Genomic DNA, 72,089 nt, shown 5'->3' with positions numbered 1-72,089 from the left:
CAGGCCCCAGACAGGAGAGCAGAAGTCGGAGAAGGTAATGATCAAACCTTACAGTCGGACCCCAACCAGCAATACTGCAACCAGGTTCGATTGCCAAGAAGAAAGCAGAGACGTTCAAGCTCTGGAAATAGTTCACAGAGGTTGATTCCGAGTGAAAAATTATTTGAAGATTTTTTTTGGCTCGCTATCAGACATTAATATTCCCAGGCTGTGAAACAGGAATGTTGTTCATTCTGCTGGTGATCAAACCCCCATCTCCTGCACTCCTCCTCACTCCCCCCATCATCCCCACCCACCACAAACACACACACACACACACACACACTCACACACACCTACACCCATACACACACACCTACACCCATACATACACCCACCCACACACACACACACACACACTCACACACACCTACACCCATACACACACACCTACACCCATACATACACCCACCCACACACACACACACACACACACACTCACTCACACACACCTACACCCATACACACACACCTACACCCATACATACACCCACCCACACACACACACACACACACACCTACACCCATACACACACACACACACACCACAAACACACACACCTACACCCATACATACACCCACACACACATCCCCCCCCCCCACACACACACAGACACACACACACACACATAAATACACAACTTAACAATAGACACTGGCCTCTCATTCAGCAGATGACCACGCCACGCACCTGTACACGCGCACTCTGCTCTGAGGACTGTTGTTTCCTTATCAGCCTCTTTGCTGCCCTGTGGTTAGGGTGAAGCACTGTGACAGGCACACCGTGTACAAGGGAGGGATTGTACTACCAGGAGGCTGAGCTGTTACCAAAACCATAACGCCACGCTCTCTGTCTGTCCGCATGCTGACTCAGTTGGTCTCTATTATCTTTCAACACTTAAGCACACGCTTGCATCTAAACAAAAGGTAGTTTAACCCCATAAAATAGAGAGAAGGAACATGGTGGCACAGTGGATAGCACTTCAGCCTCACAGAGCCAGGGCCTGGGTTCGATTCCTGGCTTAGGTCACTAACTGTGTGGAGTCTGCACATTCTTCCCGTTTCTGCGTGGATTTCCTCTGGGTGCTCTGGTTTCCTCCCATAATCCGAAAGAAGTGCTGGTTAGGTGCTAAATTCTCCCTAAGTGTACTCGAACAGGTGCTGGAGTGTGGCGACTAGGGGATTTTCACAGTAACTTCATTGCAGTGTTAATGTAAGCCTACTTGTAACATTAATACTTAAACGGAGTAAAAATGTGTGTTGGGGGATAGGGCCTGGGTGGAATTGCGGTCAGTGCAGACTCAGTGGGCCGAATGGTCTCCTTCTGCACTTAGGGATTCTGTGGTTTCATGATAAATAGTCCCTTAGAGTTGACATGTAACAAGTTGTTCCAAGTTCAGATCAAACCTACTCCATTCCACAATGGTCGCAATCTTCCGTCTTTGTTCACGGCTCGGATTTTCCTGTGCTGCTGAGAGTGAAAGGAGTTACGGCTGGAACACCAAATTTTCCCGCTCCTGCTCACAACATGTCCCGCAGCGGACAACACCAGACAATCCCTTCAGTCCATCAAGTCTGCACTACGCAAGAAACACCTGACTTTCCACCTATTCCTGTGCTGTACTGTTCTTTATTCTTTGTTTTTAGAAGCAAAATATTAGTCTCTTCCATCCATCATTTCCATATTATCTATCATTAACTCCCCTTCTCACTCTCTAGAGGGTCAACAATCACTTTATTTATTTTCTTCCTTTTTAAATACCTGTAGAAACTCTTGCAATCTATTTCTACATTTCTAGCTAACTTTCTCTCGTACTCTAATTTAATTGTGCCTATCACAAATCAGTAAGTCATATAGTATCTGAATTTCGGTGTCAGTCTGATACCAGGTATGTAGGCCTCATGTTGAAAGACTGGCGGAGTGTCTCAAACAGCACGTCCCTTCTACTGTTCACAATGGACAATACAGACTGTGCCCAATCAGTCCATGGTTGCTAAAAACTCAAAATACAGCATCCAGTATGAGTTGTGATTCTGCGATTGGACAACATTTGCTAAATAATCTTCAGATTATAAAGAACAAAAGGATAGTTAAGGAAAAAGTGCGACCTTTCAGAGGTGAAGAAGGGAACTTGTGTGAAGATGCAGAGGACAGGGATGATGCAGACATAGTAATCCAAGAGGAAGAGTGTGAAATATTGGATAAGATAATTATAACGAGATTGTTTGATTAAGATTGTTAGGCACACAGTGCAGCACATTTGTGTGTACTGAAAACTGTCATATTAATAGAGAAGGCATTGTTCTTTACAGACTGAGAGAACAATTTTCAGGGCAACACAGTTGTCACAGCATCAGAGACCTGCGTTCAATTCCTGACGGAGTCTGCACATTCTCCTCATGCCTGCGTGCATTTCCTCCAGGTGTTCCAGTTTTCCTCCCACAGAATGAAAGGCATGCTTGTTAGGTGCAATTGCCGTGCTAAATTCTCCTTCAGCGTACCCAAACAGACGCCAGAGTGCGACAACCAGGGGATTTTCATAGTGACTTCATTGCAGTGTTTATGTCAGCCTACTTGTGACGCTAATAAATAAACTTAAAAACATGTGCGCACAAAGGTTAAAAAGCATCCGCAAAGGAAATTTATGGGGTTGAGCTGTTTATACTACTGTTCAATGCAAGAAGTATTATAAACAAGTCAGATGAGCTCAGGGCACAGATAGACACACAACAGAAGAATGTTGCTGTTATGACTGAAACCTGGTTCAAGAAGAGTCCAAACAGTGGCACACTGCTACCTCATAGCACCAGGGACCGAGGTTCAATTCCCAGCTTGGGTCTCTGTCTGTGTGGAGTCTGCACGTTCTCCCCATGTCTGCATGGGTTTCCCCCGGGTGCTCCAGTTACCTCCCACTGTCCAAAAGATGTGCTGGTTAGGTGCATTGACCATTCTCCTCCCTCAGTGTACCTGAACAAGTGTGGCGACTCGGAGGTTTTCACAGTAACTTCATTGCAGTGTTAATGTCAGCCTATTTGTGACGCTAATAAACTTTTATAAGCTGGCAGCTCAATATTTCTGGATATAGAGTTTTCAGGCAGGATAGGGTGGGTGACAAAAAAGAAGTGGGGATAGTAGCGTTACTGGTTAAAAAAATCAATTACAGTTGTGAGAAAGGATGACATATTAAACGGGTTAACAAATGAGGCTTTGTGGATTGAGCTTAGAGATAAAAAGGGACAGTCACACTACAGACCCCAATTAGTGAGAGGGAGATAGAAGGACATATATTTCTACCTGTACTAATAAGAGAAATCATAGAAACCCTACATTACAGAAGGAGGACCTTCAGCCCATCGAGTCTGCACCAACCACGATCCCACCCAGGCCCTACCTCCATATCCCTACACATTTTTACCCACTAATCCTCTCTAACCTATGCATCTACAGTCAATTTAGCATGGCCAATCAACCTAACCCACACATCTTTGGACTGTGGGAGGAAACCAGAGTACCCGGAGGAAACCCACACAGACACGAGGAGAACGCGCAAACTCCACACAGACAGTGACCCAAGCCGGGAATCGAACCCAGGTCCCTGGAGCTGTGAAGCAGCAGTGCTAACCACTGTGCTACCATGCATAGTCATAGAAATAATAATCAGAGACATCAACTGTCCCAATATCAACTGGGTTTCAAAAAATATAAGGGGCATTGAAGTTGAAAAATTCAAGTACTTTGTCCGGGATTATTTGTAAACAATATGTGACAAGCCCAACAAGAGGAGATGCAATTCTGGATTTAGTCCTGGGAACTAAAGATGGGTAAGTGAGTGAAATGACAGTGGGTGACCTTATGGAGGATAGTGACCACAATTCCATTAGATTTAGCATTATCATGGAAAAAAAAGAGATAAATCTGGAGTAAATGTTTTAAATTGGGGGAAGATAAATCTTACAAAGCTGTGAGTGATTTGGCTGAAGTGTGGGTAAGACTACTAAAGGATAAATCAATGGTAAACTGGTGGGAAGCACTAATATGTGAGATCCTTAGAGTAGAAAGCAGATGTGTTCCCTCCAAAAACAAGAATGGTACTGCCAAATCTACACCCCTGTGGTTGTCTGGAAAAATACAGAGAAAATTAAACTGAGAAAGAAAGCTTATGATAGTCACAGTGAGTTTAACACTGCAAACAGCCTGGAGGAGTATAAAAAGTAGAGGGATCAAGCAAGAAAAAGAAATAAGGAAATCAAAAAGAAGGCATGAAAAAATATCAGCAAGCAAGATTCAGGGAAATCCAAAGATGTTTTCCCAGTATATAAAGAGCAAAAAGATAGTTAAGGAAAAAGTGCGACCCATCAGCGATGAAGCAGAGGATGTGTGCGAAGATGCAGAGGACAGGGATGATGCAGACATAGTAATCCAAGAGGGAGAGAGTGAAATATTAGATAAGATAATTATAACAAGAGAGCAAGTGTTAGAGGAGTTGGAGGTCTTGAAAGTGGAAAGTCGCCAGACTGCTATGGAAAGTCTGGAAAAAAATAATGGATGATCTGAAGATTATGTTCTGAGGTGAGGTGCCAGAGAATTAGAGGAATGGATGTGGTTCCATTGCTTAAAATGAGTATGAAGGCATTGCCAAACAATTATACATCAGTTGGTTTTACCTCGGTGGTGGATACAGTCAGTCCTGAGGGATGAAATAAACAGTCACTTGGAAAGACATGGACTCATCAGGGGTAATCAGCATGGCTTTGTTAAGTGAATATCATGCCTTACAAATTTGATTGAATTCTTTTAGGAAGTTACAAGGGGGTCGATGAGGGTAGTGCAGTGGATGTTGACTATATGAATCTTAGTAAGACATTTGACAAGATTCCATATGAAGACTCGCATTCCAACCATTATTTGGTAAATTGAGTTTGTGTCTTTATAGAACTCCCACTCACCTGACGAAGGGGCAGCGTTCCAAAAGCTAGTGGCTTGTGCTACCAAATAAACCTGTTGGACTTTAACCTGGTGTTGTGAGACTTCTTACAAGGTTCCAGATGGCACAACAGTCAAAAAAACTGGGATACAGGTGGAAAATTGGATCCAAAGTTGGCTTAGTTACAGAAAACAAAAGGTTGATGGCTGCCCTTGGGAATGGAAAGCTGTTCCAAGTGGTGTTCCACAGGACTCAGTGTTGGGACCCCTGCTGTTTATTTTATAAATCAACAATTTGGACTTGAATGTGGTGGGTACGATTGGGAAATTTGCACAAGATGACACAAAAATTGGCTGTGTATTGGTTGGTGTTGAGGATGATGATCCCAAATTATATAGGTAGGTTAACAAATGGAGTTCAACTCTGATAAGTGTGAGGTCATGCATTTAGAGAGATAAAACAGTAAAAGGGAAGACACGATAAACAGGAATATACTGAGAGGGGTAGATGAAGTGAGAGATCTTGGCAAGTGCACAGATCCCTAAAGGTAACAGTGCAGGCAGATAAGGTTGTAAAAAAGGCATACGGAATGCTCTCCTTCATTGGTAGAGGTATAGAATACAAAAGGAGGGATATAATGATGAAACTGTATAAGACACTGGTGAGGCCACAACTGGACTATTGAGTGCAGTTCTGGTCACCACATTTTATGAAGGGTATAATTGCTCTGAAGAGGGCAGAGAGAAGATTTACTAGAATGTAGCCAGAGCTGGAAAATTGTTGCTACATGGAGAGATTGGAGAGATTGGGACTGTTTTCCTTGGAACAGAGAAGGTTGAGGGATAGTATGATTGAGGTATATAAAATTGTGAGGGATAGGGAGAGAGTAGGCAGGAGGAATCTGTTCCCCTTGGCAGAGAGATCAAAAACCAGTGGTCATAGATTCAAGCTAAATGCAATGCATGCAGAGAGGACATGAGGACCCTTCATGTGTAGAAATGTTGGCTCTATTCTCTCTCCTCAGGTGCTATGTGACCTGCTGAGGTTTTCCAGCATTTTCTGTTTTTGTTTCAGATCTCAGCATTCCTAGTATTTTGCTTTGATATTATTGTTTTATACATTGTGCCTATTTCAGCAAAACAAAATAAGTGACAGCCATTTGTTGTTCATTCCTTGGGGAAATGCCTTGACAAATCAGAGTCAAGCTGGTTTAAACTTTCAAACAGTGCTCGGCAGTTAATTGTCAGTCACCATTAACTGATACATTCTCCATGGCAATGCCACGATCAATCAGAGTCCACCTGCCAGCCAAACAGCACTTTCTTCCCATTGAGTGTAAAGTTGTTGTTTTCCTGGTATTCTTGTGATTATCCTGATGAGTGCAAGTTGAAAAACTTTGACAAAATCTCTTCTGAAGAAGAAGAAGATTTTCTATCCTTACCCAGTCTGGGCAGCTACATGGTTCCAGACCCATACTAAAATGGTCAATGCTATACTGCTCTCTGAAGCCATTCAGTATTTTATGAGGAAACTTGGGGTGCTTAATAAATGAATGTATTCCCTGTAACACCCAACATCTTGAGAATAAATTTAAAAAGAAGACACAAAGGTAACATAAGCATTACACAATGGACAAGAAACCCCACATTCCTGTCCTATTTTTTACATCTAGATCATTTTGAATGCCCATTACGATTAGTGAAATATTCCATTGATCTTTCTTGCCTTTTGTTTATTCATTTGTGAGACATGGGCATCGCTGGCTGGCCAGCATTTATTGCCCACCCCTAGTTGCCCGAGGGCAGTTGAGAGTCAACCACATTGCTGTGGGTCTGGAGTTACATGTAGGCCAGACCAGGTAAGGATGGCAGATTTCCTTCACTAAAGGACATTAGTGAACCAGGTGGGTTTTTCCGATAATTGACAATGGTTTCATGGTCACCAGTAGATTCTTAATTCCAAATTTTTTTTTATTGAATTCAAATTCCACTACCTCCCATGGAGGGATTCGAATCTAGGGCCCCCAAAACATTAGCTGAGTTTCTGGATTAATAGTCTTGTGACGATACCACTAGCCCTTTCTTATTCTCATTACCACTGACCACAGTACAACCCCTTAGCGAGAGGCAGAAATTATAACTTTGTTGGGTTGGTGTAATGATCTCAATGAGACCCATGAGATTGGTGTCTTGGAGTACGAGCTCCCTGATTGAGGTAACGATTGCGTGCCCAATCAGGGAGTCTCACCTATGTATATATGGAGGAGTGTCAGGGTTACCGACAATCTGGATTCTGACTTTGTTCCTGAAACACTCTTAGGAGTAGAACTGAGTTTGTAAAATAAAGGGAATCTGGTGAAGAGACACCGGCCTCTGAGGAATTATTTCAGTTGGAAAATATGAAGTTTAGAATTGTCTTGTAGACAAGACAACAAATGTTATGGGAAAATAATAAGACCTGCCAAAGAAAATGCAAGGTAGAGTCCCCTCGGTCCTCCATACTCCATCTCTTTACAATCCCCGCTTCCTATCTATTTGAATGAAATAGTACTAGTGACCTTTAAGCCTGATATCCAAAAATAACCGAATTACAAAGATCATTTCAAAGATACAGTAAACAGGTTTCCCTATTGAGTCTCACAAAATCCTCCCTTCCTATTATTTGGAATTGGGATTGCTATCGTATCCAACAGATTGATTTTACTTCCATCAAGCACTAGGTCAAGCTGAACAAGCCGATATAGAGGGTTGAAATTGGTCTTTGCCAGATGCTATCGTACCTGCTGTTCCTTATGCATTTTACCTCCCAACTGATTGCATTAGAACTCAATATTGGCTCAATATTGGCTGCGGCTGAAGCTTATTAAAGATAACCAATGCCAAATCTCTCACTTAGCGCTATACCAAGGATGAATTTTCTCCCAGGAGGTACTTACTTATCAGAGATAGCAATAGAGTTGATAATCTAACAATCATGGGGATTTCAATGCATTGAAAATACTTTTGATTTGATTTGATTTGGTTTATTTGATTTGATTTGGTTTATTATTGTCACCCATATCACTATACAGTGAAAAGTATTGTTCCTTGCACGCTATGCAAAGTATACAGTTCATAGAGAAGGAAAGGAGAGGGTGCAGAATGTAGTGTGCAGTCATAGTTGAGAAAGACCAACTTAGTGCAAGGTAGGTCCATTCAAAAGTCTGATGGCAGCAGGGAAGAGGCTGTTCTTGAGTCGGTGGGTACGTGACCTCAGACTTTTGTATCTTTTTCCCAAGGTGGAAGAGAGAATGTCTGGGGTGCATGGAGTCCTTAATTATACTGGCTGCTTTGCCGAGGCAGCGGGAAGTGTAGACAGAGTCAATGGATGGGAAGTTCAAGCAGAATAGCGTTGAGGGAAATGTATGAGGTAATCAGGAACTGCCATTTTAACACATTGGGCAAAGCAGATTACTCGTACACTGGACCATGTAGCCATCAGCTACATGTATAAGGCTGAGGCAACATTTATCAGGGATTTGCATGCCCATCTGCAGCAGCGCCACCCTCAAAGCTACAGTGTGGGCCTGAGTTATAGGGAGAGGTTGGCCAGGCTTGGATTCTATTCCTTGGAATGTAGGAGAATGCGGAGTGAGCTTATTGAGGTGTATAAAATCATGAGGGACGTAGATGGGATGAACGCAATAGGTCGGAATTTTACCACCATACCCACCCCAGAATTGGATGGGATCTTACAAGGCTCAGGCAGGGGAGGCTGTAAAATTCCATCAATAATCTTTTTCCCAGGGAAGGGGAGTTGAAAACCAAAGGGCTTAAGGTGAGAGGGGAAAGATTTAAAAGGGACCTGAGGGGCAACTTCTTCACGCGGAAGGTGGTGCGCGTATGGAATGAGCTGCCAGAGGAGGTTGTAGACGCTGATTCAATAGCAACATTTAAAAAGCATTCGGGTAAGTACATGGATGGGAATGGATTAGAGGGATTATGGGCCAAATGCGGGCAATTGGGACTAGTTCAGAGCGCATCACGGTCAGCATGGACTCATGACTCTAAGTCAGATCCCAGAGGAGAACTCAGCTTGATAGACCCTGTGTTTTTATTCTTTGTTTAGATAGGTGGATGAACAGGATTGCTGATGAAATTTTAACAAAAGAATAAAACATTTATTTAAGCAGGAAACGATTAGCTATTACATTCTACTCCTTCACCCCTGCTATATCTGTACAAATATAAATAGGTTTGTAAGCATAACACAAGTTACAAAATCTATCTTATATTCTAATGCTCACAGTAAGTACACAGTCCATGCAAACAAACAGGTCAGAAATCTCTCCTTCTCCTCATAAACCACATTTCATACAAGTATCAGGAAAGATTGAACAGGCTGTTATTGATAGGAAAGAGGGGGCTAGGGGGTCAGTGGGGGTTGGGGGGTAGGTGAAGGAATTAAAGAGATCTATAAGATACAAAAAAAACCAAAAGTCTGACATCACATACCAATCGACTCAAGAACAGCTTCTTCCCTGCTGCCATCTGACTTTTGAATGGTCCTGCCTTATATGACATTGGGCAGCATAGATAGATAGATAGATAGATATATAGATAGATAGATAGATGGATAGATAGATAGATCGGCTCTTGATCAATAAGGGGATCAAGGGTTATGGGGAGAAGTCTGGAGAATGGGGATGAGAATCATATCAGACATGCTTGAATAGCGGAGCAGACCTGATGGGCTGAATGACCTAATTCTGCTCCTATATCTTATGGTCTTATGTCCTGAGGACCTAGGTTCAAATCTCACCACGGCACATGGTGGAATTTGAATTCAATTTTTAAAAACCTGCAGTTAAGAATCCCGTGATGACCATGAAACCATTGTCGATTGTCGGAAAAACCCACTGGTTCACTAATGTCCTTTAGGGGAGGAAACCTGCCGTCCTTACTTGGCCTACACATAACTCCAGACCCACAGCGATGTGTTTGAATCTCAAATGCCCTTGGGCAACTAGGAATGGGCAATAAATGCTGGCCAGTCGGCTACACCATGTCCCAGGAATGAATAAAAAGAATACAGAAACACAGATTAAGCTTGAATTTAAAACTTTCAGATTTTTGGTCTGTCAGGGAATGAAGGGATATGGGGACCAGGGAGTAAAAATTGAGTTGAAGATCAAGGTCAGCCATGGTCGTATTGAATGGTATAGCAGGCTTGGTGGGCCGTATGGCCTATCCCGCTCCTTCTACTCCTTGTGTACTTGTATCATTGTTTGCCTTTGAGAAGCCAATGGTAAGTCATTGCTTTGAACCACTGATGTTCGGAGGAAATTTCCAGGATTCCAGGCACAGTGGTGCAGTGGTTAGCACTGCTGCCTCACAACTCCAGGGACCCAGTTTCAATTCCAGCCTCAGGAGGCTGTGTGGAGTTTATGCATTTTCCTTGTATCCACATGGGTTTCCTCTGGGTGCTCCGGTTTCCTCCTACAGTCCAAAGACGTGCGGGTTAGGTTCACTGGCCATGCTAAATTGTCCTTTAGTGTCCCAGGATGCATAAATTAGAGGGATTAGCGGGGTAAATATGTGGGGTTACGGGGATAGGGGCTAGGTGGAATTGTTGTTGGTGCAGAATCGATGACCTCCTTCTGCACTGTAGGGATTCTATGACCTTCCCACAGTCCAAAGATATACAGGTTAGGTGGATTGGCCATGCTAAATGTGTGAGCTTATGGGGATAGGACAGGGTAGATGGCCGGGCTGGGATGCTCTGTCAGAAAGATGGTGCAGACTCGATGGGCCAAATGGCCTCTTCTGCCCTGTCGAGATCCTATGGTTGTGAAGCAGCAACTGAGGCCACTTGGGTTCAACGTGGGGCACAGCTGGGCAGATGAAAGAAGAACAGCATCTGGTCATTTACAGAATTAATCGTTGCATGTGTATTTAATCTCTTCCCTGTGTGCATTCGCATCTGAGCGCATAGAAATGTGCTTTCTTTTTAATACAGCTTGTGAGACGCACCATAAATTCATCTCGCGCAGTAACATAAAATGGTGAATGGACAGCTCATTATGCACACCACCTGACATTCTTTTCCATTCACTTTCAATTCATTCAACTGTACATTGACTGGCTTTTTCGCTGCCTAACCATTTCTATCAGATAGTGCTTTCGTGCCTCTTTCTGTCGCACTCCCCCATTGTTGCTGTAAAATTATTCACTCAGAATTGCTTTCGCAGCAGAGTTATTAATTGAACAAGAGGATATTTCTACTGCTTTGGAGCATGCAACATTTCGTGATAAAACGTCAACTCAAGAGAAGCAGATTAATATCATTACGTTAACACGACAGGATTGCTCCGTATCTCCCCCATTAACTACACTGCTCTGAATAGGAGGGTGCAAATAGGAGAGAGCCTTTAGCTGAAGGCACATGGTGACAGGAGATGCCAGCAGTAATATTAAGAATAGTGAGCTGAGAAAAGGAAAATTAGTGGGCGGCACAGTGGCACTGCAGTTAGCACAGCCGCCTCACAACACCAGGGGTTCAGTTCGGGCCTCGGCTGACTGTCTGTGTGGAGACTGCACGTTCTTCCTGTGTCTGTGTGGATTTCCTCCGGGTGCGTCTGTATTAAGTCACGTGGGAAGTCGGGACCCCGCTGCCTTTCCCATCACTGCCCCGATTAAGATTATGGTGGGAATGGATGGCCTTCCCACGCAGACAACAATTAATGCCCAGTTACTGGATTCATCCCACTGGCATTAATTCAACAGTGGGTGGGGGTCTCGCCAGGTAGGGAGGGGGAGGCAGTAAAGTTAACCCTGTCAGGGTTGCTTGTGGGGTCCCAGGGATTGTTCTTACGCTGTTTGATTCAGCTGCTCATTGTTTTGACCACCAGAAACAATGGAAAGGAAACTGTATCTTCTGATCTTGGCTATCCATTATATTTAATACATCCTTAAATCAAACCTATTTTGACATCCCTTTTGGTCTCCTTATTTAAAAAAGGATCCATTGGAGGTAGTTCAGAGGAGGCTTATTAGATTGATACCTGGAGTGGGAGGGTTGTCTTATGAGGTTAGGGTTGGAAAGCCTTGGCTTATTTCCTACATACTGGAGGAAGGGCGAGTGAGGGATGACTTGAGTATGTAAGATCCTGAATGGTCTTGACAAGTGGGACATGGAAAGGATGTTTCTTCTTGTGGGTGAATCCAGAACTAGAGGCCACTAGTTTTAAAATTAGGAATCATGCTCTTAGGATGGAGATGAGGAGATTTTCTTTTCTCTCAGAGAGTTGAGTGACTTTGGATTACTCTATCTCAGAAGGCAGTAAAAGTAAAGTCACCAAATACTTTTATGTCAAGGTAGATTGGTAATATCAAAGTTGTCAGGGGTAGACAGGAATGTGGAACGCGAAACACTAACAGATGACCTTAAAAGTTTTAAACTTGAAGTTTATTTATTGGTGTCGCAACTAGTTAACAGTGTGGTGAAGTTACTGTGAAAATCCCCTAGTTGCCACAGTCCGGTGCCTGTTTGGGTACACTGAAGGAGAATTTAGCATGGCCAATGCATCTTACCAGCATGCCTTCCAGACTGTGGGAGGAAACTGGAGCACCTGGAAGAAACCCATGCAGACATGGGGAGAACATGCAGACTCCACACAGACAGTGACCCAAGCCAGGAATTGAACCTGGATCCCTGGTGGCTGTGAGGCAGCAGTGCTAACCACTGTGCCACCGTGCAGGAGGAGTTGTTGGATGGCAAGAAAATCGAATTGATTTCCCCTCCCATTACCCAGAATGAGGTCATAAAATCATGGAATCCCTATAATGCAGAAGGAAGCCATTTGGCCCATCGAGTCTGTACTGACCACAATCCCACCCAGACCATATTCCCGTAACCCCACATATTTCCCCTGCAATCCCCTGACAGTAGGGTCAATTTAGCATGGCCAATCCACCTAACTCACACATCTTTGGACTGTGGGAGGAAACCGGAGCACCCGCAGGAAACCCACGCAGACACGGGGAGAATGTGCAGACTCCACTCCACACAGACAGTGACCCGACGCTGGGAATCGAACCCAGGTCCCTGGCGCTGTGAGGCAGCAGCGCTAACCCTTATAGGATGGTGGAGCAGGTTTGGGGGGCCGAATGGCCTACCTCTGCTCCTATTTCATGTGTCCATAACGTATGTTCATGTCAACAGTTGCCCATCCAGAACCGAGCGTTGGCGGGAAGGACAAATATCAACCTCCCACATGACAAACGAGTCTTTTCATTCCCCACAATGTTGCGCTGTGAGTAGAATTCCACAAAAATGGGAAGCACATGTGGCTGGTCGGTTTTTTTCCTTTACGCGAAGCTAATATTTGTGCAACAGAACTTTAATACAATTCAGCTGCAGGATTGACACAAGTGTGAAAGTCCACTGCGAATGGGGGCTCGAGACTGGTTTCACAGTTTAGTTCCACACGGAATGAGATGCAGGGGTTTGGTATAAAGGGACCCGCATTTATTATTACCGAAGCTTCTCCAGATATCCATTAAATTCTGTCTGTGAGCTCTCATGTGAGAACTTAGCCTGGTACAAGCCTCTTTCTATCCTCACCATCTGTGAGGGATTAAGGAGCATGCAGACTTCTCGCTGTAAAGCTCGGCTTCTCAGGTTATCTCGACGGCACCACCTGATGTGCCACTCTGCAGAGCCGGTTTCGCAAAGCAAGGACGTGGCATTGCGAAGAAGCGAAAATCCTTGATAAAAAATCCCCGTCCATACAAGGCCACAGCCTCATTTACATGAAAGTGTGAAGGGCAGTGTGGATGAGAGGGTAAACTGTTGTGGACTTGGGTCTTTATAAGAAAGGATCCGGGACAAGCAGCTGTCAGGGAAACAGCGAAACGGCAATGGGATAAAATGTCCAAGCACTTGTTCATTGGAACATAGGAATTAGGAGCAGAAGGCTCTTCGAACCTGCTCCATCATTTAATCAGATCATGGCTGATCTCTCCCCGGTCTCAAATCCACCTCCTGTTCCCCATATCCCTCTTTCCCTTTTTTGATATTAGAAATATATCCATCTCCTTCTTGAAACCGTTCAACGATTCCGACTCCTCTGCACTATGGAGTTCCACAAATTCTCTGCCCTCTGCGAGAAGCAGTTCCTCCTCATCTCAGTTCAAAAAATGGTGTTTGAAAGTGCAGAAGAATCGCTGTTATCATCCGATCTGCCCACTCGATGAATTTTGTCATTTTTTTATTCAGTTCTATTCGGCGAGGACAGGTCCTGGAGCAACGGAGATATCACCAAGCCCGTGCCTCTCTTGTGTTGTAGGTTCTGAATGCCGCCCCCCCCGTGGCTTTCGATGGGGTAGGGGAGACGCAGCAGGGAATAGGCGAGGGCAAAGACAACCGAAGCCACAAAGGTTGCAAAAGTGCTCAATGGGTCTTTTTCTCTCAGTTTTTACGAAAGAAAGAGGCAGCTAACCCATCTGGTGTGGAAAAATAAATAGAAAGCATTACAGCTATAAGTTGTGACATGATTCATAGTGCGGAGGCAGTGGCTCAGTGGCACTGTCACTGGCGTAGTAATCTAAAGTAAGATTTGGGTGACCGGGGTTCAAATCCCACCAATGAAATTTGAATCTAATAAAAATTTGGAATTAAAAGTCTATTGATTGCTTATCGGGAAAGCCCATCTGGTTCATGAGGGTATTTTAGGAAAGGAAATCTGCTGCCCTCACCTGGTCTGGCCTACACGTGGCTCCAGAGCCACAGCAATTTGTTGACTCTCAAAATGGAGGACAGTTAGGGACTGGCAATAAATGCTGGCCCAGGACTCATGTCCTGTAAAAATTAATTTTAAAAAATTATATATTACCACCGGCATAGTTACTGAACTACATCCAAAGATCCGTAAAGAAATAAGGGAGGAAATTAGAGGGACTCTGCCACAAGTCTTTCAGAAGTCATTGCAACCTGGAGAGGTGTCAAGGGAGTGGAGAAAGGTAGGTGTTATTCTTTAAAAATAACCAGCAGAAGTCACCCAAAATTTTTGGAGCAGTCAGTGTGATCTCGACTGAGGAGAATATTATGGAAACTCTTGTTAAAGATCAGATCATGGAACGTCTAGATAGAAACAGACTCACACAAGTCAGCCAAGATAGGCTTATGTTGTCCATCCAATTGACTTTTATTTGGAGGATGTGACAAAGCAGCTTGACAGAGGTGAGGTCATGGAAGTGGTCTACGGATTTCAATGAGGCCTTTGATTCAGTTCCTCTGGAGAGGCTGGAACTGAAAATAAAGCAGTAGAGTCACTTGACAACTCATGCTGTGTAAGTAAAGCAACTTCCAACCACCAGTGATAGTGAAGACCCGGCTCTTATATCCAAAAGGGTAATGTTCGTATCCGATGAGTCTGAATAGCTAACATCTGAAACCTTCAGATCAGACATTCCAGCTTTAATCACTTCTATTCTTATTCTTTAAACGTTACAAAACCGAATTTAAAAAGTAAATCTTGTTAACTAATGTCGAGCAAATTCTAATATGGACAAGAGACTAAAGGAGCAAATGCAGGGCTATATAACATCAGGAAAAGACTGGCAGGTTGCATCTCTTTGCCCTTGAAAAAAGAAGGCTGAAAGGTGACCTAATAGATGTTTACAAAGTAACGAAAGGTTCAGATAGGAGGAGGAAGCTATTGAGAGGGTGCAGAGGAGATTTACAAGGATGTTGCCTGGATTGGGAGGCATGCCTTGTGAGGATAGGTTGAGGGAGCTAGGTCTTTTCTCCCTGGAGAGACAAAGGATGAGAAGCGACCTGATAGTGGTTTATAAGATGTTGAGAGATGTAGATAAGGTGGATTCTCGGGGACTATTTCCCAGGGCTGAAATGGTCGCTACGAGAGGACACAGGTTTAAGGTGCTGGGGAGTAGGTACAGAGGAGATGTCAGGGGTAAGTTTTTCACTCAGAGGGTGGTGGGTGAATGGAATCGGCTGCCATCGATGGTGGTGGAGGCAAACTCGTTGGGGTCTTTTAAGAGGCTTCTGGATGAGTATATGGGATTTAATGGGATTGAGGGTTATAGATAGACCTGGTAGGTACGGATATGATCGGCACAACTTGTGGGCCGAAGGGCCTGTTTGTGCTGTAGTGTTCTATGTTCTATGAAATGAAGGACATGGTCATCGCCTTCAGGACAAGTAGTGAAGGACATGCCCCTGTCTACATCAAAGGGGGCTGGTTGGAAGTGGTTGAGAGCATCATGCTTCTAGGTGTCTAGATCACCGACAACTTGTCCTGGTCCCTCCATGCCGATGCTATAGTTAAGAAGGCCCACCAACGCCTCTATTTTCTCAGAAGGCTCAGGAAAATCGGCATGTCAGCTATGTCCCTCACCAGTTTTTACAGATGCACCATAGAAAGCATCCTTTTCAGATGTATAACAGCTTGGTTTGGCTCCTGCTCTGACCAAGACCACAAGAAACTATAAAGGGTTGTGAACGTAGCCTCGTCGATCACACAAACCAGCCCTCCCACCCACTGACTCTGTCTACACTTCCTGCTGCCTCGGAGAAGCAGCCAGCATAATCAAGGACCCCACACTCCCCAGACATTCTCTCTTCCACCTTCTTCCATCGGGAAAAAGTACCGACTCAAGAACAGCTTCTTCCCTGCTGCCATCAGACTTTTGAATGGACCTACCTTATACTAAATTGATTTTTTTCTACATTCCAGTTATGACTGAAATATTATATTCTGCACTCTCTTCTTTCCTTCACTCCTATCTATTTTATGAATGGTATGCTTGTCTGTATAGCGCACAATAAACAATACTTTTCACTGTATATCAATACTTGCGACAATAATAAATCAAATTATATTGAATTGAAGAAAGTGGCTACAGAGAGAATGTTTCCTCTTCTGGGGAAAAACATAACTACAGGCAATCAAAATAATCACCAAAAATTTAAAGAAGAGTTTTTTAAATTATTTATTTATTCATGTCACAAGTAGGCTTACATTAACTCTGTAATGAAGTTACTGTGAAAATCCCCTGGTCCCACACTCCAGCGCCTGTTCGGGTACACTGACGGAGAACTTAGCATGGCCAATGCAGCTAACCAGCACTTCATTCAGACTGTGGGAGGAATCAGAACGCCCAGAGGAATCCATGCAGACATGGAGAGAAGGGTCATTAAATCCTTAGAATCCCTACAGAAGGAGGCCATTTGGCCCACTGAGTCTGCACCGACCGCAATCCCACCCAAGCCCTATCCCCATAACCCCATGCATTTACCCTAACTTGTCCCTCTGACATGAAGGAGCAATTTAGCATGACCAATCCACCTAACCTGCACATCTTTGGACTGTGGGAGAAAACTGGAGCACCCGGAGGAAACCCAAGTAGACATGGGGAGAATGTGCAAACTCCAAACAGACACTGACCCAAGGCAGGAATCAAGCCTGGGTCCCTAGCACTGTTTGGCAGCAGTGCTAACCACTGTGCTAATGTGCCTCCTAAGAAAGGTCTTCACCTAAAGAATGGTACAAGCGTGGTTTTGTAAACCACAGTGTGTGGTTGCAGCAAACTGTATTGATGCATTTAAGTGGGAGCTAGACAAGTGTTTGACGGAGAAGAGATTAGATGATTATGATTGAGATTGAATTGGGAAAAGATGGGAGGAGGTTTGAATGGAGCAAGAAGGCTGGCATAGGCTTCGCTGAGTGACTTGTCTCTCTGCCATTTATTCAATAGAAAAATTGAAAAAATAGATGAATTTTTTTTTCTTAAATTTCCTCCGAAGGCGCTTCTGCATATTTTCTCCACTCTCTTATTTCCCTTTGGAAGGCCCTAACAGATAACATCTGACAGATATTACCCACACATCAAGCCAGTCATGTTGGGCTGAATAAAAATTCAGAGGAGGTGAGGGAGCACCCGGGACTGCCTTGAGGTCTGGCAACAGAGAAGTGCGGCTTTTCTCCACATCCTGCAGTGATATGTCTTTGAATGTGTCTCTGTAGATTTCCCAGCCACATGTCAGCCTAATTCGCAGGCCCGAGGCCTGTTGGGCATAAGACCACACTCAAGCTGGGCTGAGAGTGTGGGGTGGGAGGGAATGTGAAGCGGTACCCAATCACAGGGGCGGGTCTGATCACATGGGGGAGAGGGGCAGATTGTGGTCAGGGGCAGCAAACAGTCATTGGGTCAGGGGGATGGGGAGGGGATGTCAATCACGATGATGGGGGTGGGGAATAGACAGATTACAGGTTGGGGGCTTCATTTACAGATAGCTTGTAGGCCCAGGAGGAAACACTCCTGTCTGCTTTTCGCCCACAAGCAGTGCTATGAAGGCACTTACCTCATGGATCCTCATTCTCCCCATGTCTGTGTGGGTTTCCCCTGGGTCCTCCAGTTTCCTCCCACCGTCCAAAGATGTACTGGTTGGGTTAACTGGCCATGCTAAATTGACACTACTGTTGGGGGATTAGTAGGATAAATGTGTGGGATTACGGGAATAGGGCTTGGGTGGGATTGTGGTCAATGCAGACTCAATGGGCTGACTGGCCTCCTTCTGCACCGTACGGATTCTATTACTCTACGTTCCAGCCTCCTTTCACATAGAACATAGAACAGTACAGCACAGTAGAGGCCCTTAGGCCCTCAATGTTGTGCCAAGCTTCGTCTGAAACCAAGATCAAGCTATTCCACTCCCTATCATTCTGGTGCGCTCCATGTACCTATCCAATAACTGCTTGAAAGTTCCTAAAGTGTCCGACTCCACTATCACAGGAGGCAGTGTATTCCACAAGCCAACCACTCTCTCTGAGTAAAGAATCTATCTCGGACATCCCTCCTATATCTCCCACCATGAACCTTATAGTTATGCCCCCTAGTAGTAGCAAATCACCTGCCAGGCCTTCCAAAGACAGAGGCCACCTATGGGTTAAAAGATTCACGGTTAAAATGAAGGTGTATTGTCTCATTAAAATATTGAATTGACTATCCCTCATCCTCCAAACTTCTCCCCACCGTCAATCTGTGTCCATTGAAACCTGAACTGGATGGGTTCAGACTTGTAATCTCACACCTGAACCAAACACATCTGTTTTTGGGGGTAAGAAGAGGAGTTAAAATCCCTCCTCCCCACTGTTATTTATTTGGGCATCACACGGGTTGTATTTGCAGATGCAGAGGTTGACATATGGAAAGGCAAAAGACTTTACAAAGTCCGAAGTGTTAAGTGGATTGGCCATGGTAAATTGCCCCTAAGATGTGTAGGTTAGATAAGTGGGGAATGTGTGAAGTCATGATGTGGAGATGCCAGCGTTGGACTGGGGTAAACACAGTAAGAAGTAACCTGGTGTTGTGAGACTTCTAAATGTGTGAAGTCACAGGGATAGGGCTGGGGAGAGGACGTGGGTAAGATACTTGCCGGAGAGTCAGTGCAGATTTGATGGGCCAAATTGTCACTTTTGCCCTGTTGGGATGCTTTTGCGAAGCGACAAGTCAGAACCAAAGATCAGCTTAATGGTGCGTTTCAATGTTTCTTTGCCATTTGTACATTTTGAGGGCAGCAGGATGGCTAAACCAATGACAGTAGCAGGGGGCTGGTGGGGGGGGGATAGCAATTACTTGTCCCATCGCTGACAAGGTTCGCATTAACTTGACTGCTGTAATGCCGAACAATGGAATGTCTCAGGTACTTACTGTAAGGACACAGGAGAAAGCAGGGATCCAGCATTTGCACTCTTCCACTGCCAACAATTAGTACAACAATTTGTCTCACATTTATCACATCCATAATTCTATGACAGAAAGTTAAACTCAGCTTCCCTGACCCAGTCAGTAGCCCGAGGGTGGGTTTATTTACATTTCAAATGCAACCACTTAGCTATGCTCAAGAAACACATGGCCCTGTCCTTTGAACAAGATTTCCGATGTGACTCAGATGTGAGACAGCCACCGTGTTTAATGTCGTCCTTACCAGAATGTGAGATTTGTTACCTGTAACCGTCAGCTGCTCGACTCTCTACAACAAGCCCAAGAACAATTCGCTGCACAGTTTTCCGGACTTGCAAAACGCCAACTGTAATTGAAAAGCAAGAGTTGGGAGTTCTTCTATCCCGAAGAAGTTAAAAGTATGTTTCGATCCTATTCAGAAGCCAGGCGAAGGGGTTGAAGCTGTAATGACGGACATCACATTGAATCGTAAGCCAACTTCATCTGCCTCCCCAATCCTCCACGTATTTAACATGGAAACCTAGAAACTAGATGCAGAGGTAGACCATTCAGCCCTTCGAGCCTGCTCCGCCATTCATTTTGATCATCAAATTCAATATCCTGATTCCCCCATCCCCCCCCATATCCCTTGAACCCTTGAACCCCAAGAGCTATATCTAATTTCTTCTTGAAATCATGAAACGTTTGAGCCTCAACCACATTCTATGGTAGTGAACTCCACACATTCACCACCCTCTGGGTGAAGAAATTTCTCCTCACCCTAGTTCTAAAACATTTACCCCTTGTCCTCAAACTATCACCCCGAGTTCTGGACTCCCCCACCATTGGGAACATTCTTTCTGAATCTGCCTTGTTTAACGTTGTTAGAATTTTATGAGTTTTTATGAGATCCCCTCTCACTCTTCTAAACTCCAGCGAATATAATCCTAACCGACTTAGTCTCTCCTCATATGACAGACCCGCCATCCCAGGAATCAGCCCAGTAAATCTTTGCTGTACTCCCTCTATAGCAGGGACATCCTTCCTTAGATAAGGACGCCAATACTCCAGGTGTGGCCTCACCAATACCCTACACAATTACAGCAAAATATCCCTAATCCATTACTGCAAACTCTTGATTTGCTGGTTTTGGTTATTGCACATTTGTTTGTGCATTTTGGAAGGAGCTGGTGAGAAGGTGAGATAATTAACGCTAATGTCAATGTCATTGTGTTGTAAGTACATTATCCAAAGCATAATGTACCAAATAAAAATAGAATACCGTGGATGCTGGAGATCTGAAATAAAAACAGAAGAGGCTGGAAAAACTCATCAGGTCCAGCAGTGTCTGTGGAGAGAGAGAAGCAGAGTTAACGTTTCGAGTCCAGTGTGACTCTTCTGAAATAAAGAGAGCTCAGAATGTGATTGGTTTTATGCTGTTAAAAAGGCCGGTGGCAGGCAGGGGTGGGGGGGACAGCTAGAGCAAAGAGATATCAGGGATAGGTAATGGGGCAATGAGATAAAATGACAAAGATGTCATAAATCACAGGCAAGGGAGGGGTAATGATAATGCTTGGTCAAGCAGGTGTTAATGGCAGAATAAAGGTCAGCACTGCCCAAAAGCAAAATAGAAGAATGTGTTAATAGCTGAATAAAGGTCAGCGCTGACTGAAAGCAAAATAGCAGAATGTGTTAATAGCTGAATAAAGATCAGCGCTGACTGAAAGCAAAATAAAAGAATGTGTTAATAGCAGAATAAAGATCAGCACTGCAAAATACAAGAATGTGTTAGTAGCTGAATAAAGGTCAGCACTGTCTGAAAGCAAAATAGCAGAATGTGTTAACAGCAGAATAAAACTCAGTGCTGTCCCTGAAAGCAAAAACTTTAGAACAATATACAGCCTGGCACTAGGGGAAATTTTCAAACTGGAGGACAGTGTTCCTTATGTGAAGTGTTGAACACAATGTTGAGTCCAGAAGGCTGCACAGTACCTAAATGGGGACATATTCTTCAGTTTGTGTTGGGCTTCACTAGAACAATGTAACAAGCTAAGAACAGAAATGTGAGCATGAGAACAAGATGGTGATTTGAGGTGGCAAGCGAGCGGAAGATCAGAGGTGTGCTTGCAGACAGAACAGAGGTGCAAAATGAGTCTGTGTTTCATCTCACCAATGCTGGGACTCCATTGTGAGCAGCGGATAAACTTCCAAAGAAGCATTAGGATTGATGTTCTAAGGGGAATGTTTGCTGGTGTGGTTGGGGAGGATTTAAACTAGAATGGCAAGGGGATGGGAACCTAAGCAGGGTGACAAGGGAAAGAGAAATAATGAAAGCAATAAATGGGTCAAGAGTAAAATGCAAAAACGGTAGATAGGGTAATGAAGTGCAAAAGATAAATAGGGCCAAAGTACAAAGAAAAGTTAGGATGATTAAACATGGTGAAAAGGCAAGCTTAAGACCTGTGTATTTTAATGCATGAAGCACTCAGAATAAGATAGATGAACTGACAGTGCAAATCAAGGTAAATGGATATGATCTCATAACCTTTATGGAGACATGGTTGAAAAATAAGATCAAAACTGGGAAATTAATATTCAGGGATAGTTGACCTTTCAGAAACACAGGAGGGAAGGAAAAGTTGGTGGAGTAGCACTGTTAATAAGAGGTCAGTGTGTGAGACAATCTAGACTCAGATGATGTAGAGTCCGTTTGGGTGCAAATAAAAAAAAAGCAAAGGGCAAAAAGACATTGGTAGGAACCATATACAGATCCCCAAACAGCAGCCACATTGTAAATAAGGTATATATCAACAAATCATTGGAGCATGTAAAAATAAGAGAACAATAATTATGGGTGACTTTAGTCTTCATGTTGATTGATATCAGCAAGTTGTAAAGGGTAGCCCAGCAATTAATTTAAAGAGTGGGATTTTCTGGTCACGCTCACTCCAAAACCAGGAAATCACATCCAAGGTCAATGGACTTTCCATGGTTTGCCTCGCGCCCCCCCCGCCCCGCCCATTACAATTCCCATAGCAGGCAGGACAGGAAAATTCCCCCTGTAGAGTACATTACCCATGGTTTCCTGGGGGAATATGTCATGGAGCCAAGCAGGGAAAAGGTTATTTTGAATCTGGTGATGAGTAAGCTTAATAGCTGACCTCAGAGTAAAAGATGCCCTCGGAAGTAGTGATCATAACATAATTACTCATGACTACAATATACAGCTCTGTGCAGGCCTCGATCTAATTTTCATCCTAATGTTTACATAGACTGATTACTTGACTGGAATATAACTGACTCATAAGATATGCATGACATTTTACTGATAGAGTCATAGGTTATAGTGAACATCTGCAGTCAGGATCACAGGTAGTAGTGAATGTCCAGTACAGAGGTTTCACCTTTTATCTTCCAGCCTTACACACGGTGTCATAGGCCAGAATATGAGGGCCATTCACGCGGCAGGATTTTCCAGTCCCACTGCAGTAAACGGAAATGGGCGCCAAATTCTCCGACTTCGCTGCAGCGGGAGTGTGGAATGAACGTGCCCATATAGTTTTACAGCAGAAAAAGAGGCCCTTCTGTCCATCGTGATATGATGCTATCGTGATGTCTCTATGTAATTTCTTAAAGGCACATGTCATCATCAGCATCAACATGAATACAATAACACACCATGCCAGTGTTTCAGGAGGCTTGATGTGCCACGTGGCACAGTGCCAGAATTTGCAAGATATGCAGCCTAGTAGGCCCAGTAGCTAAGCTGTAATAATAATCAGAGTTACCACTGCCCTTGGCTCTGGATCCTTCTTGGTCTCTGCTACAGATATTAGCCCCATCACATACAAATGCATAAGATAGGATGGCTTATTGCTTTATTGACAGGGTTGGCCATGTTGGCATCTGAACATGCAGTGAGGCCAGTCAGAGTGAGCGGGTGCTTGGATTTGCACCTTGGGCTGACTTCATATAAGCGCAAGTCTTCAACACCCAACAACATGGCAATTAAGGATCTACATTGGAATCCAGGAATGCTTACCGACTGTGAGGGTTTCCACACCATTGATGTGCCAATACCACAAGAAAGGTCTTTTCGCAAGATTCCCAGACAGCTGCCATGCTGCCTTAATCTTGGAGCCGCCCCAGTTCCCAAATATCTTCCCTCGGGGAAACACAGCCATCTCGGCTGACTGGAATTTTACCACCCTCCCACCACCACCACCACCGCCACGGGAAGTACAGCGGGCAAGGGGTGGACAATGAAAAGGTCCATCGACCTCGGGTGGGATTTTACAGTTTCAGGATGAGTGGGACCGTAAAATCCCACCCATAGGATCAGTGAGGAGGTGAACTTAAAGTATCATACAACCTATTGAAACTGATTTCCCATGGGACAGTATTTCCAAACTTTATCACCACATTCAACAGAACTATTCCATAAATAGTTCAAGCTCTTCAAATGCTTCCAACGTTTGAGATTGCCCCTATCTTTCTCCCCTCATGGACAGGCACACACACACACACACACACACACGTATGTAAACACTCACAAACACATGCACACGCTTGAATGTAGTCCAGTGTCACTCAGATTCCCCTCGATTTGGCGTAGGGTCATTCAGGCATGAAATATTGACTCTATTCTCTCTCCACAGATGCTGTCAGACCTGCTGAGATTTTTTTCTGTTTATGTACAGTAATTTGCTTTAACCTCCTGATTTTAGTTAAGCTTTACCAGAAGATTTTGACCTCATAGAAAGTCCGTCCAACAAATCGAAATTCTAGGCAAAAGTTATAGCCGAGCGCACAAGTTATAGAAGGAGTCTGAGGATCAGAGGCTGAGGGAAAGACATCCCAGATATGGCAGAGTTCCAGCAATTGCTAGCCCACTGGGGGTGGGAGCTTTAGTCAATTCCAGACTGTATCCCTAATCCTCCGCAAGTTTCAACCCTCTGCTATGTTACTACATGCCTTACACATTCAGATCACACAACTGGAGTTTGCGAAAATCCCTCGAGGGATTGGGGCCTATCGCAACTTAGACGCACGAGCGATTACTTATTGACTGCAGAAAGTAAGAACTTAAGTCCTGACTGCGGGATAGTAACAATGTTAATACTGTTCAAACTCTGGGAAAAGGGTTTAATCCAGGTTTACCTGTTAATTCAGATTGAAAGTGAACTTCAGAGTACGGATGGAAGAAGAAAGACTCTCATGTGAAGGGTCTGTGAGTTTGTTTCTTATGATTACATTCCGACCATATTGCCCCGATCAGAATCTTTAATATTCAGCAAGAGAGCTGAAGAATTATCTATCAGCCTTACCAATTAATTTAAGTATTTGACCCCCAAAAATGTCTGATGTTACCGGCTTTTGATAAGTTAAGGATGGCCCCTTCAGTGCAGATTTTTCTCGTTTTGAGACCTTGCTTTGTTAAATGTCGCAGATGCTTAAAGTTTTTTCTGGGACTGAGCTACAAAGAAAAATGTTTCTATAATATAGTGCAGCTTTAATATCCAGTGACAGCTGCATCAGGCTTAACAGCAACAAATTAAGAATGAAGTACGATCCAGAGCCTGAAAGTGAACCAGATGTTCTATCTCTTTGCTTTCCTATCAAGCAGCTCCATATGGTTTTGGGAAAGTGAGACAAACAGATCTGTCTGGGGCTGAGATGCATCGGTTTGATTGATGAAGGAACCTCAGATTTTTGATTATACATGCATTACAATTCACTTTGATACTGCCCATGTTACAATTGCTGCCTTTTTCAGACACCATTGCCTGGTTAGGTAGTTTGAAGGGAGACTAAAATGGTTTTCTAAAGTTTCCCTTCTGAGAGTCAAGAAAATAGTCCACTCGTTGAGTCTACAAATTGACTTCATAAACTTAATCCTGGGGTGCCTACCATGGGTAAGCTGATCATGGATGGCACAGTGGCACAGCTGCTGCCTCACAGCACCAGGGACCCAGGTTCGATTCCTGGCTTGGATCACTGTGTGGAGTTTGCGCATTCTCCCTGCGTCTATATGGGCTTCCTCCGGGTGCTCCGGTTTCCTCCCACAGATTGAAAGATGTGCTAGTTAGGTGCATTGACGATGCTAAATTCTCCCTCAGTGTACCCACACAGGCGCCAGAATGCGGCGACGAGGGGAATTTCACAGTAACTTCATTGCAGCATTACTTGTGACACTAATAGATAAACTTTTACTTTTAATCATTGGCTTCAGGACATTCTAGAGAGATTGAAGTCTCCGTACAAATGTATATTTTTCCTTCTCACTTTCTTCCTCATTTTGTTTACAAGCTTAGAACAGGCGACAGAATCCCTACAGTGCCAGGAGGAGGCCATTCGGCCCATTGAATCTGCGCTGATCACAATAGACTGAATGGTCTCTTTCTGCACTGTAGTGATTCTGTGATTCAAAAATAGGGAAATTGGATATTTCACATCCACCTGACCGGACTTTGCCTTAACATATCATGTTAACAACAGCTTAGCACTTCAGTACTGCAAGAAAGTGTCAGCTTTGATTTATTTGTTCAATTCCCAGTTTGGGTCATTGTTAGTGCAGAGTCTGCATGTTCTCCCCACGTCTGCATGGTTTTCTTTCTGGTGCTCTGATTTCCTCCCACAGTCCGAAAGATGTGCTGGTTAGGTGCATTGGCCATGCTGAATTCTCCCTCAGTGTACCCGAACAGTTGCTGGAGTGTGGCGACTGGGGCATTTTCACAGTAACTTCAGATACTGATTGTATCACAGCTTGATATGGCTCCTGCTCCGCCCAAGACCGCAAGAAACTACTAAAGATTGTGAATTTAGCCCAATCCATCATGCAAACCAGCCTCCCAGCCATTGACACAATTCCCACTGCCTCAGAAAAGCAGCCAGCATAATTAAGGACTCCACGCACCCTAGGCATTCCCTCTTCCACCTTCTTCTGTTGGGAAAAAGATACAAAAGAGATCACGTACCAACCGACTCAAGAACAGCTTCTTCCCTGCTGCCATCAGACTTCTGAATGGACCTACCACACACTAAGTTGATCTTTCTCTACACCCTAGCTATGACTGTAACACTACATTCTGCACTTTATCCTTTTCTTCTCTATAAATGGTATGTTTTGTCTGTATAGCACGCAAGAAACAATACTTTTCACTGTATCCCAATACATCTGACAATAATAAATCAAATCAAATCAAATGTAAGCCTACTTGTGACACTGAGAAATAAACTTTAAAATTAAAAAAAAGCTTAAACTGCCACTAACGTTGATCCTGAAACTAAATAAAGTTTTCTCGTGAAATGAAAATGGTAAATATTACAAACAAAGAACAGACTCTTGTGAAATTGCAATCTGACCTCAGGGTTCAGACAATGGATATAAACTACTTAGGTTTCACTTAAAAACTTTACGAAATTGTTGCAAGCCATCAGCTGGAATAATTGTCTTGTGAAAGCTCACAAGCTTCCATTTTTTTCTGAGCAATATTGTGAAATGATAATATATTTCTGTCACAGAAGAATGTTCACATCTGCTTTGTACATCTTAAAGTTGCTATTTGTTTCAGAAATGCGGCGTTATATCTATCTAAATGGTGAATGAAAGATATTGAAGCTACAATTCTCTCAGGGGAATATGTAACAGATTTCAAAATATACCATTTAGTCACGTATGGGTGAGTTTAGATGGAGCCCAAATGTATTTTTTTTTATTCATTCGTGGGGCATGGACACAGCTGGCTGGCCAGTGTTCATTGCCCATCTTTATAAAACCTGGATAAAAGCAAATTACTGCAGATGCTGGAATCTGAAACCAAAAGAGAAAATGCTGGAAAACCTGACTGACTGATTGGGTCACTGTCAGTGTGGAGACTGCACATTCTCCCCATGTCTGTGTGGGTTTTCTCTGGATGCTCTGGTTCCCTCCCACAGTCTCAAAGACGTGCTGGTTAGGTGCATTGGCCACGCTAAATTCTCCCTCAGTGTACCCAAACAGACGCGGAGTGCAGTGACTAGGGGATTTTTACAGTTAGCAACAAAGCTGACAAAGGGTCATCTGGACTTAAAACGTCAGCTCTTTTCTCTCCTAACAGTTGCTGCCAGATCTGCTGAGATTTTCCAGCACTTTCTCTTTTGATTGCCCATCCCTAGTTGCCCGAGGGCAGTTGAGCATCAACCGCATTGCTGTGGCTCTGGAGTCACATGTAGGCCAGACCAGGTAAGGACGGCAGATTTCCTTCCCCAAAGGACGTTCGTGGACCAGATGGGATTTTCCGAAAATTGACAATGGTCATCAGTACTGTTTTAATTCCAGATATTTTTTACTGAATTCAAATCCCACCATCTGCTGCGGTGGGATTCGAACCCGGGTCCCCCAGAGCAGTAGTTGAGTTTCTGGATTGATAGTCCAGCAATAATACCACCAGTCCATTGCCTCTCAGGGCACCTTGAGATAGGGAAGTCAGGGGTGGGGACAGGAGGAATCAATAGTGTTGAGCATTTGTTGGGCACAGGATCACTTGCACTGATATCATTGAGCAGCCTGTCAAGGTTGGGTGTTGTAGACACAGGAGGAGGCTCATCCCTGCTCCATCATTCAGCTGGCATGCACCTCACACCATTTACCTACCTTAACTCTGTATTCCTAAATGCCCTTCCCTGGCAAAAAAAAATCCATCTCAAGTCTTAAAGATTCCAATTGATTCAGCATTCTCAACCTGTTTCGGGAAAAGCATTTAAAATCAGAGGTGGGACATGTGGTGTGATAAGACCACATCTGGAGTACTGCATACAATTCTCATCACCTTGCTATAGGAAGGATGTTATTAAACTGGAAAGGGTGCAAAAAAGATTTACAAGGATGTTACTGGGACTGGAAGGTTTGAATTATAAGGAGAGGCTGGGTAGGCTGTGACTTTTTTCCCTGAAGCATAGAAGAATGGGAGAGGTGTCCTTATAAAATCATGAGGGGCAATTGATAAGGTGAATAGCCCAGGTCTTTTCCCCAGGGTAGGGGAGTCCAAAACTAGAGGGCATAGGTTTAAGGTGAGAGGTGAAAGATTTAAAAGGGGCAACTTTTTCACACAGAGGGTGGTGCCTGTATGGAATAAGATGCCAGAGGAGGTGGTAGAGGTGGGTACAATTATAACATTTAAAAGAAATTTGGAAAGGTACATGGATAAGAAAGGTTTAGAGGGATATGGGATCAGTTAAGTTGATTCTGGTTCTGGTTGGCATGGACAAGTTGGGCCAAAAGGCCTGTTTCCATGCTGTACATCTCTATAACCGTAAGAGGATTTCAGATTTTTGCCACCCTCTGTGTGGTGAAGTACGACTTGAATTCATTCTTAAATAGCCTGCCTCTTATTTGAAGACTAAGTCCCCTCCCTCATCCTTAGTTCAACCACTCAAGGAAGCAACAACATAAAGAAAAGTCCATTGTATTTAATTTTGTAAAAAAACATATTTAAGCATGCTGGCCATTTATGTTTCATAGTGTATTTTTCTGCAGATACTGTCAAATCAAGAATAGAACAAGCTTTCAGTCATGTGTGTAAGAATATGATCCAAAGGTGGTTTTGTAGACGCAGGAGTAGTAGTTTCAGTTGTACGGCAATGCTCCAAGGAGGTTTTTTAATTCTAACCGTCCCAGCTTCTGTTCACCCGTGATGGAGTGGCTGCAAACCACATCTTGAGAACGAGGTCACTTGCAAGTTTACGGCATGGTATCTTTCCCTTTAAGAGCACTGCCCTGTCATCTGTCCCAATTGGTCAATGGGTGTTGGAACTGCCCAAATGTACTTTCATCGAGATAACCAATTCCTTTTCTGCATGGATGACCTGAGACTGAGACCTTTAGGAGAACTGGCAATGGAACTCACACTGGCTGCCTACCCAGAGGAGGTTGGATTGAGGTTTTACACCATTTCACACCCACACCTCGAAGGAGTTTTAACGCCTTTCTTCTGCGCTATAAAGTTTGCACATTCTCCCCATGTCTGCGTGGGTTTCCTTTGGATGTTCCAGTTTCCTCCCACAGTCCGAAGGATGTGTTGGTTATGTTGATTGGCTAGATTAACCCTTAGCGTCAGGGGATTAGCAGGGTAAATGAGTGGTTACAGGGATAGGATTTGGGTAGGATTGTGGTTGGTGTGGAATCGATGGGCCAAATGGCCTCCCCTGCACTGTAGGGATTCCCTGATTCTAATCGTATGACCAGCGCCTAAGCCAACAGTCAAGACAGATAATCTGATCATCTATTTAATGGCTGTTTATGGGACCTTGCTATGTACAAATTGAGAGTCACATTTCTTACTTTACAACAGTGACTACGCTCTTAAAATTTCTTCACTGGCTGTAAAGCGGATTTCCGAGGGCAAGGCTGGGATTTTCCAGCCCTTGCAGAACGGGTTTTCTTGTTGCAGAGACACTGAATACCGGTGGGATTTTCCAATCCAGCCAAGGTCGACGGCCATTTGCGTTGTTTGTCAGCCGCGCCATCGGGGGAGCCCACCTCGGAGAGTCACCTACATGGGACAAGAAGATCCCTCCAGTAGGGAAGACTGGAAATTGCCAGCCTCGGCCTATACACATCAAAGTTCCTTCTTTTCATTGGCAGAAGCCAGATCAACCAATGCTCGTCAGAATGAATTAATGGACGTTCTGTGTCTCTCAATTGGCTGAGAGATGTTGAACCAGCTAAATAACTGCAAAGGACATAAATCCACCTTAGAGAGCAGGAAATTAGGAAATTAAACACAGTGGTGTACTTGTATTGCCTGGTTCAGTGACAGGACCACTTCCAGAATAGGAAAAACTGATTTATAGGCCCAGATGTCCAGAACCAAACAGTCTGCTGTTGTGGGGAGACCTGATAGAGGTCTACAAAGTTATGAGGGGCATAGACTGGGTGGATAGTCAGAGGCTTTTTACCAATGTGGAAACTTTGTGAGGGGCACAGAAAGAGTAAGTTTTCCAAAGGATGGAAGTGTCAATTACAAGGGGTGCAGGTTCAAGGTGAGAGGGGGAAAGTTGAAGAGAGATGTACGGGGGAAGTTTTTCACACAGAGAATGGTGGGAGTCTGGAACACGCTGCCAGAGGAGGTGGTGGAAACAGGCACATTAACAACATTTAAGAGGCATCTGGATGGGTTCATGAATGAGTAGGGAATAGACAGATACAGATAAAGATTTCTTTTAGTTTAATTAAGGCATCATGATTGGCACAAGGAAGGAGGACCAAAGGCCCTCTGTTTTGTTCTTTTCTCTTTGTGTGTGAGAGCGTTTTGAAATCAGAAACAAATTTCAACATTTTTAAAGCCAGAATTTCGTTGTTGTCCACTTTTATAGGTTGCATCGAAAATGATAAATGAAATTCTTGGTTAATACTTCCCCACGCCGTGCTTCTAATTAATGATTCAGCTGTGAAAATCTTGCAGGGGATTAAACGCTCAGCTAACCAGCACCTCAGGAGCTTTTCATGAGTTTATTGATGACTATTTAAAGTTCTTCTGAGCCCAGGACTTCAGCTGAATGATAGGCAGAAAAACCTGGGCAACATTCAGGCTTGGGCTGATACGTGGCAAGGAACATTCACACCACACAAGTGCCAGGCAACTACCGTCTCCAACAAGAAATAATCCCTCCATGGCATTCAATGACATTCCCATCACTGAAACCCCCATTTCGGGGTGGCATGGTGGCACAGTGGTTAGCACCGCTGCCCCACAACGCCAGGGACCCGGGTTCAAATTCAGCCTCGGTCATTACAGAGTTTGCACATTCTCCCCGTGTCTGTGTGAGTTTCCCCCAGGAGCTCCCACAGTCCAAAGATGTGCAGGTTATGTTGATTGGTCATGCTAAATTGACTCGAGTGTCAGGGGGACTGACTAGGTAAATATATGGGGTAATGGAAATAAGGCCTGGGCGGAACTATGGGCAGTGCAGACTCGATGGGCTGAATGGCCTCCTTCTGCACTGTCGGATTCTGTGATTCTACCAACGTCCTTGAGATTCCCATGACCAGAATCTGAACTAGACCAGCCATCTAAATGCTGTGGCTACCAGAGCAGGTCAGAGTCTGGGAATCCTGCTGTGAGTAACTCACCTCCTGACTCCCCAAAGCTTGTCCACCATCTACAAGGCACAATACTCTCCAATTGCCTGGATGGGTGCAGCTCCAGCAAGATACAAGAAACTTGACATCATCCAGGACAAAGCACCCACTTGATTGGCACCCCATCCACCTTAAACATTCACTCCTTCCACACTGATGTGCAATGGCTGCAGTGTGTGCCATCTACATGATCATAGAATCACCATGGTGCAGAAGAGGCTATTTCACCAATCAAGTCTGCACCAACTCTCTAACGGAGTATCTTATCCAATCCGTCCTTCTCTCCTGCCCTATTCCTGTAACTCCACACATCTAACCTATACATCTTGGAACACGAAGGGGCAATTTAGCATGGCAATCCACCTAACCTGCACATCTTTGGACTGTGGGAGGAAACTGGAGCACCCGGAGGAAACCCAAGCAGACTCGGGGACAACGTAAAAACTCCAGGCAGACAATCATCCGAGGCTGGAATTGAACCCCGGTCCTTGATGCTGTGAGGCAGCCGTGCTAACCACTGTGCCACTGTAGCAAGGCTCCTTATACAATCTTCCAATCACAAAACCTCCACCCACTAAAAGGACAAAGGCAGCAAATGCATGGGAAGATGTAGGTTCCCTCCAAGCTGCACACCAGCTTGACTTGGAACTAACTCGATGGCTGTTCCTTCACTGGGTCAAAATCCTGGAACTCACTCCCTAACAGAGGGGATGTACCTACACCACAGGGACTGTGCCACCACATTTTCAAGGGAAATTAAGGATTTAAGGATGGGCAGTAATTTTTTTTTATTCACTCATGGGACATGGGTGTCACTAGCCGGCCAGCATTTATTGCCCATCCCTAGTTGCCCTTGAGAAAGTGGTGCGGAGCTGCCTTCTTGAATCGCTGCAATCTATGTGATGTGGGTTGACCCACAATACCATTCGGGAGGGAATTCCAGGATTTTGACTCAACAATTGCAAAGAAATGGCAATATATTTCCAAGTCAGGATGCTGAGTGGCTTGGAGGGGAACTTGCAGGTAGCGTTCTCACGTATCTGCTGCCCTTGTCCTTCTAGATGGAAGTGGTCGTGGGTTTGGAAGGTGCTGTCTGAGGATCTTTGGTGAATTGCTGCAGTGCATCTTGTAGATAGTGTACACTGCTGCTACTGAGCGTCGGTGCTGGAGGGAGTGGATGTTTGTTTAATCAGCAACAGCGACAACACCCCATGAAAGAATTAAAAAAAGTGCCAGTGAGCAGTAAGGTTATCTCAATGATAGTTGCTGGATGCCCCAAGTGGAGTTGGACTTCAGGACTTCCTTGCTACTGGCAGTGCTGAACCAGTCAATGCAACACATGCAGAAAACCTCTTGCCAAACGCATCCTCTGCCAAAGCATTTAACTGCCCCATCATTGACTTAACTCCAGTCAGATGGGTGAACAAATTCATGCCTTTTAATTATCCTCCAAGTGGAAAACTGCCACATTTTTACAATGAAAATCTCAGTGACAAAAGTATTAAAAGTTAATTTATTAGTGTCACAAGTAGGCTTACATGAACACTGCAATGAAGTTACTGTGAAAATCCCACACTCCGGTGCTTATTCGGGTACTGAGGGACAATTTAGCATGGTCAACGCACCTAACCAGCACATCTTTCGGACTGTGGGAGGAAACCCATGCAGACACAGGGAGAACATGCAGACTCCGCACAGACGGTGACCTAAGCCAGGAATCGAACCCGGGTCCCTGGCGCTGTGAGGCAGCAGTGCTAACCACTGTGCCACAATGCCGTCGCAAGCCTTAACCAGTTTTAAATGATCAATTTATTCCCCTTTTTTTGCCCCAAAAGGAGGAAGAATGAAGTGCTGAGACTTTTATTGTTTACCTATCCCTGCCGTTCTTAACGTGAAGCTGAAAGGAGCGACTCCCAGTATGTCCAAAAAAAAGCATCCACGCCAAAAGCATTGTGAAGCGAGTTGTTACTTACTGAGGGGTGAGACCACCAGGCTGACTGCAAAATGCTCAAACAGAGTTAGCCAGAGGATTAGCTTCTATTAGACACAAAAATAATTGGATTTGCTGTAAACAGTCAGTTAGTCTGGGAAATTACAGTATCTTCCAGAGAGGCGTAAAATCTTAACCTGTGTGATGGATGTTAAAGCAAATTAGATGCAGCGTTTCAATAATTGCGTGCAATATCTGTTTTCGTTCCAACGGTGACTCCACTCTTATCTACAGACACACACAGCAACAAGAATTAAAACAGCTACACATGGCATGGCCGGCAGTAATGCGAAATCCCTCAAACGTTCATCAAATTATGCAACCTAATCCTTCACTTCAGCTAGCCTCCGCTATAATAAATGACATTTTCATTTCCCATACAATTAATTCACTCCCGGGGGTATGATTACTGTCTCCGGTAGATTATGCGGCAAGCCAATCTTTTGGGCTCCTGCCTGAAATTTGCAGAGTTAATTTTCGCTGTCACTGCGTCGAGGACATTCTCAAAACTCACTGGGCTGAAGCTGAACCTCCCCAGTCTCCAACGTCGCGGTGGCAGTGGTTGGCATTGCTGCCTCACAGTGCCAGGGACCGGGGTTCGATTCCCAACTTGAGTCACTGCCTGTGCGGAGTTTGCACGTTCTCCCCATGTCTGCGTGGGTTTCCCCCGGGTGCTCCGGTTTCCTCCCACAGTCTAAAAGACATGCTGGTTAGGTGGAATGGCCATGCTTAACTCTCCCTCAGTGTACCCACTGTACAAGTACCAGGATGTTGCAACTAGGGGATTTTCACAGTAACTTCATTGCAGTGTTAATATAAGCGTACTTGTGACTAATAAATAAAACTTTAACTTTAAAGTGCATTATCTTATCCTACCTCATCCTTCATCATGTCTCAGTAATGGTCTCAAGCTGTATTATATGTCAGAAAAACTCCACTATTTCCATTGCAATTATTCCCCAAGACCACAATTCTAATTATAGGTGGTGCGGTGGCACAGTGGTCAGCACTGGCCAGGGACCAGAGTTCGATTCCAGCCTTGGGTCACTGTCTGCGTGGAATCTGCATGTTCTCCCCGTGTCTGCATGGGTTTCCTCTGGGTGCCCCATTTTCCTCCCAAAGTCCAAAGATGTGTGGGGTAGGTTGATTGGCCATGCTTATTTCTCCCTCAGTGTCCCAGGACACGTATGTTAGTGGGATTAGCTGGGTAAATGTGTGGGGTTACGGGGATAGGGCCTGGGTGTGATTGCGGTCAGTACAGGCTTGATGGGCCAAATGGCCCCCTTCTGCACTGTAGGGATTCTATGATTTAGATCTGAGCCACAAAACTTTATTAGGCTGCTTTGGCTGCAGAGTTTGCCTTCAAACGTTTTTGTCCCTTTTGACTCTAGCACCTTCACAAGTTGAAGTGTCATCTTGTTAGTTTAATTGTCTATCTTGCAGGCCAAGTTTAGGCCTTACATTGTAACAGCACAAACAGGGGTAGGTTATTCATCAGGACTCTGTGTCCATTCAACTGGATGTTGTCAACTCCCTTCAAAGAGTGCCTTCCCTCGACATTCAAGGACATTACTATTGGTGAATCTCTCACCAATAATAACCTGAGAGTCCCCATTGACTACAAAGTCATCAGGGCCTGTCGTATAAATGCCATGTCTATACTACAGCAGGTCGGAGGTTGGCTACTCTGGAGTGAGTGTCTCAACTTCAGCCTCCCCAAAGCCTTGTCACCATCTACAAGGCACAAGTCAGGAGTGTGGTGGGATGCCCTCTACTTGTCCCACTGCAGCATCCCTCAAAAATCAAAGAATCCCTACAGAAGGAGGCCATTTGGCCCATCAGGTCTGCACCGACAACATTTCCACTCAGCTCCTATCCCCATAATCCTACGTATTTACCTTGCAAATCCCCAACACCAGAATTTTCCAGCCCCGTCTGATACTCCATCACGCCAGTAGAGAAAGGTGTCGATGCAGAACACATCTGGAGAAACATGATGTGCAGATGTTGGGATTCATCTGGGCAAGGCCTCGGGGTTTCCTTCAGAGTTGGGGATAGAGGCTGTCAGCAATCCCGGGCCCAGCAGTGGGTGGGGAGGGTTGTGGGCGGGGAGCATCTCAAGGTGGAACTTCCAGATTCAGTGTCATTGAGTAGGTCCATCTTCCAGCCTCAGAGTTTTCCCAGAAATCCATCTCCATTTTCAAGAGGTCCATCTTCTCTGTGCAATACTGGGTCAATGATGTTGGACGCATTTTAAATATGGTGCCTGGATACAAGGGCGGACTTTGCACCATCAAACTTGCCCTGCCATGGAATACAACGCAAAATACTCTGTTGCGTAATGAATGAGGTTGGGGATGTAATGTATGGTATAGTTTGCCAACCTCCTTCACAGCAGGAGATGTTCGACATTCCCACCCCACCGCCACGGGGTTTATTCCCAGATGGGACAATTCCGCCCAAAGATTCGGGTCGGAATTTTGCTGTACCGTCCGCCACGGAAATTGTAACGGATGGGACACGGACCACTGTGGCGCAGTGGTTAGCACTGCTGCCTCACAGAAGCAGGGACCCAGGTTCGATTCCCAGCTTGGATCACTGTCTGCACATTCTCCTCACGTCTGCATGCGTTTCCTCTGGGTGCTCCAGTTTCCTGCCACAGTCCAAAGGTGTGCAGGTTAGGTGGATTGGCCACGCTAAATTGCCTCTTGGCGTCAGGAGGACTAGCTAGGGTAAATGCATGGGATTATGGGGATAAGTAGTAGATGGAATTGTGGTTGGTACAGACTCAATGGGCCCAATGGCCTCCTTCTGCACTGTAGGATTCGATGATTCTATGAAAAGGTCCATTGACCTCAGGCGGGATTTTCCGGATTTGGGAAGAGCGTGTCCGGAGGATCCCACCAACGGGCTGTAAATCTGCACCCTGTATGATAAAAGAAAGTCCTTGGGTTTTGCTGTGACATTTTTTCAATTTCACTCTATTTCAGGAAATTATGACTGACCCATTTAGCGAGAGTTTTTAATTAAAATTCTTTACAGCAAAACAACATGAAGCTTGTTATCTAAATAATGTCATCATTGGGTAACTGTTGTGTTCTAAAGTCATCATTGGCAGACACACTTAAAAGCTGTAGCACTCCAAAGCATTGACAATGTATTAAGCAGCACACATCTTATTGCCGATTGATAAATTCCATTTCCTGCATATTAAAACGCTGCAGGTGACAGCACTGATGTAACTAAAAAGCTAAATATTTCTCCACGGTTTTGTTACCCAAAGGCCTTACTTTTAGACGACATAATTCCCTCCATTTTTAGAAGGGTTTATCCTGGGGAATTTAAGACTCTCTGAACCAAATCTATGTCTTCAGTGATTATGGGATTTACCAAGAATTTATTAACCTTCAGCTATGGAGGATACGAGTATTTTTTACCCCAAAGCAATAATGACTTCTCTCAAAAGTATGGGGTTTGAAGATTCCTTGCTCCATAATTTAATTGAACATTGGCAAGACAAGTTCTGTTCCCTTGTGTAAGTCCTGCTCGTCGCCCAAGAAGGTGCGATGATGGTGGGTACGGAAATGTCAATGTCCAAACCCCCTGCACCCCCACCCGGTTATAGTTAAAGGGGGTCACATACTCACAAGGGGGACATTACAAGTTTGAACATCCAGGGAGCCACTCTATAAACCGTCTATGCCTCTTGCTCTCTTTGTCAAAGCTTTGACAAAGTGTCACCGGGACTCGAAATGTTAGCCCTTTTCTCTTCTTACAGATGTTGCCAGGCCTGCTGAGATTTTCCAGCATTTTCTCTTTTGGTTTCATTGGTGTTAACATAAGCCTATTTGTGACACTAACAAATATACTTTAAAACTTTAAAATTTAACTTTGAAATTATCAGTTGGGTTTGCAATACAACTCACTTCCATTTGCTAAAGATTGAATATATTCACCCGCAGTGACCTATCCTCCTCAGGCAAAAGAATATGTCTAACCGCTGCACCTTTATCAAATAAACAAAAACATGGAGGTATATTCACTATGGCAATGTCCTGAACAACATGCCAACAAGCACCCCTTTCTCATGGTGTAAAAAGTGTTGATCCCTTTGAAATTTGGTATTCTTGCACCTGTCCTGATGAGTGCAAGATGAAAAACTTCCATGGCATGTCTCCTTTCTCAGCAATAGCTTATCCCATTACATGCAGACAGCCGCTTTATAAACTGTCTGTCCCTCTTGCTCCCATAATGCTAAAGAATCAGGAAGAATTAACAAGGTAGGGGCAGAGAAAGGTTTTGAGGTTGATTCTCCCTTCCCGCTGCGCTGCTCTCACAGCCGGATTTTCCGGTGGTGCTTGCCCCCAAGAGCAGAAATTCCTGCCTGGAGTCAATGGATCTTTGCATGGTCTGCCGGATTTCCTGTCCAGCCTGCTATGATTCCCGTGGCAGGCGGGACGGGAAATTATTGCCCACCCGAGGTCAGAATTGAACCTGGGCCCTGGCGCCGTGAGAGAGCAGCACTAACCATTGTGCCACCATAAATGAGTGATCGAACACCAGCTCGAGTCCTCCCCCCCATAGATCAATGTGTCCTGTGGTAGCCAGCGCCACTGCATCGATCCCTCGGAATCTCCGTGGCAATTATTCGCAAGTTACACTTCTCTCCGACGGCAGCGATATTAATGCCAACGTTGTCTGGGCAACCACTCGCTGCTCCCAGCCCAATCTGCACACTGCAGCCATGAACGATCGGGCAGGAATCTGAGTGTTGTTGGCGCGTGGCCATCCTGCTGGGATTGGAAGCAATTCCGATACGGGAGGCCAGCGCATGAAAGTCATTCATGTGCTAAGCCGTTGGCAGAGCAGAGATTCCTGCCTTCTAACTGAAAACACTGGTGAGACGTGCAAAACATTCCACACAGAGACTTCAGAAAGGCACGGGAGCCAGGAAAGTCACGAGTTGGATTCTTTCCACACACTCTCCAGGTATACGTTGCCTCCTGTGCAGCTTCAGTTCAATACCTTTGCAACAAAATGAGCAAGACCGATCGTCCCACTGACTTGGAGGCAGGGGGCTATCAATCTAGGCCCCTAATCAGTCCACACATGACATTAATCCGTTCGAAATCTTTGTAGACTTGACATGGAGATTTATCTGCATATTTTGGATGGTCTGGGTAGGATTCCCTGAACAAATCGAGCTGCTTGGCTACCCTCCCAGTCCTTTATGGTCTGTTGCATGCAATCTTGGCTATGAATCCTCCTCATCCTCCAGCCCATCTGCCGGCCTTCAAACTTGCAGTATCGGATTAAGCGAGACCACCATTCAATGTCAGCGCTGGTGCGCTCCGCGCCACCGTCGAAAGGCAGGAGGGAAACGGAATCAAGCGATAGGGAAAAGGGGAAAGGGATGTTTTGAAGGTTCATGAGCTGTGAAGGTTGGAAGGGGCACTGTTTTATATTTCAGAACAATAAACTCCACGGTGCCTTCGACCAGGAAAGCGTGACTAACCCCACAGCGCTTGATTAAGGGATATCGGGAAAAAGATGTCTAAGCAATTGGAACAAAAAAACATGTGGGGTAATAGTAACCAGATGGGGGAGAGATAACATATCATCCATGCATGGCAGTCAGTAATATCTCTGGTAGCCCTTTCAAGTGGCATTGGAAAGCAGGATCTTTAATGCTTCCTCGATTTGTTTTCCCCTTTAACGTTCGCCTGAGATGTGTTGTGAAGTTTCACATCTGTGCTACTCTTTGCATTTTTTAATTCCTGATTTGAGCATCTGGTAACTGTTAACCTATCTACTCAACACGCATAAGAAATCTGTTTATACAAGTCGGATAAAGCAAATATTTAACCCTTCAAGGACTGTGAAAAGGCTGTTTGACGCACAGTCAATCACAGAATCCCTGCATCACCAGAAGGAAGCCATTCGGCCCAGCGAGTCTGTACCGACCACAATCCCACCCAGTCCCTATCCCCATAACCCCACACATTTACCCTGCCAAACCCCCTGACACTAAGGGGTAGATCAGCATGGCCAATCCACCCAACCCCTACATCTACACGTACATAAGTACATGGGACTTAGTAAGATTGAGGGTTGCAGGTAAGCCTAGTTGGTAGACATATGTTTGGCGCAACTTGTGGGCCGAAGGGCCTGTTTGTGCTGTAGTTTTTCTATGTTCTATCTTTGGACTGCGGGAGGAAACTGGGGCATGACCAAGGGCACACGAACGGCATTGTGTCCCAATCAGGAGGCCTCAATCTGATCTAAAACTGGGCTTTGGACTTCGATTCACTAATTGGAGTGAGTTACCTGTCATTGAGGTGCCTGGAGACTATATTTACAAGGGCAAAGTTCCCAAATGTCTTGCCTCACTTGCAGCAACTTGTAGGAGAGATGGAAGGGAAGACAGTGGTGAGGGGGAGTGAGGAATTAGTCATAGGCCGTGATGTGGAGCTGGGGAGGAGCATCACTCCACTGCCCCATCAACGAGCCACCCCCTCCAACCTCGCCCATGTACCCTCTCCCCCTCCCAATCCCATCCACATCTGGATTCAGCTTGGGTCACAGTCTGTGTGGAGTTTACAAATTCTCCTCATGTCTGCGTGGGTTTCCTCTGGTTTTCTCCCACAGTCCAAAGATGTACAGGTTAGGTTGCTTGGCCGTGCTAAAATTGCCCTTTTGTGTCATGAGAGGTGTAGGTTAGAGGGATTAGTGGGTAAATATGTACGGATATGGGAGTAGGGCCTGGGTGGGATTGTAGTTGGTGCAGACTTGATGGGCCGAATGACCTCTTTCTGCACTGTAGGGTTTCTAGATTCTATGATTCAAATCGAAAACTTCATTACCGTGGCCACAGGTGATGGGATCAATTTAACAGAGGGAAACTAAGATCACCATTTAGGTATCTTTGGACAACTGAGGTCAATACGTTAAAAAATATCACATGACCCAGTTTGGAGTTGAATGTCCTTCAGGTAACCCTGAAGACATTACCTCAGGAAATTGGCATGTATTATTTTCTCTGAGTGAGGACCAATTTCTCTTCCCTTGTGTTTTTTTTAAATTCTTTCATGGACTGTAGGTATCGTTGGCAAGGCCAAAATTTGTTGCCCAGTCTCCAAATGCCCTTGAACTGAATAGCTTGCTAGGTCACTTCAGAGGACAGTCAAGTGTCAACCACATCACTGTGGCTCTGGAGTTACATGAAGGCCAGACCAGGTAAGGAAGATAAATTTCCTTCATGAATTGGATGGACATCAAGTGAGGATAGCTGTCATGGAAGGTTGAGACTAGCTTTCAATTATAGACTTATTAATAGAATTCAATTGCCACCATCTGATATCTTTTTTTATTCATTCATGAGACATGGGTGTCGCTGGCTGGCCACCATTTATTGCCCATCCCGAGTTGTCCAAGGACAGTTGAGAGTCAACCACATTGCTGTGACGGTGAAGTCACATGTTGGCCAGAACATGTAAGAACGGTAGATTTCCTTCCCTAAAGGAAATAGTGAACTAGATCAGTTTTTCTCACATAGTCATCAGTAGAATTTTTATTGAATTCAAATAGCATCTTGCGTGGCAGGATTCGAACACAGGTCCCCAGAACATTAGTTGAGTTTCTGAATGAATAGTCCAGTGATAATGCCACTCAGCCATCACTTCCCACGCTGGGGTTTGAACCCATGTCCTCAATGCATGAGCTTTTATCAATCCAGTGACAATACCACTATGCTATCATCTCCCCCTCCATCATCTCCCACTTCCATAAAATAATCAGCACTGTAGGCTACTTTATAAAGTGCCATTGTGACTTTCAGGAATGCCCAATGTCATAGAACACAGAATGTCATAAAACACAGAAGAAGGCTCTTCTTCTGTGCCAGTCAAAGATAAACCACTATTCTAATCCCATTTGCCAGCACTTGTCCTACAGCAATATATGCCTTAGCATCGCAAACAACCAGTCACCCAAGGCCAGAATTGAACACAGCTCCCTGGCACATAGCTATGTTAACCACCATGCAATGAACTTTTAGGCTTTAAGTGTGCCAGTTATTCGTGTGCAAAGCAAGATCCCACAATCGGAGTGATGAATATCTTGTTCTTGAGTTGCATTGATTGAACTACTGTTTAGTACAACGCAAGAACTTCCCGCTTTCCAAAAAGGAGGAGAGTTCTCCAGTGAACTGGCCAAAATTTACCACTCCACCAATGCCTAAAAAACCGCCCAAATGATCTGGTCACTAGCCCATTACTCTTTGTGAGGTCTTGCTATGCGCAAATTGGTTGTTGTGCTGATTATATGAAATCAGTGACTACCATTCAATTGGTCAGGTTCAAATCCCGCCATGGCTGATGGTGGAATTTGAATTCAATTAAAAATATCTGGAATTAAGAATCTACTGATGACCACAAAACCATTGTCAGAAAAAACCACCCAGCTCACTATTGTCCTTTAGGGAAAGAAATCTGCCATCCTTATCTGGTCTGGCCTACATGTGATTTCAGAGTCACAGCAATGTGGTTGACTCTCAACTGCCTTGGACAACAAGGCATGGGCAATAAATGCTTCATTGGCTGCTGGTTAAACGCTTTGACGTATCCTGATAGTGTGAAAGGTGATCCTTTAATATTGGTAAAACTGCCCATTCAAACTCCGCTACGACTCTCACCAACTTTTTACAGATGTGCCATAGGAAGCATTCTTTCTGGTTGTATCACAGCTCGGTATGGCTCCCACTCTGCCCAAGATCACAAGAAACTACAAAGAGTTGTGAATGTAGCCCAGTCCATCTAGCAAACTGGCCTCCCAACCACTGACTCTACCTATGCTTCCCGCTGCCTCTGCAAAGCAGCCAGCATAGTCAAGGACCCCACCCATATCGGACATCCTCTCTTCCATCGGAAAAAAGATACAAAAGTCTGAGGTCACATACCAACCAATTCAAAAACAGGTTCTTCCCTGCTGCCATCGGACTTTTGAATGGACCTACCCTGCATTAAGCTAATCTTCCTCTACACCTAATCTATGATTGTAACACTACATTCTGTACCCTCTCCTTTCCTTCTTTATGAATGGTATGCTTTGTCTGTATAGTGCAAAAGAAACAATACTTTTCACTGTATGCTAAGACATGTGACAATAATAAATCAAATCAATTAAGGGGCCCTTTTCAAATATCCTGACCACAAGCTTTTGGATTCAAACCCCACTGTGAGGATGAAACTTCAGTACGTTACTGAGGAGGGACTGAGGAGTATTACTGGAGAAGCCACCTTAACGATGAGATATTAAACTAAGGCTTAGTCTGTCTTCTAGAGGTTCAAATACTCCATATTGAAGAAAAGAAGGGGAGTTCTAGCAATTGCCCTGGCCCACATATATCATGATGTGGAGATGCCGGCGTTGGACTGGGGTAAGCACAGTAAGAAGTCTCACAACACCAGGTTAAAGTCCAACAGGTTTATTCGGTAGCACAAGCCACAGATTTTTAGAGCACTGCTCCTCCATCAAGTGAGTGGGAGCTCTATTCACAAACAGAGCACACAAAGACACAAACGCAATTTACAAAATAATGTAATAATCACGGGCTTTCGGCCTCTGATCTTCGGGTCAGCATTCTCCAAGGCGGCCTTCACAACACACAATGCAGAATCGCTGAGCAGAACTTGATAGCCAAGTTCTGCACACATGAGGACGGTCTCAACAGGGATCTTGGGTTCATGTCACACTATGTGTAACCCCCACGACTTGCCTGGGTTTGCAAAATCTCACTAACTGTCCTGTCTGGAGACAATGCACATCTTTTTAACCTAGGCATAACCCTCTCTCCACGCACATTGTCTATATCTTTAAGACTTGATTACCTGTAAAGACTTGCATTCCAACCATTATCTTATAATTTGAGTTTGTGTCTTTATAAAAGCTAGTGGCTTGTGCTACCAAATAAACCTGTTGGACTTTAACTTGGCGTTGTGAGACTTCTTACCCATCATTATTCACTTGAACAATGCCTAAGAGGACTGATCTGGTAGATTTATTTTATTACTGTTTGTGGGATCTTGCTGTGTGCAAACTGAGTGCCATGCTTCCTATATTATAACAGTGACCACACTTCAAAAGTCTTTCATAGAATCCCTATAGTGCTGAAGGAGGCCATTTTGGCCCATCAAGTCTGCATTGACTCTTTGACAGAGCATTCTACCCAGGACCCCCTCCCCCTCCCCCAAATATTACCATAACCTATGTATTTACCCCACTAATCCCTCTTACCTACACATCTTGAAACACTAAAAGGGCAATTTATCATGGCACGGTGGCACAGTGGTTAGCAAAGTTGCCTCATAGCTTGGCTCGATTCCCGACTTGGGTCACTGTCTGTGCAGAGTCTGCAGGTTCTCCCCATGTCTGCGTGGGTTTCTTCTGGGTGCTCTGGCTTCTACCCATGGTCCAAAGATGTATGGGTAAGGTGCATCGGCCATGCTAAACTGCCTCTTAGTGTCTCAGGATGCATTGGTTAGAGGGATAAGCGTGGTAAATATACAGGATTACGGGATACATGGGATTGTTGATGGTGCAAACTCGATCGGCCAAATAGCCTCCTTCAACATTGTAGGGATTCTATGATTCTAGGAAACCCATGCAGACATGGGGAGAACGCACAGGTTTCGTACACACAGTGACCCAAGCCGGGAATTGAACCTGGGTCCCTGGTGCTGTGAGGCAGCAGTGCTAACCGCTGTGCTGCCGAATTAATGGCCCTTCCCCAGGAATCTTATCTGCCAAGAGCTGCCAGCTAATCAGTTACCCGCCCTCAGTTTAGTATAATTGCTGAGTATGAGGGTTGGAATTTTCCAGCTGGTCACACCAGTTTGATTTTCCAGTCGTGCCAATAGCACACCCCCATCGTGTGCTCAACGGGAAATGCTATTGACAACAACAGGATCAAAAGAGTTTGTATGTGTGCCAGTGCTTTTGCATATTGACTATATATCATTATAATGATACACAGGCACCAATCACTCATAAGGGATTGTGTAAACATGCTGTGGATTAATTTATTTAGATTGGACACACGAGAACAGATGTACATGGATAGAAAGCTTGAAAACATCAGCAGCAGCACAGGAATGTGTGTCTGTGTGTGTGTGTATGCGTGTGTATGAGTCTGCATGTGTGTGTGTGTATGTGTGCGTGTGCGTGTGTGTGCGTGTCTGTGTGTGTGTGTGTGTGTCTGTTTGTGTGTGTCTGTGTGTGTACGTGCGTGTGTGTGTGTTTGTGTGTGTCTGTGTCTGCGCTCTGTTCAAAAGGAAAAGCAAAGCTGAGGGGTGGCACTGGTTAGCACTGCTCCCTCACAGTGCTAGGGAGCCAGGTTCAATTCCTGGCTCGGGTCACTGTCTGTGTGGAGTTTGCACATTCTCCTCGTGTCTGCGTGGGTTTCCTCCAGGTGTTCCGGTTTCCTCCCACAGTCCAAGGATGTGCTGGTTAGGTTGATTGGCCATGGCAAATTGCCCGTTGGTGTCAGGGGGACTGGCAGCTCTGTCTGAGACCAGAACTCTCCATTCATCTGACGAAGGGGCAAACCCCGAAAGCTTGTGAGTTTACTATCAAATAAATTGGATGGACTTTAACCTGGTGTTGTGAGACTTCTTACTGTGTCAGGGGGGCTAGCAGGGTAAACACATGGGGCTATGGGGATAGGAATGGGCAGATTCGATGGGCCTCCTTCTGCACTGTAGGGATTCTATGAAGTATGATGGTACGATCTAAGATGGGATTGCATGACACACTTCCCTTCTAGTGATGTCATGCTGCTATCCCTTAAAGGTACATTACAACAAGAGAGACCAATTCTTTACTCGTCCCCAAGATGAAAAAGACACAACCGATGTAGGGCCAGGTAATCATTAAGCCACTTGGTGTGGTCAGTCCTTGTCACTTTCCCTGAGATTCAAATTCAAACAATATCAGTATGATAGTTGCAAATCCAAGCTTGCTCCTTGCAGGAACCCAGTTGCATTCAGGGAGCTGTGGCAGCTGTTGTCCTCGTGAATGCAGTGTGCTGATCACATTCCATTGCAATCTGGTGTGTAAACCACTTCCCTATTTTTAAGCATGTGATATAAATCACAGCGGTATGTGAAAATATAGGCTGCTGTATAAGCCAGTCTCCTATAGTCAGAGGTTTTGCAATCAGCTTTAAATATACCCCACAGAAAATAAAATTGAAGAGATCAGACTTACGATCAAGTCTATTTCGTTATGACTGAGTTTTTGTTCTCTGGTCCTGGGAATCTTAAACTCACTGAGAAAATTCCAAATGTCGTTAACTTCAACAGAGATGCAAATCAGGAAAGATGTACGATGGACAACTGATTAGATATTGTGGGCTTTGTACCATCATCCGACCTCTAAATGTTCTCCTTGCAGAGGTATTAGACCATGCTACTGGAGTGTTACCACCATTGATACCGGTGCCGGCAGGATTTTCCCATCCCGCTGCAGTGAACGGAGATCTGGCTGGGTGCCAAACTCTCCCACCTCGCTGCAGCGGGACTGTGGCGTGAACGGCCAGTAAGCTCACGCCCATTTATTTAGTTAACGATTGATAAAGCGGACAAGCAATTTCTGTCAGCTCCTGTCACCTTTTACGCATATTCAGCACTGTTTTAAACCGTTTTATTGAAATGCTTGATAAAAGCAAATTACTGCGGGTGCTGGAATCTGAAACCAAAAGAAAAAAATGCTGGAAAATCTCAGCAGGTCTGGCAGCATCCGTAAGGAGAGAAAAGAGTTGACGTTTCGAGTCCAGGTGACCCTTTGTCAAAGAGATTGCTGAGATTTTCCAGCATTTCTCTCCTTTGGTTATTGAAATGCTTGATATGCCTCTGCCAAAAGTGGCAACTTAACATTAGAAATGCAACATCTATTTTGTGTGTCATGCAAACCAGCCTTCCATTCATTGACTCTGTCCATACTTCTCGCTGCCTCGGCAAAGCAGTAGCATAATTAAGGACTCCCATGCACCCGGGACATTCTCTCTCCCGTTCTTCCGTCGAGAAAAAGATGTAAAAATCTGAGATCATGTACCAATTGACTCAAGAACAGTTGCTGCCATCAGACTTGTGAATGGACCTACCTCGCATTAAGCTGATCTTTCTCTACACCCTAGCTATGACTGTAACACTACATTTACAGTTGGGACAGTGGTGAGGAGACATTGCTTCACCCAAAGAGTGGTGAGGTGTGGAATTCATTACCACAAGAAGTGGTTGATGCCAAAACATTGAATGTATTAAAGAGGCAGCTGGATATAGCACTTGGGGAGAATGGACTCAAAGTTTATGGGGAGAAAGCAGGATTAGGCTTTGATCAGCCATGATCGTAATGAATGATGGAGCAGGCTCAAAGGGCCAAATGGCCTCCTCCTGCTCCTATCTTCTTTGTTTCTATTCTGCACTGTCTCCTTTCCTTCTCTATGAACGGTATGCTTTGCCTGCGTAGCGTGAAAGAAAGAAAACTGTTCACTGTATGCTAATGCATGTGACAATAATAAATCAAATCAAAAAATACTACGGAGAACAACTAATGTCTTTGAGTGGTTTCAAGATTGTGATTCCATCTCTGAGTTAAGATGATGTTCTCAAACCAGACGAATCTTGTATTTCTGCTTCGTATCATCAGAGTCCCGATGTTTCCAAGGCCTCCCCTCACTCAAGGGGGGTCTGTTATTCTATAAAACAGCTGCATTTTTATTGGAGCCATGAGTGTCAAGAGAGACCTTCACTGTTGTGGGTGTCCCCACTTCACAGAGGCATCAGAAGACGCCTCCATTGTAATCGGTCCTAGGTCTGTGTGTGAGGGGGAGAATGAGTAAGAGTAGCGCAGTTCAGCCCTCGGTCACATCGTTGGCTATGCCGATGACTGAGTTATGAATAAGCATTGTTCTAAATGAGCATTAAGTGCATACCAGTGACTGGTGCCACAGTGCGCAACGTGAGTTGGACCCCTGCCCACTTCTAGTCAGTTGGCAGAAAATCCAACTAAAGAGGTCAGCAACTGGAACCACGGTTTGGTAGCACAGTGGTTAACACTGCTGCCTCACAGTGCCAGGAACCCGTGTTCGATTACCGGCTTGGGTCACTGCCTGTGCAGAGTTTGCACGTTCTCCAAATTCTTAATTCCAGATATTTTTATTGAATTCAAATTCCACCATCTGCTGTGGCGGGATTCGATCCCAGGTTCCCAGAACATGAGAACATAGAACATAGAGCATTACAGCGCAGTACAGGCCCTTCGGCCCTCGATGTTGCAATGACCAGTGGAACCAATCTAATGACCCTCTGACCTAAACTATTCCAATGTTATCCACATGCCTATCCACTGACTATTTGAATGCCCTTAAAGTTGGCGAGTCCACAACTGCTGCAGGCAGGGCAGTAAGTTGAGCTTCTGTAAGTTGAGCTTCATTAGTCGAGCTTCTGGATACAGTAAGAAGTCTCACAACACCAGGTTAAAGCCCAACAGATTTATTTGGAATCACGAGCCTTCGGAGCTCTGTTCCCTCAACAGATCACCTAATGAAGCTCGTGATTCCAAATAAACCTGTTCAAATAAAACTTTAACCTGGTGTTGTGAGGGTTCTTGCTGTGCCCACCCCAATCCAACGCCGGCATCTCCATATTAGAGTTTCTGGATGAATAATCTAGCTATAATGCCACCAAGCCATCACCTCCCCTGGTCTACTTCATCCCATCTTATCAGTATTCTTTTTATTCCTTACTCCCTTATGTATTCATCTAGCTCTCCCTTAAGAATTCTGAACATTAGTTTAATTAGTGTCACAAGTACATTAACAAGGCAATGAAGTTACTGTGAAAATCCCCTAGATGCCACATTCCAGCACCTGTTTGGGTACACTGAGGGAGAATTTAGCATGGCCGATGCACCAAGCATGTCTTTTCGGACTGTGGGAGGAAACCAGAGGAAAACTGGGCATGGGGAGAATGTGCAGACCCCGCACAGACAGTGACCCATCCCTGGAATTGAACCTGGGTTCCCAGTGCTGTGAGGCAGCAGTGCTAACCATGCCGCCCATAACTTAATTAAATAATTAATGTTCTGTTATAATTCTCTTGTGCTTGGGTAAGACATTGGCTTGTGCGATGACATTTTAAACCTTAAGGGCCAGTGATGAAGGAAATCCTTATTGAAGTGGGAGGCCAATGCAAAATTCCAACTTGGCTGACATAACGTCAGTACTTCCATGGCTGTAGCTATCTGTTCTGAATATGTCAGCTTGCTCCCGGCTATCTATTCTAACAGAGGCACAGTCGTTTCGGATCATGTATCCCTGTAACATAAACTCATCCCGGACATTACTAAAACGCTATTGCGGCCCTGGAAGTGAAATCTGGCCGCGTATACAATATCTTTATTCTGGATACACCAATATTGCTTCCAGCAGCTTGTCCTCTTCTTGCTGTGCACTGAGAAACGCAGGATGCAAGATTATCCGGTACCCACAGAGCATCAAAAGTCCCTATAAGTATTATCTTCACACTATTAAATGGCAGAAAATAGGTTGTGAAAAGTGTCAGTCCCCAAAGACGCAGCCAACTGAATTTGTACTTTCAAAGTGACTCATTGTAGCTGACCAGCAAACTGAGGGGAGGCGATGGCCTGGGGGTATTATCGCTGGACTATTAATCCAGAAACTCAACTCATGTTCTGGGGACCTGGCTTCGAATTCCGCCACAGCAGAGGTGGAATGTGAACTCATTAAATAAAAAATATCTAGAATTAAGAATCTACTGATGACTGTGAAACCATTGTCGGAAAAACCCGTTTCTTTCACTAATATCCTTTAGGAAAGGAAATCTGTCACCCTTTACATGGTCACTCCTTCAAATGATTCCAGAGTCACAGCAAAGTGGATGACTCTCAACTGCCCTCGGGCAACTAGGGATGGGCAATGAATGCTGGCCAGGCAGCAACACCCATAAAAGACCAATCCTTCCAACTAAGATGAGGAGGAACTATTTTCCACAGAGGGTGTTGAAGCTGTGGAACTCACTGCCCCATCGGGCAGTGAATGGTTTATAGAGTCACAGAGGTTTATAACTATGGAAAGAGGCCCTTCAGCTCAACTTGCCCATGCCACCACTTTTTTAACCACTAAGCTAGACCCATATCCCTCTATACCCATCTTACCCATGTAACTGTCTAAATGCTTTTAAAAACACAAAATTTACCCACCTCTACTACAATCTCTGGCAGCTTGTTCCAGACACTCACCACCCTCTGTGTGAAAAAATTGCCCCTCTGGACCTTTTTGTATCTCTCCCCTTAAACATAAGTCCTCTAGTTTTCGACTCCCCTACTTTTGGGATAAGATATTGACTATCTAGCTGATCTATGCCCCTCATTATTTTATAGGCCTCTATAAGACCACCCCTAAGCCTCCTACACTCCAGAGAAAAAAGTCCCAGGCTACCCAGCCTCCATATAACTCAAGCCATTAAGTCCCGAAAGCGACCTAGTAAATCTTTACCGCACTCTTTCTAGTTTAATAATATCCCTTCTATAATAGGGTGACTGGAACTGTTCACAATATTCCAAGTGTGGCTTTACCAATGTCTTGTACAAGTTCAACAAGACATCCCAACTCCTGTATTCAATGTTCTGACCAATGAAACCAAGCATGCTGAATGCCTTCTTCACCACTCTGTCCATCTGTAACTCCACTTTCAAGGAGCTATGAACCTGTACCCAAAGATCTCTTTGTTCTGTAACTCTCCCCAATGCCCTACCATTAACTGAGTAAGTCCTACCCTGGTTCGATCTACCAAAATGCATCAACTTGCATTTATCTAAATTAAACTCCATCTGCCATTCATCAGCTAACTGGCCCAACTGATCAAGATCCCACTGCAATCTTAGATAACTTTCTCCCCTGTCCACAATGCCACTAATATTGGTGTTATCTGCAAACTTACAAACCATGCCAACTAAATTCTCATCCAAATCCTTAATATAAATGACAAATAACAGTGGACCAACACCGATCCCTGAGGCAAACCGCTGGTCACTGGCCTCCAGTTTGAAAAACAATACTCTAAACCACCCTCTGTCTTCTGTCATCCAGCCAATTTTGTATCCATTTCGCTACCTCACCATGGATCCCATGAGATTTAACCTTATTCAGCAACCTACCATGTGGTACCTCATCAAAGGTCTTGCTAAAGTCCATGCAGACAACGTTAACAGCCCTGCCCTCATCTACCTTCTTGGTTAACTCAAAAAACTCAATCGAATCTGTGAGACATGATTTTACACTCACAAAGCCATGCTGACTGTCCCTAATCAGGTCCCTGTGTCTCTAAATGCCTGTAGATTCTGTCTCTCAAAATACCTTCTAACAACTTACAACTACAGGCGTGTGGCTCACCAGCCTGTAGTTCCCAGGCTTTTCCCTGCAGCCTTTCTTCAACAAAGAAGGAGATAGATATGTTTCTGATTTTTAAAAAAATGGGTTAAAGGGATACAGGGAACATGCGGGGAGGTGGATTTTGATTTGATTTGATTTATCATTGTCACATGTATTAGCATACAATGAAAAGTATTTCCTGCGTGCTATACAGACAAAGCATTCCGTTCATAGAGAAGGAAAGGAGAGGGTGCAGAATGTAGTGATACAGTCATAGCTAGGGTGTAGAGAAAGATCAACTTAATGCAAGGTAGGTCCATTCAAAATTCTGACGGCAGCAGGGAAGAGCTGTTCTTGAGTCGGTTAGCACGTGACCTCAGGCTTTTGTATCTTTTTCCCGATGGAAAAAGGTGGAAGAGAGAAAGTCCGGGGTACGTGGGGCCTTTGATTATGCTGGCTGCTTTTCCAAGGCAGTGGGAAGTGTAGACAGAGTCAATGAATGGGCGGCTGGTTTGTATGATGGATTGGGCCACATTCATGACCTTTTGTCATTTCTTGCAGTCTTGGCCATACCGAGCTGTAATACAACCAGGAAGAATGCTAGAAATAATGCATTTGAGACCAGGGGAAGATCAGCCATGATCTGATTGAATAGTAGAGCAGGCTCCAAGGACTGAATTGCCTCCTTCTGCTCCTAACTGCTATGTTCCCTCCTTTCCAATTTGTGAGTGGCACAGTGGTTAGCACTGCTGCCTGATAGTGCTAGGGACCCCGGTTCAATTCTCGGCTAGGGTGACAGTATGGAGTTTGCACATTGTCCCCGTGTCTGGGTGGGTTTCCTCCAGGTGCTCCAGTTTCCTCCCAGAGTCCGAAGATGTGCAGGTTAGGTGAATCGGCCATGCTAAATTGCCCCTTTGTGTTTGGGGGGATTCGCTTGGGTTATGGGGTTATGGGGAAATGGCATGGGTGGGATTGTGGTCAGTGCTGGTCCAAATGGCCTGCTTTTGCACTGTGGGGAGTCTGTTCTATGGATTAAATGCACGACCATCCTCCAACCATCCCCCCTCCCCGACACACCCTCCCTCCCCCACAAACCACAGCTGCTCATACACCCTCCCTCACCCCAGGCTCTGCGTCAATGATATTCAAACTCTGATTGCTGGTTACATGCTGCACTAGCCATGTGATGGCTTGCAGAGAACGTCAGCCACCAGCTATATGCTTTGGACCCCTCTCCTTCTCGCTCTCTCTCTCTCTCTCTCTCTCTCTCTCCCTCTCTCTCTTTCTCTTTCTCTTTCTCGTTTGGTTTTTTGAATCTCCATCTGGGCTGTTGATGGTGTCCAGATGGAAAGCATTGCGCTGGATTCCTTCCAGTCCTAGCTGGCTGTGAGAGACAGGTGTAGGTTACAGTAAATGAACACCACTGCAACCCCATGAGGTAACACATTACAGAGTGAAACGCTCGCTGCCTCTCGAAAACAGAGCTGGACACCTTAGAAGCTGGTATTTCCTTCCTAGGATTTACAAACTTTTATTGGTTTCATCTGGAGGGCTGAAAGGATGTTAATTGTGCTAAATCTCTATTGCAGACAATCTACCGATGCGTCTTGATACTCCACCCCGTCACTTCCAAGCACCCAACTTCCATTTCAGTCAGTTTGGAACATTTGAGAACCGTGCCCCTATTTCTTATGTTCTTATGTGCTACTGGCTGGCTGTTACAGTTAACCTGAAATCTCTACTTCCCCTCATAAACCAAGACTTTTATAATTCATACAACTATTAGGGGCGGCACGGTGGCACAGTGGTTAGCACTCCTGCCTCACAGCGCCAGGGAACCGGGTTCGACTCCCAGCTCGGGTCACTGTCTGTGTGGAGTCTACATGTTCTCCCCGTGCCTGCGTGGGTTTCCTCCGGGTGCTCCGGTTTCCTCCCAGAGTCCAAAGATGTGCGGGTTAGGTGGATTGGCCATGCTAAATTGCCCCTTAGGGACAAGCTAGGGTAAATGCATGGGGTTATGGGTATAGGGCCTGGATGGGATTGTGGTCGGTGCATATTCAATGGGCTGAATGGCTTCCTCTTGCACTGTAGGACACGATGATTCTCTATGAAAGGCTGAACAAGCTCTTTTTGATTGGAAAGAGGAGGCTAGGGGAGCGGTGGTTGTGTGTGGGGGGTTGGGGGGGGGAATAGGGAGATCTAAAAGAGATTTATCAGATACGAAAAAAGATATAAACGTCTGGGGTCATGTACTAACCGACTCAAGAACAGCTTCTTCCCTCCTGCCAACAGACTTTTGAATGGTCCTGACTTATTATATTGGGTGGGATAGATAGATAGATAGATAGATAGATAGACAGACAGAAAGAAAGAAAGAAAGAAAGAAGACAGACTCAATGGGACGACTGGCCTAATTCTACTCTTATACCTTATGATCTTATTGCACAGTGGTCAGCACAGCTGATTCACAGGGGGGCAGGGACCCAGGTTCGATTCCTGGCTTGGGTCACTATCTGTGTGGATTCTGTACGTTCTCCTTGTGTCTGTGTGGGTTTCCTGCGGGAGTTCCAGTTTCCTTCCATAGACCAAAAGGTTAGGTGCGTTGGCCAGGATAAATTTTCCCTCAGTGTACCCAAACAGTGTACCCAAGTGGAGACTAGGGGATTTTCACAGTAACTACATTGTAGTGTTAATGTAAGCCTACTTGTAACATGAATAAATAAAGTTCAAAACTATATTAAGTTGATTTTTCTCCTCACCCTAGCTATGATTGTAAAACCACATTCTGCACTTTCTTCTTTCCTTCTCTATGAACGGTATGCACGCAAGAAGCAATACTTTTCACTATGTCCCAATACATGTGACAATAATAAATCAAATCAAATCAAATCAAAACTGAAAGACTAGGGGCGCAATCCTACCGGTCGTGCATGATGCGCTTCTGCTGCAGCAAATTTGGAGAATTTGGCAGCGACCCAAAGCTTCATTCTCTGCAGGCGTGAAGTGTGGTAAGATCCTGGCCTAGACGTTTGATAGGGTTGATGTAGGGAAAGCCTTTCTTGTGAGCGAGGTAAAAGCAAGGTAAGATGGTGACTAATAAATACAATCAGGAATTTGAAGGGAAACTTCTTAGCTAAAGAGCAAGATGAATGTGGAACTCACTATCAGAAAGAGTGGTTAAGTGAACAGAGGTGTATAATTGAGGGTCACTCAATATGGCTCAAAAGTATAAAAGGATTTATTGTTAATGATGAATATTTATTTATGAACAGAACTAATGAAGCCATTATTCTCCACTCTCTCCGATCTTCAACTGAGGATATGCGCCCTCGCACCTGATTGGCCTGTCTTCCCACCTCAGCACTCTATTGGCTCCGGCCTGATCACATGGTCCTCAGGGATTGCTCTCTTGGACGCCTGTGTGGAGTTTGCATGTTCTCCTCGTGTCTGTGTGGGATTCCATTCCTCCAGGTGCCCCGGTTTCCTCCCACATTCCAAAGATGTGCAGGTTAGGTGGATTGGCCACACTAAATTGTCCCTTGGTACTCCAAGGTTGGCTGGATTAGCCATGGGAAATGTATGGGCTTACAGGGATAGGGTGGAGGGGGGGTGGGGAGGAGAGGCCATGCATAAAATACTCTGTCAGAGAGTAGGTGTAGATTCAATAGGCCAATGACCTCTTGTGCATTATAGGGATTGTATGAAATCAGTCATCTAGAATTGACAGCACAGAATCAAGCCCAATTTGTCTCTGCCAGTGCTAATGCTCCACCTCATCCTCCTCACACCTAACTTCACCTCAGCCTATTATTGACAACAACAACTTGTATTGATATAGTGCCTGTGATATAATAAAATGTCCCAAGATGCTCCCCAGGAGTGTTCCCAAAGAAAATTTGGCAGCAAACCACATACAAAGACATCAGAGTAGATGATGAAACTAATCTTCGAGCTACCTTTTGAATGTACCTCCACTAGTCATCGCAGTTACTTCTAGTGTCCACCTTCCCTATTCACACAACTCTCTGGGTACAACGAGCTACACCAGAATTGGTTATTGTGTTTAGCGACTGTCTTATATCTATGTGCTGCAATTTTGAACTCCCCCAACAAGTGAGAATATCTCCATATTTGCCAATCAAATCCCTTCACAATTTTGAAGATTTCCATTAAGCTGTCTTCTTTTCAAGCTCCAATGTTATCAACCTTTCTAACTCTTCCCAGCTCTGCTATCATCCCTGTACTAAACTGTAAGGTAACGGGGGGAAACACTGTCTACAGTTTAAATGACATTACAATTATTGGCTTCAGCTTTAGCCAAGACTGCAAGAAACTACAAAGACTTGAGAACAAAGCTCAGTCCATCACTCAAACTATCCTCCCATCCATTGACTCTGTCTATACTTCCCACTGCCTCGGAAAAGCAGCCAGCATAACTAAGGACTCCACGCACCCCCGGACATTCTCTCTTCCACCTTCTTCCGTCGGGAAAAAAGATACAAAGATCTGAGATCATGTACCAACCAACTCAAGAACAGCTTCTTCCCAGCTGCCATCAGGCTTTTGGATGGTCCTACCTCGCATTAAGTTGATCTTTCTCTACACCCTAGCTATGACTGTAAACACTACATTCTGCACTCTCTCCCTTCCTTCGCTATGAACGGTACAGCGCGCAAGAAACAATACACATGACAATAATAAATCAAATCAAATCAAATTACAGTGTGCACACACAGAATGCCAAGATGATTGAGTATGCATTTATTTCGGAATGGCCTGATTATTCTGCCTGTGCAGTCAAGGATCTCTCGGGCAAAATGGATCAAGGAGCCCTCACCGACCATCTGAGTCACCAGACAGTCGCGTGAAGACAGCTATTTGATATGTTTGTCGTTATTACAGGTTAGGAGTCCAGACATCTAGTATGATGCTGTACAGCTTCGATTCCCGAGACGCAAATTGTAAAACACAGTAATACCTCCGGTAATCTGTATTTTCCAATCAACTTCTAAGGCTGAATTCCAAGGGGGATTTTGCATGTTTACGTTATTTAATGGCTTGTTATTTAGATTAGCAGGATGGACTCGCTGACATGTTTTCTTCAAAATATCGTGGGCTGGTTGATGCACTGAGTTCTGGGAACTGGGCAAGTGTCCAAGGCAGACAGATGGACTGAAACTTTATCTTCTTTGATGGTTGGAACGACTCCACCCTACCCCCCCCCACCGCACTCCCAACACCCCCCATCCTCCCTGTGCACTTTTCCAGTGTAAATGAAATGGACAACAGAGACCTTGAAATCCTCCGCCATGTAGTTTAAGAAGGAAATGACCAACTCAGTTGGACTGCAGGATGGACAATGAAGAAACGGTGTGAGCCAGAGACCAGTTGAAGTGTAAGGGCAAAGTTGTGATCCGTTCTGCCAAAGAAAAACCAAGGACGTGGAAACACTGGAAGGATTCAGTTTGGACGAATCATGGACTCATACAGTGCAAAAGAGGCCCTTCAGCCCATCTAACCTGCACTGACATATTAGAAACACCTGAATTCCCATCTGCCAGCACTTGGCCTAAAGCCCTGAATGTGCCAAGTGCTCATCCAGGTACTTCTTAAAAGATGTGAGGCAACCGTCCTCCGCCACCCTTCCAGGCAGCACATTCCAGAGCGTCACCATTGTCTGGGTAAAAACAGTTTTCCTCACATCCCCCCTAAACCTCCTGCCCCTCACCTTGAACCTATTGCCCTCATTGGTTGACCCCTCAACTAAGGGGAACAGTTGCTCCTTATGCACTCTGTCCATGTCTCTCATAAAACACCTCGATCAGGTCGCCCCCTCAGCCTTCTCTGCTCCAATGAAAACAACCCAACCTCTCTTCCTAACTTAAATGTTCCATCCCAGGTAGCATCCTGGTGAATCTCCTCTGCATCCCCTACTGTACAATCACATCCCTCCGATAATGTGGCAAAGAAGAAGCAGGTCTGGTCAGAAAGCCCATTAAGGAATCAGTCACTTGCTGTGTCAGTTATGGTTCAGTTGGGAGTACGCTTGCCTCTATGTTAGAAGATTGTGGGTTCAAATCCTACCCAGGAGTCTTGGATGAATAACTTACACTTACATTTTGGTGTTGTCCTGAGGGTTGGCTAAACTGCCCTGAAGGCACCATCACTCAAATGAAGTATCCTACCAAGGCAGAAAGTGCTGGAAAATCTCAGCAGGCCTGACAGCATCTGTGGAGAGAGAATGGAGCCCGTGTTTCGAGTCTGGATAACTCTTCATTACAAAGATTCATTTGGACTTGAAACATTCTCTATTCTCTCTCCACAGATGCTGTCAGGCCTGCTGAGATTTTCTGTTTTTGTTTCAGATTCTAGCATCCACAGTATTTTGCTTTTTTAAAGCAATGCCAGGAACCCGGGTTCGATTCCTGGCTTGGGTCACTGTGCGGAGTCTGCATGTTCTCCTTGTGTCTGCGTGGGATTCGTCTAGGTGCTCCGCTTTCCACCCACAGTCCAAAAGACATGTTGGTTAGGTGCATTGGCCATGCTAAATTTTCCATCAGTGTACCCGAACACGAACCAGAGTGTGGCAACTAGGGGATTTTCACAGTAACTTCATTGCAGTGTTAATGTAAGCCTTGCTTGCAACACTAACAAATAAACTTTAAAAATAAAAGGCCCTGTTTGCCTGCCATCTCTGATCTGATTTTGACTTGATTTGATTTGTTATTATCACATGTATTAACATATAATGAAAAGTATTGTTTCTTGCACTATACAGACAAAGCATACCGTTCATACAGAAGCAAAGGAGAGAGAGCAGAGTGTAGTGTTACAGTCATAGCTAGGGTGTAGAGAAAGATCAACTTAATGCAAAGTAAGTTTATTGAAAAGTCTGACAGCAGCAGGGAAGAAGCTGTCCTTGAGGCAGTTGGTACATGACATCAGACTTTTATATCTTTTTCCCGACGGAAGGAGATGGAAGAAAGTATGTCCGGGGTGCATGGAGTCCTCAGTTATGCTGGCTGCTTTTCCAAGGCAATGGATATGTAGATAGAGTCAATGGATGGGAGGCTGGTTTGCATGATGGACTGAGCTTCATTCATGACATTTTGTAGCTCCTTGCCATCTTGGGCAGAGCAGGAGACATACCAAGCCGTGATACAACCAGAAAGAATGTTTTCCATGATGCATCTGTAAAAATCAGGCATCATCCGAAATCCCAGAAAGGAGAACTTGGACTAAGGCACACTCATTAACATACAGAGGGACCTGGGCATGCAGGTCCACAGTTCCCTAAAAGTGGCAACGTAAGTGGCCACAGATTTCAGAAGGCATATGGCATGCTTGCTTTCATCGACTAGGGAATTCAATACAAGAGTTGGGAAATCATGTTGCGGCTATATAAAACCTTGATTAGGCCACATTTAGCGTATTGTGTGCAGTTCTGGTCACCAGAAGGATGTGGAAGCTTTAGAGAAAGTGCAAAGAAGGTTCACCAAGGTGTTGCCTGATCTCAAAGGTGTTGACTTGAGGTGAAGCTGAATGAACTAAGATTGTTTTCACTGGAAAGATGGAGGGGAGACCTGATCAAGGTCCACAAAGTTATAACAGGCATAGACAGGGTGGATAGTCAGAGGTCTTTTCCTAAGGTGGAAGTGTCAATTACAAGGGGGCAGAGGTTCGAGATGAGAGGGGGAAAGTTCAAGGGAGATATTCGGGGAAGTTTTTCACACAGCGAGTAGTGGATGCCTGGAATGCGCTGCCAGAGAAGGTGGTGGAAGCAGGCACATAGTAACATTTAAGAGGCATCTGGATGGGTACATGAATAGGGAGGGAATAGAGGGATATGGACCAAGTAAAGGTTTAGATTAGTTAGAGCATCATGATTGGCACAGGCTCAGAAGGCTGAAAGGCCTGTTCCTGTGCTGTCCTTTTCTTTGATCTTTGTTCGGTAAGTCAGCATAAAACTCTCTGGGAAAACTACTAGCCTGACAGAAAGACAATCCCCTGGCATGGTGGGATATCGAACAGCAATGAAGGAAGGTTAGAAGGGATTTTATAGAGATCAGGACTCGGCGCCGTGCTATAGACTGATCAGGCAAAAATAACTTGAGGGAGAAAAATTCAAAGAGGCCTTTCAGAGGCACACACGCAAGGATTACCTTAAAACTGAATGAACAAAAATAAGTACAAGGATTGCCTTGGGCAGCACAGTGGTTAGGACTGCTGCCTCACAGTGCAAGGGACACAGGTTCAATTCCTGGCTTGGGTCACTGTCTGTGCAGAGTCTGCACATTCTCCCCATATCTGTGTGGGTTTCCTCTAGGCGCTCCGGTTTCCTCCCACAGGTTGAAAGACATGCTGGTTAGGTGCATTGGCCACGCTAAATTCTCCTTCAGTGTGGCCCGAACAGGTGCTGAAGTGTGGCGACTAGGGGATTTTCACAGTAACTTCATTGCAGTGTTAATGTAAGCCTACATGTAACAATAATAAAGAAACTTTCAACTTTAAAGCTAAGTAAAATATACTTCCTAGGTTGGGAAAGGAGACGAGGATACAAATAAAATTAAGAAGACAAATCAATAGCTGGCCACCGATAGCGCTAACAGATGGAGAACACCATCAAAATGGAAAGGGCTGTCAGATGTGCTACACCTCCATCAATGAGGTACATCAAAGTTTGTGAATACATTTGAGGCAACAATTAGAAATCATTCAAACTAATTAGGCGTGGAGAGTCACATGGAAATAATCAGATCCTTTGCAGTACAGAGATTAGAACAGAAGGTAGTGGACTGGTATGGCTGCAGTGGACTCTAACTTTAACATTACTGTGCATGTCTAAAATGCGTATAATAATACCCAAGTTAGCAGCAAAGACACCTGCACCTGATTTGAATATACATTCAGATTAGATCTAAGTTGGTCATCATGGGCCTTATTTCACTTCCATCTAGAAGGGCAAGGGCAGCAGGGGGGCACCACCACCTGCAGGTTCCCCTCCAAGACACTCACCATCCTGACTTGGAAACTTATCACCGTTCCTTCACGGTCACTGTGTCAAAATCCTGGAATTCCTTCCCCAACGGCATTGTGGGTCAACCCACAGCACGTGGACTGCAGCAATTCAAGAAGGCAGCTCACCACCACCTTCTCAAGGGCAACTAGGGATGGGCAATAAATGCTGGCCTAACCAGCGACGCCCATGTCCCACGACTGAATGAAAAGGGTCATGTGGGAATCCAGGACGATGTATTTTCATTGTAATGAGTGAACAATTAAATAGAATTGCATACAGCCAGAGGTAAAAATTGTCCAAATGATATTTGATATATGATATACCCTGGACATTCTCTCTTCCACCTTCTTCTGTCGGGAAAAAGATACAGAAGTCTGGGGTTCACGTACCAACCGACTCAAGACCAGCTTCTTCCTGCTGCCATCAGACTTTTGAATGGACCTACTTTGCACCAAGTTGATCTTTCTCTACACCCTAGCTATGACTGCAACACTACATTCCACACCCTCTCCTTTCCTTCTCTATGAACGGTATGTTTTGTCTGTATAGCACGCAAGAAACAATATTTTTCACTGTGTGTTAATACGTGTGACAATAGTAAACCAAATCAAAATCAAATCAAATTTATTGCGTCTTAGCCTCATTCAACATCTAATTATATAGTGAGTGGGGAGGAAGTCTGCGGAGGCGAGATTTCATTGACGGGTTCTCCTGTTTGGTTGATTTGTCCAAGTATGCTGATTCAACAAAAAGAAATATAGACTCAGGAAGAACATTAGCCTTGCCTAATGGTCTCATTAGTATTCAAATAATTTCATTACACGCAGTAGTATTTGATGCATATACAGGTTATCATGAATTACATCTGGGTGGTACGGCCTATTAACAATGTGGTGTGAGGTATAATCCTTTCACATCTGGGACTTCAATTTCAGATCTATCATGGCTGTTATAGGTCCCATGCAAAATGTGTTCTGGCATTCACACCTCAAGGACTATAGCAGACTTCCAAAAATAATACAGACACAGAGTTTGGAACTTATCCCCAGACCTTATTGATAAATTCAAGCCATGTTATTCCTTTGATATTTTATTCCAGTTGTATTTTGTGCTCGCATTTTTTTCCCCAAAGCATTATTAGTTTAAGAAAGCCTGTCTCGCAGTTCTTCATAGCCAGTCCCATTTCTCTGGGAGTCAGCCAGACAGCCCTCCCAACACATGTTCTCTCTTTCCTTCTCACCCTTTTGCAACACATCTGCAGATCTGTAGGGCGACACGGTGGCACAGTGGTTAGCACTGCTGCCTCACAGCTCCAGCGACGTGGGTTTGATTCCCAGCTTGGGTCGCTGTCTGTGCAGAGTCTGCACACAGTTCTCCCTGTGTCTGCGTGGGTTTCCTCTGGACGCTCTGCTATCCTCCACAGTCCAAAGATGCACAGATTAGGTTGATAGGCCATGCTAAATCGACCCTAGTGTCGGGGGATTAGCAGGATAAATATGTGGAGCTATGGGAATAGGGCCTAGGTGGGATTGTGGTGGGTGCAGACTCGATGGACCGAATGGCTTCCTTCTGCACTGTAGGTATTCTATTCTATGATCTGGGTTCTCACCTCTGAGCCAAAAAGGCATGGCTTCAAGTCACAGCCCAGGGAGCAATCTAGCCTGATGCTCCAGTGCAGTATTGAGGGGGTGTAGCACAGTCAGAGATGCCATGAGGGACTTACAGGCTGTTCCCACCAGTGGGATCTCCCGGACCTGCCAGTGGTGCCTGCCCACCATGAGTTCCCTCATGGAAGAGGGTGTAATCAATGGGAAACCTTGTTGACAGTGACGGGGCTGGAAGATTTTGATTTGGTTTGATTTATTATTGCGTTAATATACTGTGAAAAGTATTGTTTCTTGCACGCTATACCGACAAAGCATACCATTCATAGCGAAGGAAATAAGAGAGTGCAGAATGTAGTGATATGGTTGTAGTTAGGGTGTAGGGCAAGATCAACTTAATGCAAGGTAAGTCCATTCAAAAGTCTGATGGCAGCAGGGAAAAAGCGATTCTTGAGTGACCTCAGACTTTTATATCTTTTCCTCAATGGAAGAAGGTGCAAGAGAGATCATCTGGGGTGAGTGGGGTCCTTAATTATACTGGCTGCTTTGCAGAGGCAGCGGGAAATGTAGACAAAGCCAATGAATGGAAGATTGGTTTGCATGATGGATTGGGCTACATTCGTGACCTTTTATACTTTCTTGCAGTCTTGCGCAGAGCAGGAGCCATACCAAGTTGTAATACAAGCAGAAAGAATGCTTTCTACAGTGCATCTGTAAAAGTTGGTGAGAGTCGTAACTGACGTGCTAAATTTCCTTAGTCTTCTGAGAAAGTAGAGGCGTTGGTGCTGCTGCCAGCTAGTGGTGGGCCACCTCCATCACCACAATTGGGAAACACACCATGAAGGGTGTGGAAAATCCTTCCTGCCACCCTTTGCATGAGGCATTAACTTGAGGCCTTATTTGCTCTCTCTGGGGAACCTAAAAGATCCTTTTCTCATGTGTGCTCTGCCAGGTCCTTGGCTCAGTGTCTGCTGGTGTTTCATCCTGAGCCCTTTCCTTGGTCATTTGTATGTCAGTGGTGGTTTGTCATTGCCTTCCAACCTCAGGGGCTGGGCAAGGAGGTAGGTTCTAAAAGGTTCTAGAAAGGATATTATTAAACTAGAAAGAGTGCAGAAAAGATTTACTAGGATGCTACCAGGACTTGACAGTTTGAGTTATAAGGAGAGGCTGGATAGACTGGGACTTTTTTCTCTGGAGCTGAAGGGTGATCTTCTTGAGGTCTATAAAATAATGAGGGGCATAGATCAACTGGATAGTCAATATCTTTTCCCAAAGGGAGGGGAATCTGAAACTAGATGTTTAAGATGAGAAGAGGGAGATATAAATGGCCCAGAGGGGCAATTTTTTCACACAGAGGGCGGTGAGTGTCTGGAACAAGCTGCCAGAGGCAGTCATAGAGGCAGGTACAATTTTAAAAAACATTTTGACAGTTATATGGGTAAACTGGGCACAGAGAGATATGGGCCAAAAGTGGGCAATTGGGATTGGCTTATTGGTTAAAAAAAAATTCCCACTGAAAACAACAGTGTGATTTACTCCAGTTTCTACACAAATTTGACACTTAGAATTTTTGAGAGAATCACCCAGTGTAGAATCGTAGAATTCTACAGTGCAGAAGGGGTCATTCGGCCCATCAAGTCAGTACTGACCACTAACCCCATAACTCCATTTACCCTAGCTAGTCCCCCTGACACTAAGGGTCAATTTAGCACGGCCAATCCACCTAATCAGCACATCTTTGGATTGTGGGAGGAAACCGAAGCACCCGGAGGAAACCCACGCAGACACGGGGAGAACATGCAGACTCCGCACACACAGTGACCCAAGCCGGGAATTGAACCCGGGTCCCTGGCACTGTGAGGCAGCAGTGCTAACCACTGTGCCACCGTGTTGCACCCTCTCCTTTCCTTCTCCCTTATGTATTCTGTGAACGGTATGCTTTGTCTGCATAACTCGCAAGAAACAATACTTTTCGCTGTATCCCAACACATGCCACAATGATAAATCAAACCAAGATGATGATGAACTGAAGCAACTTGTTGTCATTGAGTTGCCTCAGTAAAACACAGGCGAGATCCTCTGGCCTCTCGTGTTTCCCGCCGATGGGAGATGGCGCACTGCTTGCTCGCGGTGGGGTTCTCTGGTCCCGCTGCTCTCAATGGGAATTCCCATTGACGTCACCCAATTCCAGCAGGAAACCTGTGGGCGGGGGTGCACTGCCAGCAGGACTGGAAAATCCTGCTGGCTTTAATGCCCAAGAATCTCGGCCTACATTTTTTTAAATTTCAGTTTTAAGTTGATTTATTAATGTCACAAGTAGGCTGTAGGCAGGGGTTTTCCTCTCAAGGCTATATATTGCCATTTAAGCTGATACAGAGGCTCGTGGAATGCTGTGCACCAATTTTTGAGACGTGACTTTATTTAACCAAGTAATCGAATGGGAGAATATGAGGGAAGTCCTGCCCTCAAGGTAAAGTACGCAGGCGACCCAATATCATTCTCCCATTCCATCACTTGGTTCAAGAAAGTCACATCTTAAAAATCAGTGCACAGCATTTCATGAGTTTCTGCATTAGATTAAGTGGCATTACACAACCTCGAGAGGCTTACATTAACACTGCAATGAAGTTACTGTGAAAATCCCATCGTTGCCACACTTCAGCGCCTGTTTGGGTACACTGAGGCAGAATTTAGCACGGCCAATGCACCCAACCAGCACATCTTTCATACTGTGGGAGGAATTCAGAGCACTCAGAGTAACCCATGCAGACACAGGGAGAACATGCAGGCTCCGCACAGACAGTGATCCAAGTCAGGAATCGAACCTGGGTCACTGGCACGGTGAGACAGGAGTGCTAACCACTGTGCCCCTGTGCTGCCCAGATACCTGCTGAACCTAAAGCCTGCTCAATCTTTTCCTTTAATCAGGGGTCTACTCCTGAACCTGGTCAGGGGATGTGTAATTCAGAGTCCACGATAATAGCAGAGGGGTATGTGTGCACCAGTTGGCCATCCTGGGCATGGGTACAAAGCACTGATGTGAGGAATTAATGAGAAGGAGAGGAATTACATGAATTAAAATAACATCTATTATGATTTTGACTCTGAAGCATACATTATTCATGCACTTCTGCAGGGATGTCTCGTGTAGCTTTTAAATCCTGTCAGATAAGATATGTGGCTCAAATTGACTTTTTTGACAATCTTGACACACACACACATACATACACACACACACACACTCACACACAAACACACACACACTCACACAAACACACACACACATACATACACACACACATACAGGCATTCATGCACACACACCATACACACACACACATACATTCACGCACACACACCATACACACACACACTCAAACACAAACACACACTCATACACACCACACACACACACACTCAAACACAAACACACACTCATACACACCACACACACACACACTCAAACACAAACACACACTCATACACACCACACACATATACACACACCACACACACATTCACGCACACACACTACACACACACATGCACACACTCACAGACATTCACTCACACACACATACACACACACACACTCACACACGTCCACCAACTATGTATTCATTTTCATGATAAGTGAACTTCGTGCAGGAAATAAATTGAATTTCTGACAAAGAGGACATTTTAAATGCCACATTTTCAGCTGGGGTGGGTTGTGCATTACTAGATAATGGAATATGGATGTCCTTCGCGAGTATGTTTATTTTTCAAATCAATAATACTTCCATTACACAATTGTCTTCAAAATAATGAAACTCGCTTTCCTCTTTCTGACCTTGCAGAGAAATCCAATACAATGTCCCCAAAGAGACTGATTTTTTTTTAAAAGTCTATAGATTGGAGAAACATAGCAGGTTCTGGCCGTTGAGTGATCATGACTAATCATATTATTCTTGTTATTTCAATCTCATATCTTTTAATCTCGCAGCTATAACCTCTGCTTCTTTCCTGCACTTTAATCATTCTTCTTCCTGTTGAAAATCGAATGAAGATTAAGTGCTCACTGCTGTGTGAAATACTGTATTGTGTGAACGAATGGAACGGGCTCCACCATCTTAGGGATTTTGTCCTAAACAACGCTGACCTGCAAATGGTAAGCAGGAAGTGTGTGGGCATGGCGGGGGGGGGGGTGTCTTCCAGGATATGCGGGCATGGGGGGGGTTGAACTATTTTTTAATCATCTTGTCATTTTGAAGTCCGAGGTAGCCTTGTTGATGCCATCAGCAAGGGTGGCACGATGGCACAGTGGGTAGCACCAGCTACCTAGGTTCAATTCCAGCCTTGGGTCACTGTCTTGCACGTTCTCCCTGTGTGGGTTTCCTCCAGTTTCCTCCCACAGAACAAAGATGTACAGATTAGGTGGATTAGACATGATAAATGTGTGAGGTTATGTGGATAGAGTGGGGCAGTGATATGATCCCTATTTTACCATTTTGATTCTAAGTGCTCAGTACATTTGAAACTGGTTTTAAAAGTCTAAAACTGACTTTTAGACCCGTTCTGAGACGCCCCCATACACATTTTGCCTGCAAAAATATCAGCGATTCCGAATCGTGCTGCACAAGCCTGTGGGCAAGTCATAAAGCGCCCAAAATCCTGCAGCTCTGATCGGTGCCTCCAACTGCGCATGCGCAGAAAAGAAATGATAGAATGTGGCTCCCTTGCCATATCCCTCCCAGGCTGGATAATGCCTCCCCCTGGCCCCCACAGACTCCCCAAACTAATGGTGGGCCCCTCCCCCCTTTCCCCCTCACTATTCTCATGCAGAGTGGCAGCAGACCCCCACTTCCCCAACCCCACCAATCTCAAATAGAAAGCCGTTGGGCCCACCTGCCCCCCCTTCTCCCCCCATGAACCTCAAGCAAAGAGACGTCGGACGCTCGGCACTTATCTCCTCACTAACTGGCCCGAATCGGACTTTTGTGGGACGTGTCTGTTTTGTGCTGATTCTGGATGGGAATTGGAATATTCAGAGCACGTGAAAGGCGCAATATAAAATGTTAGTCATTCTTTTCTAGAATTAGGAGATCTGAGTAACAGTCTACAAAATCTCACCAACTTTTACAGATGCACCATGGAAAGCACCCTTTCCGGATGTATCACAGCTTGGTGTGGTCCCTGCTCTGAGCAAGACTGCAAGAAACTACAAAGGGTGAACGTAGCCCAGCCTCCCATCCACTGAATCCGTCTGCACTTTCCGCTGTCTCAGAATAGTAGCCAGATAAATCAAGGACCCTACGTACCCCGAATATACTAGCCAAGATTTTATGAACTCACTCAGGCAAAGCTCGTAAAATCCTGCCTGATGTCAATGGAGGATTCTGTTCTGCGAGCTTCGCCTGCCCCGGAACTGGGGTAAAATTCCAGCCAGTAAAGTTCCAGCCGCTCCCTTCCACCTTCTTCCATCAGGAAAAAGAAACAAAAGTCTAAGATCATGCACCAACTGACTCAAGTACAGCTTTTTCCCTGCTGCCATCAGACCTTTGAATGAACCCACCCCATATATTAAGCTGATCTTTCTCTACACCCCATCTATGACTGTAACATTACATTTTGCACTCTCTGCTTTCCATCTCCCCTGTGTAATCTATAAACACTATATTATGTCTGCATTGCGCAGAAGAAGCAATGCTTTTCAATGTATCCCAATAGATGTAATAATAATAAATCAAATCAAATCAAAATCAAATCAATGCACACTTTCAGCTCCAACATCTCCAAGATTGTCTGTTCGTTATCCCCTTCTGCATTCAAATTATTGCTTGATTGCTGCTCTTCAAAAAGTACTTGTAAAACACTTTGAGAGATACTGAAAGGCATTTTATAAATTCAAATCCTTCTCCTTGTCCTACGTACTGAAACATATATAACTGGGATCATTGTGGCACAGTGGTTAGCACTGCTGCCTCACAATGCCAGGGACCCAGGTTCAATTTTTGGTTCAGGTCACTGTCTGTGTGGTGTTTGCACTTTCTCCCCGTGTCTGCATGGGTGCTCCGGTTTCCTCCCATACTCCAAAGATGCGCGGGTTAGGTTGATTGGCCATGCTAAATTGCCCCTCAGTGTCAGGGGAATTAGCAGGGTAAATGCACAGGGTTACAGGAATAGGATGTGGGTGGGATTGTAGTCAGTACAAACTCGATGGGCCAAATGGCCTCCTGCTGTACTGCTGCAATTCTATGATTCTATCAACCCTGTAAGAAGTCTGACAACACCAGGTTTAAGTCCAACCGATTCATTTGATAGTACACTCACAATCTTCTGGGGTTTGCCCCTTCGTCAGGTGAGTGGAGAGTTCTGGCCTCAGACAAAGCATATAACAGCACAGTTTACAGATTGCTGATTAGAATATGAGTCTTTACACCTAACCTGCTATTTAAGTCTTAAAGTGGCCAACAATGTGAGTGGAAGAAGCACTGAGCACAGGTTAAAGAGATGTGTATTGTCTCCAGACAGTACAGTAAGTGAGGTTTAGCAAACCCAGGCAAGTCATGGGGTTACAGATAATGGAACATGAACCCAAGATCCCGGTTGAGACCGTCCTCATGTGTGCGGAACTTGGCTATCAGTCTCTGTTCAGCGACTCTGCGCTGTCGTGTGTCATGAAGGTCGCCTTGGAAAACGCTTACCTGAAGGTCAGAGGCCGAATGCCCGTGACCGCTGAAGTGTTCGCCAACAGGAAGGGAACAGTCTTGCCTGGTGATTGTCGAGCGATGTTCATTCATCCGTTGTCGTAGCATCTGCATGGTCTCCCCAATGTACCATGCTTCAGGACATCCTTTCCTGCAGCGTATCAGGTAGATAATGTTGGCCGAGTTGCAAGAGTATGTACCGTGTACCTGGTGGATGGTATTCTCACGTGTGATGATGGTATCCATGTCGATGATCCGGTATGTCTTGCAGAGGTTGCTGTGGCAGGGTTGTGTGGTATTGTGGTCACTGTTCTCCTGAAGGCTGGGTAGTTTGCTGTGAACAATGGTCTGTTTGAGGTTGTGTGGTTGTCTGAAGGCAAGAAGTGGGGGTGTGGGGATGGCCCTGGCGAGATGTTCGTCTTCATCAGTGATATATTGAAGACTCCGGAGAAGATGTTGTAGCTTCTCTGCTCCGGGGAAGTACTAGGTGATGAAGGGTACTCTGTCCACCGTGTCCCGTGTTTGTCTACTGAGGAGGTTGGTGCGGTTTTTCGCTATGGCGCATCGAAACTGTCGATCTATGAGTCGAGCGCCATATCCTGTTCTTATGAGGGCATCTTTCAGCATCTGGAGGTGTCTGTCACGATCCTCCTCATCTGAGCAGATCCTGTGTATACAGAGGGCTTGTCCATAGGGGACGGCTTCTTTAACATGTTTAGGGTGGAAGCTGGAGAAGTGGAGCATTGTGAGATTGTCTGTGGGCTTGCAGTACAGGGAGGTGCTGAGGTGACCGTCCTTGATGGAGATGCGTGTGTCCAAGAATGCAACCGATTCTGGAGAATAGTCCATGGTGAGACTGATGGTGGGATGGAACTTGTTGATGTTGTCATATAGTTGTTTCAGTGATTGTTCACCATGAGTCCAAAGGAAGAAAATGTCATCGATGTATCTAGTGTATAGCATCATGTTCATGTCGCACTATCTGTAACCCCCATGACTTGCCTGGGTTTGCTAAACCTCACTTACTGTACTGTCTGCAGACAATACACATCTCTTTAACCTGGGCTTAATGCTCCTTCCACTCACATTGTCGGCCACTTTAAGACTTGAATAGCAGGTTAGGTGTAAAGATTTGCATTCTAATCAGTAATCTGTGCTGTTATATGCTCTGTCTGAAGCCAGAACTCTCTATTCACCTGACGAAGGGGAAAACCCCGAAAGCTTGCGAATTTACTATCAAATAAATCGGTTGGACTTAAACCTGGTGTTGTCAGACTTCTTACTGTGTTTACCCCAGTCCAACACCGGCATCTCCACATCTATGAACCCTGTCAGAACTCACTGAAAGGCATTCACAAACTCAGCAATAAAGCAAAATGGTGGCCCTATCTCAGTGCGCCAAACCATTTCTGCTGGGCTCCTATTACACAGGGTTCTTAAATCAGATCTAAACACTTAAATACACAATCTTCATTCAAGCTTGAATGTTTCCCTAATTACCGCAATACCAAAGGAGATGGAGAGATTGTAAATAGCGATTCCATCTGTCTGCACACATGATCTATTAAGGATGCTTGTGGGTTTCAATCAAACTTCTTAGGTTCAGCGCAAAGTGAATAACGCAGATTCTCTTCACCTGTAGCTCATGTAAACATCCTCCTGACTAAGCTAAATAACTATCAGGGCCTTCTAAACATTGCATTTCGAAAGATAACCTGCAATGTTTCAGTCAGATTTGCAAAAGCTCTAATGAGACTTTGCCCAAATTTACTTTAAAAATACTGAGAGGGCTTGTTCAAAGTGGCAATGCCAAGTTTGTGAGAGATTATTTTCTCTTCAATCAAGTTTGACTTGATTTATTATTGTCACATGTATTAGCATACAGTGAAAAGTATTGTTTCTTGTGCGCTATACAAAGCATACCATTTATAGAGAAAGAAAAGAGAGGGTGCAGAATGTGGTGTTACAGTTATAGCTAGGGTGTAGAGAAAGATCAATTTAATGCGAGGTAGGTCCATTCAAAAGTCTGACGGCAGCAGGGAAGAAGCTGTTCTTGAGTCGGTTGGTATGTGACCTCAAACTTTTGTATCTTTTTCCCAATGGAAGAAGGTGGAAGAGAGTACGTCATCTGGCTAAAAGGATAAGTGGCATATTTTACCCCGGTGAAGGAGGAGATTTTATACAGAACAATAGTTAGAAGTGGAGCGGGATCCCCTTAAGGACAAAGTTGGGGATACAGGCTTAGTTAGGACTAGGCTAGAATACTTCACAAGTTCCTTGTGGCAGTGTATGAGAAAGAAGAGAAATCTGACAAAATATCTATTGAGTTGCAGGCAGCAGAGTCAATGATCGTGTAAACATTAGAGAGGAGCAGCCACTGGAAATATTGGCTTTGCTTAGGGGAGATAACTGATCCAGATGGCTTGCATCTCATGTTGCTAAAGGGGGTGGTAATTGTGGTGGCGTACCGGCACAGTGGTTAGCACTGCTGCTTCACAGCGCCAGGGAACCTGGTTCAATTCCAGTCTCGGGTGACTGTGCTGAGTTTGGAAATCCTCCCCGTGTCTGCGTGGGTTTCCTCCGGGTGCTCCAGTTTCCTCCCACACTCCAAAGATGTGCAGATTAGGTGGATTGACCATGTTGGATTGCCCCCTAATGTCAGGGGGATAAGCAGAACGCACCTGATGAAGGAGCAGTGCTTTGAAAGCTCGTGATTCCAAATAAACCTGTTGGACTTTAACCTGTTGACTGTGCCCTGTAAGAAGTCCAACACTGGCATCTCCACCTCTTAGTTAAGGCAGGCAAGCAAAAACTCTTCCCATTAGCTAATGGTAGAAGGACAAGGAAACTATAAGATTTGGTGCAAGAAACATAGAGGGAATGTGAGGGAAAACATTTTGTAGCGATGAGCGAAGGCAGCCTGGAATCCACTGCCCATGAGGGTGATGGAAGCAGAGACCATCAATGATTTCAAAGGGAGATTGGGCAGGAAATGAACTTGCAACTGGCGATCAAACGGGGGAGTGGGACTGACTGGGGAGCCACCATGTATTTGGTGGGCGAAGTGGTCCCCTTACTGTATTGTAAATGACTCTCTGACATTAAGTCGCCCTGGTTTCAAGTTACATGTGAGTAAGAGTTTGAGGTATCAAACTATTCAATGAAGCCTCATTTATGTAGCACCTTTGACGACCTACAAAAACTTTTTACAGCAAGCAACAGAATTTTAGAGTGTTGTCACTGCCGTAATTAGAAAATGCAGTGGGGAATTTGTAGACAGCAAGGTTCCATACATGGAGTGAGATAATGACTAAGAAAGTGATGCTGCTGAGGGATTTATATTGGCTAGCACTCCTATACTAATTTTCAAAAAAATATCATGGGGGTCCTTTTCTAGCCACGAAGATAGCAACAGCCTTGGTTTAATACCTCACATTCAAAATGCAGCATTGTATGGCACTGAGATGTTAGCAAAAAATTTATGCTCAAATCATAAAATCCTTACAGTGCAGAAGGAGGCCATTCA

The sequence above is a fragment of the Carcharhinus amblyrhynchos genome, chromosome 18, assembly GCF_965287045.1.
Source record: "Carcharhinus amblyrhynchos chromosome 18, sCarAmb.v2.hapA, whole genome shotgun sequence".
Classification (NCBI taxonomy): domain Eukaryota; kingdom Metazoa; phylum Chordata; class Chondrichthyes; order Carcharhiniformes; family Carcharhinidae; genus Carcharhinus; species Carcharhinus amblyrhynchos.
Note: the sequence above shows the minus strand (reverse complement) of the source record.